The sequence below is a fragment of the Musa acuminata genome, chromosome BXJ2-4 (genome assembly GCF_036884655.1).
Source record: "Musa acuminata AAA Group cultivar baxijiao chromosome BXJ2-4, Cavendish_Baxijiao_AAA, whole genome shotgun sequence".
In the NCBI taxonomy this organism is placed as follows: Eukaryota; Viridiplantae; Streptophyta; class Magnoliopsida; order Zingiberales; family Musaceae; genus Musa; species Musa acuminata.
Genome location: NC_088341.1, coordinates 40,830,431 through 40,891,378, shown reverse-complemented (window position 1 = coordinate 40,891,378; position 60,948 = coordinate 40,830,431). Strand labels below are relative to the sequence as shown.

Below are 60,948 nucleotides of genomic sequence, written 5' to 3'. Positions count from 1 at the left end.
TGCACTTTTACATTTCTTTTTATAGCCTAATATATATATATATAGTTCTTATTGTTCATGATACTTAATTGTGTTAATATAATCACAGAGGATAAAATATAAAGCACATTTAAATTTAAAATATCTCTACCCTAATGTTAATAAGTATATAAATGATCATTGTTTCCCCATAATTCTGAGGAATCCAAGTCAAGTGTTCGATGAGGTGGTTACTATAGAGATAACAAAGAGAAGAAAATAAAATGAATCTTGGAACATGTTTATTAAGAATAAAATAAAAAATAACTTTAATACGATAAATTAATTTTTTTAGTCACTTTCAGAGATAAGAATGTCTTAAATAAAACATAATCTAAGGAGTCTTGTACATTCCTATCTTTTCCAAGTTTAGAAATAACACATTTGCTGCTCCTAAAATTAAAAATACTATATATATTATTAAAAATGTTCAAATATTGTACATCTCACAAATATATAAATTATTTTATAATCATGTTATAAAGTCAGGTTAATGATTATTAACTGTGGTTACATTAAACATATGAATACATCACTTATTACTTTCACTAATAACTAAATTTTAAAAAATACAATTCTTTAATTTATAATATAATATTTCTCAAGAGTATGGTATCAACATTATCTGGGGTTTCAACATCATTATAATCATGACCAACCAACAAAGATTAACTAAAAATTGTTAGTTTTTGTGTGTGTATATATATATATATATATATATTTGTCTGATCTAAACAATAATTAATCCCGTGGATATCACCTACACCTACCATCTACAAACGTGTCTTCACATCATCCGATGCATTTCCCTCCAGTTTTTAGTGGATCAGTTTCCTAATCCAATGGTTCTGATCGTCGGTTCCGGCCGTAGATGGCGGAACCCACTTATTCGGACGGCTGGATTTAAATGAATTGAAGTAACTGACATGGAGAGGATTGCAAACCGAATGCGCTTCCTCGAACCAAGATTGAGACCCAATTGGGCTAATTGGGTCCGAGGCGAACCCGGTCCAGCCCAAATCGTTTTTAAGCAAAATGGGATCGAGTCGATCTCGCTCCTCTCTCGCTCGCTCTCGCCTCCTCTGTGCCCTGCGTTCTCTTCCTTCTTCCTCCTCTACGGAGACCCTTTCTCCCATCTCCGCCTTGATCTTCCCCAATTCCTATCGGCTTCGCCATGCGCTTCTCCGATTGAGGTCGATTGATGACTCATCACAAGCGGCCCTTCTCTAGCAACAGAAGCAGCGGCGGTGGAACCCCCAACAGCAACAGCGGTGCATCCGGCGGAGCCACCCCTATCTCCCCAGAGTTATCCCCTGCCATGAAGAAGGCCAAGCCCCAGCTGGCTGCCACCTGCTCGTTGGAGGAGAAGAAGAACGGCCTCCACCCCCAACCCCACCACTTGAACACCACCGCGGCGGCGGCCGTGGCTGCGCAGTCCGGGGAGGAGGATGACGCGATGCTTGTTGACCAGGAGGAGCTGAAGCCTGGGGCTTCTTCCCCCGTCATGGTGACGGGTGTCGCTGCCAATTTGTCGAGGAAGAAGGCCACGCCGCCGCAGCCGTCGGTCAAGAAGCAGCTTGTCATCAAGTTGGTCAAAGGTACCGCTGTTGTGCAATTTTCCTCTGTTAAATTGCTTACCGGCTGCGCGATATGCTTTTTTCTTGGTTTGTGTCCCTTGTGGTCATATCATTGTCAATAGTCTTTGGCACTGGTTCGTTGGATTCTTGATAATTCTATGCCGTTGATGGGTTCATTAATTGATAGATACCAATTTGTTATTGGAGTAATCACTGCTTCACCATTTTGACATGCAAAGAGGTAGGAGCAATGCAAGATTGCGTGGTTGATTTCTGAATTATAATCATTAAGGATCATGCTGCTACCTTCATTACCCTCCGTCCCACTTTATTTCTTTAGGAGAGTAAAGGAAAAAGAAAATATCTCTACTGCCACTCCCGAATTTCAGGTTTTGGTTCACTAGAAACTTAAAAGTGACTCGAGACGAAATATACATTGCACACGTTGTGAGATTGCTTATGAGCTTCCGTGATGATAGGTTTTATCAAGGGAGATATGGTTTATGAATTTTCATTAGATATTATGAAATTTATCGTTGCTAAAACTTAGTTAATTTATTCTTTTTGAGAAAAATCTGCAGAATTAAGCTCTTCAGATATTCTTTTCGAGATGTAGCATCTTATCTAGGAATTGAAATATGATTAGCTACTTCCATAACATATACATTACAGAAAATCAATCAAAACTTTTTCCACATAGCATGTGATGAGGTGACACAGATACTGATTTTTGAGTTCTTAAGAACAGTGTTATATTTTGCTACTTGTCCAAGGAGCATGGGGCCATTCTTCCAGACCTTCAAGTTTTATGTTCTTACTGAAATTGTTTAGTTAGTTGGACCTTGCCTGATGCTGCTAAGAAGTAATTTTGGAAAAAAATATCATGTATCTAAGGTATAGAAATAAAGAACATGTAGCTAAAATATATAAAAAAAGGATAACATGTTAAGGACATGTATAAAAAAACACACAGCCCACAAAAGGTGTTAGAGGCGTTCTTCTGCCTTAGTATTTATGTAATTATGTTTTATTTATTTATTTATATGTGTAGAATCTTGATATTGATTTTACTACTTAGAGAAGCAATATTTTCCTCTTAAAACCAAAGGTTATGGTTGGAGAAGTTACATATTATATGCATATATATGTAATACACATAAATACATTGTATATACATATGTAGTCTAGAACTATTGATGCCCTTGTAAGAACTAAGAAGCAAAAGTAATATATATATGTATATATATATATGTATATATATATATATATGTATGTATATGTATGTATATATATATATGTATGTATATGTATGTATATATATATATATATATGTATGTATACATTTATACATACATATATGTATACATTTATACATACATATATATACATATATATGGACTCTACTGACCGTCATATTTGATTGTAACTGGTATATTTACTCGAAATTGGCTCTGTTTCATCAATGGTTAATGTGTTATATCCCATCAATCGTGCCAATACTGGTATACTGGGAGCAGTCTTTATTAGGAAATTTATGGAGAAAGGAATATGCAAGTGAACTTATTAAATTACTTGTGATGTCATCTTTCACTTATTTACTTGCTTTTTCATGTCAAGTTTATAATCTCCTCCATAGAACATTGAAAAAGCTGATTTAGTTATTAATCAACATTAAGCAGTGACATGTTACTTGTTCTCTTGTTCATAGGTAAACCTTCACTTCCTAAAAACTTTGAGGAGGATACATGGGCCACATTAAAGTCTGCCATTACTGCTATATTTTTGAAGCAACCAGATCCCTGTGACTCTGAAAAGCTCTATCAGGTGGTTTTTCTAATTAATTCTCGACCCTGGTGCCTCCATTTGTGATTTCTTTTGATGGATTGATGTGGGTAGTAATTCTTTTGGCTCACAGGCTGTCAGTGATCTTTGCCTGCACAAGATGGGAGGGAACCTTTACCAACGTATACAAAAGGAATGTGAAACACATATATCTTCGACGATGTCATCATTGGTTGGTCAGAGCCCTGATTTGGTGGTATTTCTGTCATTGGTAGAGAAATGTTGGCAGGACTTCTGTGACCAGATGTTGACAATACGTGGCATAGCTTTAGTTCTCGATAGAACATATGTCAAACAAACGCCAAACATTCACTCGCTGTGGGATATGGGATTGCAGCTGTTCAGGAAGCATCTTGCATTATCTCCAGAAGTAGAGCACAAAGTTGTTACTGGACTTTTGAGGCTAATTGAGAAGGAGAGGTGTGTTTCATGTTTTGATTCTTTAAATCATTATTTGTAGCTTTTTATCATAAGAAAATTTCATTTGTTTACTTTCTCTGAATTGTTTGAAATTTAATCCCACTTTGATTCTGTGGTTTGATTGTGTTGACATTGTGGTGACTGGTTTCTTCATATATCTGAGTTTGCCTGTTAGCTTTTACCAAGTGTAGCATCCAGCTATTTTTTATTAATAAGCATGACAACATGTTATCGCTATTCATGATATATCATCCATAAGATTGAAAGCCAGCAAAGAACTTAAAGCTAGAAATGGAAATGGCTCTTGTTTATAAACTTAGTGGTGCCTTTTTGTTGAATTTGGACTTTGTTTATGACCAGAGGTCTGGTTGCTCAACATCTTAATCTGCCTGCTGCACAATGTACACATTCTATTGTCTTCAGGAGGGAACTCATTATAAAATACTAACTTCAATAATAGCATAAACATGGTATATGGTATAAAATATGTTGGCTTCATCATGTCCTGCGTCTGGGATGCTTAAAAGATGTATGGCTGCTTAAGAAAATACAATATCTTATTGTTTTTATGTTTTTTTTGTAGTGTACTCAGGTTTTGATCTTCATTGTCAGATGAGCAACGTGTGTTATTACCAGTCTTTTGTGGAATGTAGTGTGATAGTTGTGTATTGTGATCTTCATTGTCAGATTAGCAAAATGAGGAACTTAGAGCCTCTTTAGAAGGCCTTTTTTTTGTATTTTCTTCATTCATGAAGGAATGGTAAATAATTGGTTACAGAAAAGCTTTGGTAGAGCTTTCTTGTCTTGTGCATGATGCCTAGATGGGTGTAAGGCCCGTTCAAGAATGATCCTTCCATATAGGTATGAGTAGGGTAGTTCCTTTGTAGTCTCTTCTTAATTTTGACTCTTTTCTATTTGTCATTAATCTTTCATGCTAGCCATAACTTGTTGCATCATAACCCACTCAAAACCCTGCCAAAGATGCTGCTACAGAACAGTGCCTTACTACAGTCATTTCGGAAAAAAAAAGTCACCAGTTATTTTCTCTAGGTTTTCACTTTTTGTTAGTATCTAGCTTCTTGATTTTTAAATTTTCGGCCATTAGATTAATTTGCATCTCTTCTAATTAAATTTTCTACAACCATATTATACTTTGTCACAATCTAAAGACAAGTGGATATCCCATTTAGCACACACTTCAATTCTTGAACTCTTGAATGTCTTTTTATTTGATAGATCTTAGTTCTCTCATGTCCTATTTCATAAGGTCAATATGAATATAGAGTATTTGACATTGCACAACTGGTGGTTCATATTCGGACCTACTTGTCATGTAACACAAAATTGAAAATTGCTTCTTTAACCAATCAAGGCATCTGTTTGAGCATTGCAAAGTAAAGGCTTGGTGAACATGACATATATGATGTAACTGAATGTATATTATTGATCAAATGTATTATCCTAATGGGCATTTCAAGGTATAGAGCATAGAGTAGAGTGCAGGTTTTAGTCAACCTACTGGTGGTTTATAATTCATAATATGCGACATAGTTGTAATGCTTTAGTATTGTTTTTAAATACTTTACATACATTAGATTAAAATATCATAATACTTCCTTGATAGCTGTGCTGCATACATAGCCCTTCCCCTGACCTGCATTGGTGGGAGCCTTGGGCACTGGGTACTTTCTTGATAGCTGTTGCTATCTCAAATTGTGAACTTTGACATGATATCAGGAATTCAGACATCACACATGTAAGATGGTTATTACAAATTATAATAGTGGTTGAAACGTAATACCCTAATGTTTTCTGGCACAACCATGCCTAATATCGTGGTACATGTGCTTCACGTGTTCCTGTTGGCCATCATTGGCCAACAATATAGAAAAGGGTGTCAGTGTTCTCTCTCGTATGGCAGACACTTCGTGCTAGTATAATCCTAGCATGGACTGAAATACAAAACAGTGCTTTTTATGCGCATGGGAAGCCCAAGGTATATTAAATAAGATTTGTTTGTCATGCTAACTATGTGGATTTACACATAATATTGTTCTTTTCATTTAAAACTATTTCTTGCAGACAAGGTGAAGCCATTGATAGGACTGTCCTAAGCCATCTTTTAAAGATGTTTACAGCACTTGGAATTTATACAGAGAGCTTTGAGAAACCCTTTCTTGTATGCACTTCTGAGTTTTATGCTGCTGAAGGTGTGAAATATATGCAGCAGTCAGATGTTCCAGATTATCTGAGGCATGTGGAGGTGAGATCCATCTTGGCTGTATTTCGCTTCTTTGTACTCTTTACTTAGTTTGCTTGTCTGAAATTTTCGACATTCTCAATATCTCTTTGGCACAAACTTGCAGTCAAGGTTACACGAAGAACATGAAAGATGCTTGCTATACTTAGATGCAAGTACGAGGAAACCACTTGTAGCAACTGCAGAAAAGCAACTTCTTGAGCGCCATACTTCTGCAATTCTTGACAAGGTGAGTTTGTTCATACTTTATGCTTGATTAACGTTGAAAGTCTTGTTTGCCAATCTCACAATCAGTTCTGGTTGTATTGTTCTGATCTCATTGACCAGGGATTCACAATGCTTATGGAAGCGAATCGTGTTGATGACCTTCAAGGAATGTGTACCCTTTTTCAGAGGGTTGATGCTCTTGAGTTAATAAGGCAAGCTCTTAGCTCATACATCCGGGGAACTGGGCAAGTAATTATCATGGATGAAGAGAAGGACAAAGATCTGGTTCCTTATCTCCTAGAGTTTAAAGCATCTCTTGATAAGATATGGGAAGAAAGTTTCTTCAGAAATGAAGCTTTCTCAAATACCATAAAGGATTCATTCGAGCATCTCATTAATCTTCGTCTGGTAATGCTATGTTTTCTGGCATGATTGCCATGTGTTTATGCTTTGTATTCTAGAATTATTTACCTTGAAGGCATGAAAACTTATCAGTTAGACTATGACATTTGCATATTCTTGAATATCTTGACCACTGTTGTCGATCTTGAAGAACAAAACTCGGGCTGGGTAGTAAAATATATTAATTTGACTCTTTTTTTTTCCTTTGTTCATCACTTTCTTTGTAGTATAACAAGGTATAGATATAACAAGAGCAAGGTAGGCAATACCGAATGATACCGTCCGGTACGGGCGGTATGTACCGGTACGCGGACCGCCCGTTACCGAGCGGAATGAATATATATATATATATATATATATATATATAAACGAGACGACGTCGCCCCGCTTGGGAGAAGAGAGAGGCGACGTCGCTGAGTTATATATATATATATATATATATACACTGAGCGGTATATCGAACGGTACACCGCTCGGTATACAGTTTCGTACCGTACCGAGCGAACGTCGAAACTCCGGTACAGTATGAAATTGCAGACCTTGAACAGGAGGACAGTACTGCATAACATGCAGATTGGTGTAAGTGCCTTGTAGTTAGTTTTTCTAGACAAGTTCCAATAACAATATCGATTTGAGATGCCTTAGTAGTTCAACAGTTAAGGCAAGAAAATTTAAGAGTATTGAAACACCAGAGGAAGTAAAGAAACAGAAATCATATATGGTGGTTCAGCTGCTCGGCAGTTCTGCAGCTTTCAGCTTGTCCTTGAGTTTGATCGGTTGTTCGTGGTGGTTTCAAACATGAATGTGGGCCTATATGCTGGATCATCCTGCAGCATATTCCCCAAATTGATGTGTGCTGGGCAATGAGTATCATGTCATCTGGGAGCAATTATAGTTTATCAATTATTCATTTCCATTCTATCTTCTCATGATTACTAAACCATGACAATGTGGTAAATTTGCTTATTTAAATGCAAACTTATAAATAACATATCCTCTACATCTACTGTCAGTGACTGGTTTGCATAACTTGCCTTTACACAAATTTTTGTTTTAATGCATTCTTCCTTGGTCTCCCACATACTTTGGAGCATGATTGTCCCCCACTTTCCTTTTGGTGCCATTGGTCTTCTGGTCATTACTTTCCCGTTTCAAGTCATGGGATCTGAAGTATTAAGTTAAGACGATTGTAACTCCTGATTCAAGTTACTAACCCCATGCTGTCCATAATTAAGAGTGCTTACCATTCTTGAATTGTTACTCCTGATTCAAGTTACTAGCACCATGCTGTCCATAATCAAGAGTGCTTACCATTCTTGAATTGTAAAAGCTACTTTATGTTAGACATGGCATTGGACACCAGAATGTTGTGGTTATTTCTGTTCTATTAACTAAGTAGCGTGTCATGGGAGCTTCCCAAGAGAATGTATATGTGAGATGAGTTTTCAGGTTTAGCTAATATTTCACCATTAATATGATCAATAAACATTTTCTTGAGATCACGATACTTTTTTCATCCCATCATTTACTGTCTCCTAACTTGAAGTTCACATCAATGCCTCAAGTTTGTTCAACCTTCTTCATTGTGGAGAAGCTACCCAATTCACTTTGTGATATATGAATAAGCAAAGACTTGGTTGAATGAATAGGATGAAGGCTTTTTTGGTGATGGTGATTGCATTTTATGTGGATTTCAAGTCCAAGCTGAGTAAAGTTTGTCTGAGGTTTTTAGTGATTGTTACTATTTTGTATGGTTTTGATGCTTATGAACTTAAGTTTGGCTTGCGATAGGGAAGTTATTAATCAGTAGGAATCAAATTTTAATGAGTTTGAGTCACTCTGTATGACTGCACACATTGACCTCTATAGACTCCGCTTTGGCAAGAGCCTCATGCATTGGCCCACCTGTTTTTATGCTTCATAAAAACAATCTTCATAGTGAATTTTGCTTATTTAAAACTTTTTGGCTTCGTAAGATCTGGTTCGAGGTGGTGACATTGCTGAAGAGAGTGGTCGATATAAGTTTTATATGTTAGTTTATTAAGGTATAGAAGCCCTTTCTGATAACATCACTGTGAATAACCTTTGTCCTTTTCTCTCTTCGATGTACTGCTCTCCTATATCCTCCATCCTGCGACTTGTCTCATTGCTTCTCTAGCCTCTATAATATGCTTCAGTGGCTATTACCATAAGTAAACTCTGCACTCTGCAGTAAGTTTTGATTGTCTTGTGTTCTTTTAATCCGATTAACTGACTGTTACATATTTCCTTATCTTTTATCATTGTTATTCCAATACCTGATGTCAACCTTGTGGCAGGCTCTGGTAGCAAAGTTAAGATGCACATGCTACTCATTGGTATGTCAAAGAAATAAGGGTTGATTAGCATTAAGAAAAGTGTAGTCCTCTGGTAGAGAGTCTTCACAAAAATAAGTATATTATTATAATCCCAGATTTAGAAGAAGAGGTGGTAATAAGAGGATAGAAAGGAGAATAGTAAAAAGGAAAAAAAAATGCAACTACAACTCCAGGAGAAACTACATTTCTTTCTTCTTATATAGCTCCCTTTGTCCTTTCTAGTAACTTATTAAGGAAACAGTAGATATATTTCATAGTTTATAACTACCTTTTGTCCTTTTGCATATGCAACTTCTTAACAAGTCCTCATTTAATTAGGACCAAGAGTCATCCTTCGTCATTTACCTCTTATCCAACTTTGTGCAAGTCAATTGGGATATAACTAGGTAATTCCCTTATCCCATCCCTATTAGTTAAGGCACTTAATCCTAATTTTAAAAGGAGGGTGGTAGGTTATGGAAATTATCAAATTTTTAAATACTGGTTGGACTGGTACATACTGATCGATATTTACTTGTTTGACGAAGAATAAGATGGAGCATATGGTCTAGTATTGTTCGGTATTCTTTTTCAATTTTTTAGTGATATCAAATGGTACAGGTCAGTGTACTGTATCAGACTGATATTAAAAGTCTAGTATTGTTCGGTATTCTTTTTTAAATTTTTAGTGATATTAAATGGTACAGGTCAGTGTACTGTATCAGACTGATATTTGAAACATTGGTTTTTCAGCCACGTCCTCCTTGTAAAATTTAGAATTCGTAACAGTTTAAAGAATGACAATCAATTGTTCTCTGAAGTCTGAACTACCTAACACAAATCTGAAAAAAAGCTAAATCAATCCTAATTGATTTTGTGATTGAGAATATATCTGAAAAAGAACTCAATTATTTTTTTCCATATTTATTTTAATCTAGTAACGGTCTGCATTTGAACAGCTCCAATCTTTTAGGCGTCTTTTATGCACCATTTACATTAGTGTTTATTGGTAATATCTTTTTTCCTCTCTTTTGGGACTTAATTGGATATTGCCTTGTGATACTCTGTCCAGAGTCCAGACTATTTCTTGATGTAGATTAATTATATAATTTCATTGTTATAATACAGAATAGGCCAGCTGAATTGATTGCCAAGTATGTAGACGAGAAGCTTCGTGCTGGCAACAAGGGTACATCTGAGGAAGAGTTGGAGAGTATACTTGACAGAGTTTTGGTGTTATTCAGATTCATACAAGTAAGTTTTGCATGTCTACTGGGAAATGCTCTGCTTCTTTGGTTCTTGCTAGTTGTCCTGTGCTTAAGGAAGTATGGGTTAGAGAATATTTAAAGATGTTTCATTGCAAGCATTCTTCTTTCTCATATTGTTTCAGGGAAAAGATGTCTTTGAGGCCTTTTACAAGAAAGATCTTGCAAAAAGGTTATTGTTGGGAAAGAGTGCATCGATAGATGCTGAGAAATCAATGATCACAAAGGTAAACAGGAATATTGCTAAGCTTTCTGCGAGACTTCAATTATATATATATATATATATATATATATATAGTTTATCTAAGCAACAATTTCTTGCCTTTTCAGTTGAAAACTGAGTGTGGGAGTCAATTTACAAATAAACTCGAGGGAATGTTCAAGGTGCACGATTACTTGTACAGTTTAATTGTTTAGTGAATCTAATTGTTTCGGAAGCTATAAATCATTAAATTTCTTTCTATATTTAATGCATTGTAATTAATAAATAAAAAAACAATGCAGTTTGTACTACTGTTTTAAATTATAATTTTCCTTTCTCATTTGTAATCCTAAAATTTCTGTCTGCTGTAAGTACAACCTAGTTCTCTTTAATAAAATAGAAGTATGGTAGTCGGTAACTACCAATTTATTTTAAATTATAGATTCCCTTTTTACAATTGTGACCATATGACTTGTTTTGTAGCAATGATGAAGGATCTTAAGACGTACTTTCTGTGAATCTATTTTCATATTATTTCAAGTATTAGAAGTAACTTGCATCTGTGAGCAAACTCCAATTATAAAATTGTTATGCAGGCTTCAGCTTACTTAAAGTTCTAATCAAAGCAATAGAAAAATAAGATTTCAGTCAGATTTGCATCTAAGATTGTATTCTTATGAATTTGACTTAGATGTTCTGCTTTTTCTGTTCATTATTCAAATAATTTATATTTATTTTCAAATGCTGCATAACCATTAACTCTTGAACAGTTCCTAGTCCTTGAATTTTCCATCATTTATTTGGTATTTGTTCAAAGATTCTAATTTCAGTTTACTTAATGCGTACCACATGATACTAGGTCATGGTAGCATGACATGATACAATGGTTTATTCCTGTGATGGCTGTACTGATTTGATAGGCAATGCTTGTGCTTTAATTCACTAGCCAAAGGGCTTGACGTATGATCTGTGGTAGACAGGTATGGTACCTATAGTTGGTTAATGTTTGTATTGTATTAGCCTGTTACTATCTTGGGTCTGCCACATGATACCAGGATGTGATTTGAGGAAATCCAGAAAAAATTGGTTGTCCATGGAGTTTTTCTTGGTGAAAAGGGTCATATACATGTTTGCTTAATTTGGACTATTTAGACATCTTTTCCATCTGTTTAAGAGTCTGAACAAGTTTTATTGGGACTATAAATGTCGAAATAGTTCTAAGCACTAGGGATGAGCATTAGCAGCATTCCATTTGATTCTGTGGATTAATCCTTAATTATTTAGCTTGCTAAAATGTAAGCAGCTACAGAAGTCAAGGGGTAAAAGTTATGGGATCCGATCAGGAGAGAGACTCTTGACTTGTGTTTTTTTTAATTTTATAAAATTTAACTTGTATTATAGGTTTGAGTATCACTTTTAGTGTAATTATTGATTTATGAATGAGATGAATTAGTTTGGAAAGTAAAATGATGCTTGATAACCGAGAAAATGTTAGCTGTTGAAACACCAAAGAGGCACCCCTTTTAACTAGTCTCCTGCCATTGTGAGTTCTAAGTGTAGTCAATGTATGTACTCTTACCCTTGCTAGCAAAAAGGTATTTGACACCCAGGGAGCCAAGGAACAACCTTATCCAGGAACCAAGATCGCCAGCTAATGATAATTCCTTTCTCTTTTCTTCCATGAAAATCATGTTGCTACTCACCCATTATGTGCTGCCCTTTCACAAGTATTCATGCTGGACATGGCTTTGGCAACTTTTGTTGAGATATCAAGTGCATCCTTGCTCGTCTATTACTTGCATGCAGCCCTATCCTATGAAACGAATTAATAAACTACCAGCACCCACTGGCACCATCACTTATCAGCTGGCATACTATTGTCACAAGGTTTCATGCTTTTTTAAGGGTACTCATCCAGGAGCACTTTATGAATTGTCAGACTTTGCATACTGTTATGCTGACTATTATATTACTGAATGTTCCACGTTGGCAGCACCAGAATCCTTATCAAGTAGTTCCAGTCTATTTTTTGGGAGTATCCTAGTTTAAGGAGTTAGGTTAATTGGCCGCTGGAAAGTTCCATGCGAGCTTATTGAGTTATCGTGACACTTGATGCAGCATTATGTGCCAAACTTACTTGTTGAGCTGTTGTGCAACTCAACAGAATTGTGTTAGAACGACACCATAAGTAAAATAAAAGGGGGATGTGAGGAGCGTGAAACTCATCAATTTGAAGTTCAGATTAGTAGTGACTGGGCTGCTATCTCTTCGCCACCAGTCATTGTTCATTGGCTGCAGATGTCAAGTTGCTTATGAGATATAGGAGGGCATTGGCTGCAGAACAAGTTTCAGATGCAGCCCTTAAGAATCCATTTGATCCTATTTGAAATGACAACATTCAGGTTGCTTTAATGTTTATATCGTTTGAACCAAGGAATCAAATACCGTTCACTGATAATTCTGTCATAATCTAATTGAATTGGAAATGGTATAGCCAATGATTTAAATATTGGTCCAATGGTGATATTGGAACCTATCAGATGGAACCTGTCATACCCCCAATGATGCCAATATACTGAATGGTATGTCAACCTGGTATGGACTTGTGCAAAGTGACACATGGTATGTGTGCATGGACCTTTATGACATCTCACAATTTTACATTGATAGCCAGCATGTCTCTTATGTAATTATCATCCTTGTGTTAAAATTTATATCTACCATTTAACTTCATATAATGTTTGGTTTAAATAACCATGATTCTGTAAGGTTTATGCTCCATATTGATTTCAGCATATACCTGCCATCCTAAACATATCGACTGAGTCCAGACGCTTTGTATTAAAAAATAATCAAGCTCATGAACTATGCTCCCCCCACTCCAAAGAAGAATAAAGGAACAGGAAGGAAGGGTCAACTAGAAATGAATAGAAAAAAGAAACCCATCCAAATGATGGTGACAATTTGAGCTCAGTGACAATCCGAAATGTTGATTAATATATGGTAGTGGTTCAATCCATGGATTATTTCAGTAGATATTTTCCTTTACAAGGATTCGATTTACTCTTAAAAGAAAATTGGTACCTTCCATAATTTTCGATTAGACATGATTATTGCAATTGGTCACCCCTTTTATCATATATATATATTTTTTGTCCCACAAGATGTGCAAGGCCTCTGACAAATTGCTCATAAAGTAATTATCAGCTATTGAGTTTTTGATTCATTATGACAATTTCTATCACTTTCTTTTGGGTTTACAAGTAATTGTTTCATGCTGATATTTACTCAGGATATTGAGTTATCGAAAGAAATAAATGACTCCTTTAAACAATCATCCCAAGCCAGGACAAAACTTCCAACTGGCATCGAAATGAGTGTTCATGTTTTGACAACCGGGTGGGTGTTGCCTGTTTGTTTTATTTCAATCAAATCATTTAGGCCTTTTTAATGATGCTGTGGGCGAGTTAGTAGTGCTGTTTAATGCCAACTTTCCTGCTTCTGGTGCTTTCAGGTATTGGCCAACGTATCCTCCTATGGATGTCCGACTTCCTCATGAATTGAATGTTTATCAGGTTTGATCATGATAATTTGTCAATAAAATTCTATTTACACTTGATTTTCTATTGTATGTAATATCCTGCCTTCTATTTACATCACAATAGGATATATTCAAAGAGTTCTATTTGAGTAAGTACCACGGGAGGCGTTTAATGTGGCAAAATTCATTAGGTCATTGTGTTCTAAAAGCTGAATTTCCAAAAGGCAAAAAGGAATTATCGGTATCATTATTTCAGGTGGGTCTTCTGATCTTTGGTTAATGCTAGTATTGATCCAAGTTAACATTCATCTAAGGATATTTTGGGATTTTTCATGTGTTCAGACTGTTGTTCTAATGCTTTTCAACGATACTCAAAAGCTTAGCTTCCAAGACATTAAGGACTCCACTGGCATTGATGATAAAGAGCTGAGGAGGACTTTGCAGTCACTTGCATGTGGCAAAGTTCGAGTTTTACAGAAGGTAAATCCTGGCTTCAAGCATATATTCCTTGTTGTCCATCTATTTATTCCAAATGTTCTTTCTTCTGCAGATCCCAAAAGGAAGAGAGATAGAAGATGATGACTCTTTTGTATTCAATGAAGAATTCAGTGCTCCTCTGTATCGCCTTAAGGTAAATTTTCTCCATTGTGAAATCAAATCAATTTTTGGTTTCAACTGGTAGAGCTAAATGTGTTTTTCCAGGTCAATGCAATCCAGATGAAGGAAACAGTGGAGGAAAACACAAGCACCACTGAAAGAGTATTCCAGGATCGTCAGTATCAGGTCTGTTTCATAAGCAGATTGCTAACTACTCAACTCATTCCTAACCAAATGACTGAATGAAGATTTTAATTCCCTGAGCAAACTGAGTGTTATTTGTTTATCGGTAGTAGTAATGCAATTGGCTTGATAAAAATTATCACAAATCCAGAGATCATATATATGCTTGTTAAAAATGATCAGTGATTGGGTGAGACAATTATATAACTGAAGGTGTTGTACTTCAGTAATTTGCTGTCATAGGAGGAGTATAAATGAGAATGAATGCATTATACAGCATTAAGACATAGAGAATGGTACATAAAAAGGGTAAAATAGCATAGCCAATAGTATACGCTGAAGAGAATTTGTGGAACTATTGTAGTTTGCAGTGGCATTGACTTTTTATTACGGCTAAAATATATTTCCTTACTACTTGCTATATTTACGTGGTAAGTGTTTTATGAGAGTTGTGTTCAAGTGAATGTCCCTTTTTTAGCATTATACAATGATACAATGACATTAGTGATGTAGCTGGACATAGGTGGATCTTTAATGTCGAATTAGCAATGAAAAATATATAGATCAAGTATGAATAATTAACATATTAAATGCCAATGGATTCCTTATACTGAACTTGAATGCCGGATTATTCTTGCATTTCTTGATTTGATCTTATTAACTGAATGCCTCGTTTACCCATGAATTGGTAAGTAGGCTTCTAGAAAGATAGACTGAGATTTTCTTCCAATTTGCTATATTCCTTGATGTTGCCGCCTTTTCATCACAGGTTGATGCGGCTATTGTTCGTATCATGAAGACAAGGAAAGTACTTAGCCACACACTCTTAATTACTGAACTCTTTCAGCAGGTATCATGCCATCTAGTCTGCATTCTTTTCTTGTTACTTGTTTAATTTTCTAATCGTTCTGCATGATTCTTGTAGCTTAAATTTCCGATAAAGCCTGCAGACCTGAAGAAAAGGATAGAGAGCCTCATCGATAGGGAATACTTGGAGAGGGACAAGAACAACCCCCAGATCTACAACTATCTAGCATGATTTATATGGTAGCCATTTCCCAAAACATCAACCGTGTACAGGGGACTGTAACTTTTGTTCTTTTTGTCAACAATGGTTTCTTACTACAAAAAATATCACGCTTCATTTCTTCTGCTTTAGAATCCATCATGATGTTTCCATGATAACTAGGTGTCCCGTTAGCAGTGTCCTACATGAATGGACTACCATCAAGGATCAGCCCTATTGCTATTTTACTTGTTCCCTTGGATGCCAAAGATGTTGCTACTGGCTCCCTCAGGAGTACCAGAAGATGATATCCACTCAGATGTTAGAATACATAGTGATAACAGAATTAGTTACAGTATATTTTTATTCAAAGAGCATGTTTGATTCTATCAATCATGGAAGTGAGGCTGGCCAATTTAAGTTTCTGGCAATATCAGTCTCATATGCTCTGCTCCATTCTTGATTCTGCAAAAACCTGGTGGGCGACAAGTTTTATCATCAGATTGTCTACGTCAATTCTATTAGCATCAGTCAACATGGTTGTGCAAGAAGGAATTGAGTCTCATAATCCCACAAGATGTTGCAAATCTTTCTGAAAATTGTGATAACTATCACTGTTCAAACCATAAAAAGTTGAGATCCTCACCATGCGGTAAGCCACTCAAATTAACACACCATCAGTTCTTTACTTGTTTCTCTTCACAGGGAATGTGACAAGATAGCCAGGTCCAACAACTCTGAAAGACCTGGTTAGTGTTCTAATCTGAGTACAGTGTCACCTTCTTTATTGCTTCAAATGGTAGTTGCAATCTCCAGTCTCTCTGCTTTCGACTCAATGGCCTTCCTTTTCCACTCTCAGCTCTGTTCTCCCTTACATCTGCCAGCTTCCAAACACATTGCCTGGCTTCCGCATCGATCAACTCTATCAAGAATACTCCAACCTTTTGCTGGTGGCGGTTCGACTCGGCAGCTTCTTCAAGGTATTGCACTCTCACTGGCATCTCTTTAAACCGATTCAGATCCTCAGGAACCTTTAACAGCCGTTCAGCTCCAGGTGATGATACCTGAAGCAAGTTTGAGAGGTAAAGGTCTTATATCTCACTACCATGCTTGTCAAAGATAAAAGCAAGTGCAGTTGCTTTACCTCTAAAGCTAAATCCAGGGGCATCTCTCCAGATTCTAGCATCTCATCCAGTCGCTTCTTATAGAGACTATTGAAACTCTCAATTTCCTCGATGCTTGGACATCCATATCTAGAGGTCAATAGCAGCTGATCAGTAGATGCAACAAGTTTTACCTACCACATAAAGAACAAATGAAAAAGAACAATCCCCAGCAAACCCTTATTTTAAACAGATTTCTGATAAAATTAGAACACTTATTGCTCTGTTAAAACTCGACATAAATCTTTGGAAATTACATAGTTTAGCTCTAAGATTATAAACATTCATAAATCATCAAAGAGACCCTAAATTTGTTTATAACGAACGATTCAAATGGGTGTCGTGTGATGCTTGCTCATTGACATGATAGTAGATGGCCATGCCTAAAAGACAGTGTTATCATTGGAAAAACAGTTTGAGTGGCATGGCTTTGATCTCACAAGACTGTGACATTATACATGATACCATCCTAGTCTACTGAAGTTGGCATGTGGCCAAGCTAGATTGTCCAGTTCATCCTGCGGTGTGATGATAGATATCAAAGATCTCTTTCAAATGGGTTATTGTAATAATAGAGATGATAGCAAGAAAAATATGCAATATGAACCTTATAGTTTCAAAATTGAAAAATCTGATCCATCATATAGCTCTAATTTCTGAGCAGGTTTATTACTGGTTCAGGAAATGATAAAGCTTTTCCATGTAGAAGTAGAGTGAAAGCCAAGATGAACAAGATGACTCATATTCTATTTCAAGAATTGGAACAAGTCTTTTTCATTCTTATTTATATACTAGACCTCATGGAATTATCATTTACCTGTAAGGTTATATCTATTACAAATTTTTAATCATTACATTCTGCCTTAAAATCTAGACGTCTTCAAATCAAAGAAAATATTATGAAGAATTGCTCCTTGACTTGGCGAGCCTAAAGCATGAAAAGTGAGGTAGTTTTATGTATGTCCAACAATGAATTGGTGTTGATGTCCAGTTGGACTAGATTCACAACTTAGTTAATCTAGCTATGAAGCAACCGACACCAACAACCTAGAAAGTAGAAACTATGTTAATGACAGCCTATAATCAATGGAGCTCATGGAATGGAGATTACGAGTGCAATAATTTCTTTTAGACAAAATTGGAGAATAAGAAGAGAGGACCCAGAGTCATCTACAATATAGTGGCCCAATCAAAATCTTACTTGATATTGCAAACCAAAATCTTCCCCAAGAGTTATGAATTTGTAAGCAAAAGAAGACACTATTGCAGAATGAACTATTAAAGAGAAATAAAACACCCTACAAGTGGAAGGTAATCAAACTCATGATAAGTTGGACACCCCAAACAATCACTTCTCCAGTTCCTAGTTCCTGCATGTGTGATTTTTTGTCCAGCATCCAGAGAAACTAGCTTTCCACGGGAGCTATTCTATCCAACTAAACAAGAGAAGTAGCTCTACACTTATTCAAGGGATCTTATAACTAACTGTGATCATCTACTGTGTTTGATGCTAAGATAAGCATCTAACATAGCAATCAACCAAGCTAAAGAGATATTCAAACAACAGTGAGAGAGAATGACTCACTTGTTAGTGAGCTTATCAAGCCGCACGTAGACGTATCCTCGTGGAGACACCTTTAAACCGTACACAACCAAATCCTCACCAAAATGAAGGTCAAGCACCTCGCGAGCGACGGACAGAACCCGTTCGCCCCACCTGACACCGCCCAACACCACTCCACCACCATCCCCTCCATCTCCAAGCTAAACATGAACAGCAAAAGGAATCAATCAAAATCAAAATGCTGTGTCTTCCCTTAATATTACATTGAGAAAAATGCAAGCATACCACCGGCTCTGCCTCTTCCTCTTCTTCCCACTCGATCATGCATTCTTCGACTTCAGATTCATCTGCAACCAAACTCAGCGAGTTTGAGATAGTAGTTGCGTCACGGGAATAACAACAAACACATTGGGTGACTGAAGAACCACAACAACAACAGATGAAACTACGTGAAAAGAAGGCAGCTTTCATGACCTGGTTGCTCCCCGCCTCGTCTACGAATGGAGGCGGAGGAGAAGAGAGCGGCACGGAGTGGAGGCCAGACGGTGTGCGGATGGAGGAGAAGGCGCCTCTCGATGAAGGACGAGAAGCTTCTGGGGAAGGAAAAGGGGATAGAGAAGGGGGAAGAAGACGACTTTCCGGTGTATGGAGATCGATACCGAGAGAGGAAGCGGCTGATGAGTCGAGACGTCGAGCCCCGCCGTTCCGCCGCCAAGAGCAGCGACAACGGCCGCTGTAGTGCCGCCTGGCTCATTACACACCTCTACGGAGCGGCGTGATGGAGAGAGGCAGACATGTTGACATTACACATCTTTTGTGTTATACACGCGCGCGCACGCACACACACACAAATATATATATATATATATATATATATATATATATATATATATATATATATTAAAATTCATAGTTTTAATATGCGATTTCCAAAGATTCAAAGTATAATATGTCAAGCGCTCGTTTTAATATTACGAAGAGAATCGAACACTAATTCACCAGTCGGCCCATAAATGATGGCCTGTTAAGCGGAGCAGATTTGGGCTTCACAACGATCCAGGCCTACCGAAGCCCACAAACTCCAACCCGTAAGCGATCGCCGTCCGTTGTCACGCATGCACGAAATCTAAAGCACGGGAACCAAACGAGCTGCCAAAACCCTTGATGCACGCCGGATGAGATCATACCTTCTCCATCCGACGACCCATAATTCGCTCGACACACTACTCACTTCATTTTAAGCCCGGCTCGCCCCTGCCATGAGCAAACCCTAGCCGATCGCCGCAGAGCAGCTCCTCGCGTCCGAGCCATGGGTGAGTCTCTCTCTCTCTCTCTCTCTCGGTACGTGTGGTTGATCTGACTGTGCTGTGGTTGGTTGGTCTTTGGGTGGGGTTTCAGGGGCGTACAAGTACGTGTCGGAGCTATGGAGGAAGAAGCAGTCGGACGTGATGCGGTTCCTGCAGCGGGTGCGGTGCTGGGAGTACCGACAGCTCCCGTCGATCGTGCGCGTCACGAGGCCAACGCGCCCCGACAAGGCTCGGCGCCTTGGTTTCAAGGCTAAGCAGGTAGATCGGCGTCGTTTCTTCCGCCACATAGCATTCTAGACATGTGTTTGCTGTTCTCGTTGTAGAGCATTTGTGTGTGAGAATAGTGTTCTTAAATCCTATTGTATTCTTCTCGATTTGCGTGCAACATTAAGTTTATGCTCGGTGGATTTGTTTTGTAAGAGCAATTTGTTCTTGAATCTGTTTGATTTAATTTAGGGACCAATTTGAGGAGCGAGACGAGAGTTTGGTTTCGTTCGCCTTTTAAGATGAGATGGGATTTTGGCTTTGTAGTTACGTGAAAAAACTGCTCTTTATGGTTTATCATCGTATTGTTTCTGAAATTCTATTTCTGGGTGGACATAAACAAGCTCTGCCTTTATCTCATTCTGTAAAAAATGAGGCGCATGATTTTGAAAATATGTTAGAAATAATGTGCTTTATTGATAGTTGTATGAAGAAGAAACTTTGTTTGGTGGACAACAATATTGCAATATGATTAGTGGATCTTCTGTAGAAGTATACACCTGTTGGATCGGAAAATCTATGATCTAGCTTAGAGAAAGACAGTGACAAAATCCTCATTTATTAGGATATGAATTTTATGTGATTAATGACCTTAGTATGGGCAATATACCAGTATCGAAATGGTAAAATATACTGATTGTTCTTGATCTTGTCTGGGTGAACTAGCAAGAAATAGTACGTGTGGAACAGCCTAGTCATGATACTATGAGGGACATTTTTGTAGTTGCGACTGTTCTAATTGTTGTCTTGTGTACTAGTTTGGTGTTTGTTTCATTCCCTTTGATTGTTTATCATTATTGAAGATGGATAATGAATTTATTTTCTGTTATTGTCAATGTTATTATTTGTTGTCATGAGTCTAATTTGATTGGAAAGTTAGGGTAATGTTGGAGTGGTTGATTCATCTGTGAATAAAAGTAGGCTCTTAATGGCTGCTGATTCTTATCAAGTATCGATTCAACTGAACTTTTAATGAAGAAAGTTAGTTTTTGAATTAGCTTTGATGCCAATTTTTTCTTTTGATCATTTCATTTATATGCCTATATGTGCCTTCTAATGCAGAGGTATGAATCTCGTGGATGTTGTAATTGAGAATGCGGATAGGCATCTAATATGTTGAGGGATCCTGCTAGTTTAGAGGACAATTTTTGCACATTTTATGCAAGTTCATGATTACAAAATTCTCAATTAGATTTGGTCTAGGAACTTCCTAATGTTCAATCTGAAGTATAATAATCATTTGTATCCTGTGATATTGATCAACGGTTCATCCGCAACCTACTGAAGATATAGTGAACCAAACAAAGAGTTTAATTGCCTATAAAAATGTGTTATGTCAGGTCATGTAACAGGCTATCTTTATCTTTAATACATGATCTTTTCTCAAGTTGGAGCTTTATTAGATGTACTCTATTGTTAATGCTATATTTATCTTTAATACATGGTCATTTTTCAAGTTGGAGCTTTAATGCTATTCATTTTATAAGTTTTCCAGGTGCTTTTTATAGTCTAGCTGATTTGAAACATTTTCCACATATGCATTGTGTTATATTAAACTTGGTTACAAAGAATATTTGCATTTGCAATCCATGCCTACCTTTGTAAATAGTGAGTTTCTAGAGACAACACTGTTTCTCCTTCTCTGCTCCAATTTTGTTCTTCAGTTGTTATGTTGCTAATAATGTTTTATTCTTAACATGTAGGGTTATGTGATTTACCGAGTCCGTGTTAGACGCGGTGGCAGGAAGAGGCCAGTTCCCAAGGGTATTGTCTATGGAAAGCCCAAGCATCAGGGTATCACTCAGCTCAAGTTCCAGAGAAACAAGCGCTCGGTTGCAGAGGAGAGAGCTGGTCGAAAGTTAGGAGGCCTCAGGGTCCTCAACTCTTACTGGGTCAATGAGGTCAGCCATCTTGCTTTATCCTAGACTTACTAGCTTTTTATCTTCATGAACATTCTTCACGTTTTGAACTTAATTCAATGAATTAACTTGTAGCATTTTATGTTACACAGGATTCAACTTACAAATATTATGAGATTATTCTTATTGATCCGGCTCATGGTGCGATTCGCAACGACCCTAGGATCAACTGGATTTGCAAGGGAGTTCACAAGCACCGTGAGTTACGTGGTCTCACTTCAGCTGGTAAGAAGTACAGGGGTCTTCGCGGCAAAGGTCACCTTCATCACAAGGCCAGACCATCTCGAAGGGCAACCTGGAAGAGGAACCAGACATTGTCGCTTCGCCGATACCGCTAAGCTACCTTGTCTGTCTAATTTTGTTGCCAATTTGCTTAAACTTGCAATTTAATTACTTTTTTTGTTATCATTGTCTTGAGTTGTTCTTGGACGACTCAAGTTTGTCAGGTTGCCTAATGGTATCCCCGAGTATTGTGTTTGATTTCATATGATAATTCAGAAATGTCTTTTATGTATGGTACCCTATCCTCTCTTGTGCTTCACAAGTATGCAAATTGCTACGAATCCTTGTTCCTTCGATCCTTCAATGTTTGGGGTCCGCATGTGGAGCACAAAACCTCTACACAAACCTGACTTAGGTTCGATTTGGTTTTGTTTTTGTTTGTTAGGTGATTTGTTGATTTAAAACGGAATTAAAATTTCAGACAATTCGATTTTGTTTCTAGTTTTGAAGAATCGAAATTGTTGATTTTATGATTTTTTTAAATTAAAAAGATTTGAATCTCCTTGTAATTGTCTCAATCGGATTTTTAAATTTAAAGAATGAGAAGGAATGAAATCTTTTACGAGAATATTGAGAAGAAATATCCGACATAAGCTTGTATAAAAAGATCAAATCCAAATTTTTGGGTGCCTCATTAGTCTTTTTTTATTTTAATTAAAAAATCATGAATAATTAGTTAGATTTAGTTTCGGCAAACATATCTTTTGGTTTTGATGAAAAAATTGGTTTTATTGATTATTATCAAAATGTTTTGAATATGGCTATTCAATGTGTTTCTCGAACTATTTGTTATGCATAATCTTTTTTAAGGTCAATTAGATGTGTTAGTTATTTTTGATATTTTTATCTCTTTCAAAAGTTATATTGATATTTTTATAATTATAAAAATAAAATATTTAGATCAATTTAATTCAGTTTTACCGACAGAAATACAAAGATATAATTTTAATATTTCAATTGATGGTGGCGGAGGACGGTGAGAGATAAAAATCACTCAGCAATTACGTCGACGACAGGTGCAATGGCGTACTCATCGTCGAATTTCGGGATGTATATTTTTGTCTTTGAATACGTACCCAACAGGTCAACGATGAGACTACCACTATCTACGTTGATGTCGATGTAGATGTAGAGTAATGAAAGGGCCACCAACGCAGATGTAGAGTAGCGAAAGAGCCATTTGGCAACTACATAGGCGTAGAAATAGCGAAAGAGCCATTTGGCAACTACGTCGGCATGGAAATAGAACGATGAAAAAGTCGCTAGACAATTACGTTAGCATCAACATAGATGTAGAGTAACCCTCATCTCTTACCGTCGCTCTCCTCATCCACAACAGCCACTCACAACCCCAACAGTGCCGTCGTTTGTCGCCACCGACGTTATTTGCCACCACCAATAGAACGATGAAAAAGTCGCTTGATAATTACGTTAGCATCAACATAGATGTAGAGTAACCCTAATCTCTTACTGTCGCTCTCCTCATCCACAACAGTCACTCACAACCCCAGCAGTGCCGTCGTTTGTCACCACCGACGTTATTTGCCACCACCAATTAGAACATTAAAATTAATTTTTTATCTTTATTTTTATGTTTCTGTTAATAAAATCAACGACGTTAAGATAAATAAACCTAGATATTTTACTAACTTTTAAAATATAAAAACAAAGATAATTAATTACGAACGATACTATATAGTTAGCCCCTTTATGCCTTAGTTACTCTCGTTTTGTGCTTTTCTTACTAAGTTTTGGAGCTGCTAACGTAAAAGCAGACACCTGCGATAGAATGATCGAGAGGTGGGAGCTTGCCGAGGAACAAGTTTTTTTGTGCTGCCGCAAATTATTGGCACAGATCACCTCTCAGTAACTTGTGTTAAGCTGATAGGGTTATCAAAGTTTTGCCGGCCAAATTCTGTTGTGTAAATTGAACCAGCTAATCTTAGCGAGACTCCCCCTTTGCCTAACCCTTCGGCGTCTTTTTTTTTTTTCCTTTTTTTTTACGTGAAAGAATGATTTACCTTTCTTTTTTCAAAAAAATAAAACTTGTATTAAGCTTATGAAATCCGACTTGGATGCAACAAACGAGAAACAACTTTATAACCCATAGCCTTATATGAAAACCGAGCAGTGTGAATAGCAAATGCAATAACGATCAAACAAACTCAGATGACTTATTATTGCTCAAGAAATAATATCCCATAGCCTTATATGAAAAATAGTTTCATAGACCAAAAAAAATTATCTGATAAGGATCATCCTCAAAGGTGAACATCACTCAAAACCTTATAATTACAGTGGAGAAGTGCTGCTAGTAAGGAAAAATCTATCATACAAGATTTCCCGTAGAGATCGTCGAAAACACCATCTTTCCGAAGAAGAGAGATGAACATACGAAAGAATTACCTAGACAATAAGCCTATGTGTGATATAAATAAATGGGTGACGCGAGACCACGTGCACTCACCTTATCCAACTGCAGAATATATAGAGGTTAAGCTCCACAACCACTCGGGCAACTTCAAATCGATCTCTTCCCTGATGAAGCAAATCAACCATCCGATGTGCTAAATGGCTCAGACCAGCTACTTAGCATCCTCAGATTCAGCCTCCTACGCCAAACTATTTAGACTGGTTAGCTCCTACACTCAGATTCCCTTGATTCAAACTGAGAAAGGTCAGTTAAACCTCCACCAGCGGCCTCCGATCAAAGAAGAGCGATGACTGCATCACTGGAGATGATTACTATATCCAGGCCAGAGAACCTCGATCATTTGCCACTTGAGGACGGCCCCTGGTCGGTGTAGGTGGTCTGTTGGCATTGAGCTCCTGATGAAACATGAAACGAGTAAATAGAATCAGATATAGTTACAATGTACTGCAAGCATCAAAAGGTCCAAAGACCGTGGACTTGTGGAAGAACCCATGTCACACCTGCATCCATGTATCCTCAATGCGACGCTCTGGTGATGTTTCAGGTGAATTGATGACAGGTGGTAAAGGATGAATTAGTTTTGGAACGACCACAAGATCTCTTCCCAAAACCAGGATTGCCCCTGCATTATTTGCAGTTCCTGTATATGGACCAAAAGAAAATTAGAAGAAAGAACATCTAAACTGACTACTATGCATGCCAAAGATGGATCCTTACCACAATAATTAGTTGCCGAGAAAAGAGTAATCAAATGACCCTGAGCAAAGCGCTCAAAACCATCCATGACACACTCGTGTGCTCGTATTATCAACTGGAGGTCATTATTATTGCAGAACTCCATAACACGGTCAGGCTGCCCCAGGCATTAAAATCTCGAAATAAGCACACAGTAGCAGAATAAAAAGTAAAATAAGCCAGACCTAAATCACTAACCCCAAAAGTAACCAAGCCTGGACCCCTAGCATTTGGCCTTAACCCCTCGACGCTGTCATTTTCTGTAGGATCAGACCTGCATGAATAACAACAAAAAACAATTATTTATAGATAAACTATAACAAATATCAGATAGTACTCATTTAATTTTAACTATTAAAATAATTACCATAGAAGATCCATAAGAACTACTGATCCTGTTTCCATTGTGATAGGCCGTTGAAGATTTGCAATCTGCTCTACATGATTTATGGACCGACCGATGCCACCATGCATGCAGATGATTTTCTTCTCAATTAAAGCAGATAAAGGTAGCCAATTGAACAATCGATTAATGCGGTGCCAACACCAGATTCCATCTCGTTCTCCCTGTTTCCACATGATGACAAATCATGATATGGAACAAGCTTTCTCAAATAATCACAATGGTAAAAGACGAGGATAAACATAATTACCATGCGCTCAATGCACTCAGTCCGGAACCCAAATAAAGCATTAATATCTGCTGCCTCATGGTTTCCACGAATTAAATGTACATTGTGAGGACACTCAACCTGCAATATCAATGATAAATATTTGGTTTAGTTTGGTAGACAGACTATTTTCTTAAAAAAATTCACAAGTAGAAGATTGAATCTCTAAGAACTTGCATGTGTCATAAAAACTACCTTCAATGCAAGGAGAAGAGCAATAGTTTCCAGACTATGCTGGCCACGATCAACATAATCACCCAAGAAGAGATAATCAATATAACTGAAAGTGGCAACGATAATACAATATTACAAGCAGAGCACAGGAAAATGAACAAACAAAAGATACTTCAAGACAGAAAATTGCACTCTTATCATGTTGAGAACTGTTGGTGAAAAACTAGTAGCTATTTGCACTGCAATATATGCCAGACAGGTAGAATGGATTGATCAAACTTGGTGTCTTAAGTATCAAACAATGTAACAAAGCAACAAGCCCAGAAAGATAAAAAAAGCTTGATTGTGTCTTAGACCAACTTAAAGAAACATACTTATATTTTATTAGATAACTTCCAGAAAAACCTTCTATTACAGGAATTCTATTGACTTACAATTAATGTACCTAATAAAATTAAAAATACTTACGATATGTCCCCTGCTGTTGAAGGAGCACCATACTCATCAAATAGACGCATGAGATCTCCAAACTGACCATGTAAATCACCAAAGATTTTGACAGGAGCTTTAATTTGTAGAACACTTGGTTCACTAGTGAATATTCTTTCTGCACTATCACAGAGATCAGCAATTTCATTGCAGTCTAAGAAGAACTGCCTGCGTACAGGAGGCTTCCAGCCACGAGGTTTTAATAGATGCGCAATAACCTATATGTTGAGAGCATGAGATTAAGTCACTGTGTGCAAGATACATATTCAACATAGCATCCAATGATCGATAACTGGTTCATAAATATCAAGCCAAAATTGCAAGACTTCATGAAGATTACATGCCGAATATAGCTCTTTATTGCATTATAAAATGGGTTATGCTATGGTACACCAAAGAACATTTTCGTTTCTATGGCTAAAATGAAACTTCGAGCCGCCACCCGTCGTCCGGGACTCTCCTCCACCTCCTCTTCTCCTCTACCGCCACCTCTCCCACCTCACCTCCTGTTCTCCTCCTCCTATCCCGCTCTTCTGCCCCTCCTCAGACTCTTTACTGCTCAGGCTCAGCAGCAGAGTCACATAACTGTATCATAACTGCTAGAATGATAAATTTGTACCTTATATATTAACTGGTCACTCCATAGCACCACCTAATGTAGGCAAAGATTATGATCCCTCGGTTCATATTTTTGGAGAGAGAAGCATTTGTACTGAAGTAAATGCCTTATAAATTCAGTGTTACCTTTTTTGGCACACTATTGATAGACATTTGTCGATCTAATAATTTCCTAGCTGCAGTTGCACTCTCAGGAGTGCCATAGCTGACCCTTCTGCCTTCATTTTCAAACTGATCAATTGAGAGCTGCCTGACCATACCACCCAAAGCACCACCTGTCTCTGCAGCTACAACCACCTGCAGAAAGTTCATGGTAAATTACACAGACCAAGAAAGAAGTTCTGTTCTTTTCCTGTTGTAGTTATCATTTGTACCAGATGACAAACATAGGTTAAAGCATGGGATCTTCTTTGTGTACTGACCGCTCTGTGATGTAGTCGAACACCAGCGGGTGTGACATTATTTGGTAAAGAAGGATCTGAAGCTTTACTCAGGTTCGAGACCTGTTTCTCACCAGGGGTAGCCTCTGAATCACGATCTTGATCAGGCAATTGCTCGATTTGTCCATTGACTTGTCGTGCCTTGGCAGCAGCTAAAGCAGCACTTATTGCCACGGCCTCTGCTGCTGAGGCTTCAACCAAGTACTCAACACCTTTTCCCAGTCTCCTGAACCAAAATAAGTCCTAAGTAATGGTTCCAACAAATTCTAGAAAATTCTGTCTTACGGTTTTATTGTTGCTGTTGTTGTCGTAGTAGAGCAATTTAGCAATTTGCAACAAAACTCCAATAATACTGTAATATTAAGTCAAAACGAAAAAAATCAAGATAAATCTTAATCCTAACTGATATACTACCTAGGTCCCAGGAGAATAACATTATCAGAGCTTATGTCAGTGTATGTATCCCCATTGACAGGAGGAGCCACAGGAGTTCCAAGCACAACTGCACCATCAGGGACCGCTTCAGGAATAGTATGTCTTGATCTTTCATTGGAGAAAATGTATCCTCCCGGTGATCTTCCTAGTACATTTGCAGCAGCAGCTGCAGCTGCAGCATGGGAAGCTGCACTTGTTGTTTCAGCAGCAGCCAGATCTTCGGCAACAAGTAGATCATCAAGAAGCATACCTGCAGTAAAATTCATGATCTAGCTAAAAAATGAAGCGACAAAATTTGTGATGATTATCACCATCAGAAAGAACAATAAGATCAGACATAAACGTGCATCACAAGAATACAATCCAAATATAACAAAAGCCAGTGTGCAAGGACATGTACAACATGACAGGACGAGTTAGAAAAGCATCTGCTTTGTGAGTCATGACAAACAGTTTGAGACAAAATGGCATCTCACAGGTGGAAATGGAAGAGTTACCTATGGCATATCTGCCAGCAGTCCTTAAATTTACTAACAAATTATTTGAAAATTACCATTTGTTCCACTGATAGGAGGGCATAATATCTGATTGAAAGTCCAAATTTTCCAGTTGATACTAATTGGGAATATCCAACCATATGTATGAATCACTTACAAACTAGAAGCAATCAAGTAGGATTTGAAACAATTGCTGTCATTATAACAAAAATGTAACAGTTATACTAGCACTAAACATCATCACGTTGTATTTACAGTATCTAAATTCCTGAGGAACTCCAATGCAGATCATGTGAGTGCTTAACACATGCTCATGTTGTACCTTAGTCTATGGAAAACTAGATAAACAAAAAGCTTAAATGGTTTTAAAGCTTCGAAGGGCATTGCAAAGCAAAATAGGAGTATAAATGGTAAGTCAGTCAAGGCATGGACAAATAGATCGGTCAAAAAAGATGTGTCCAATGTATGATCACATGGCTCAAAAATATTCCGGTTCAGATCCAGCTTCTACAAGTTACCTCCTGCACCGATCAAGATTTCAATTTCACAATTTTTACAAGCACTTGTTTGTTAAAACTTTCAAATCTAATAATGTGTTTAAATGTAAAATCATTATGCTTGTTAAATATGTAAATTCCTCATCCTTTCTGCTCTCTTCATTCTACTTGCCTAAACAGCTTTTATATATATATATATATATATATATATATATATATATATATATATATATATATATATATATATATATATATATATATATATATATATATATATATATATATATACATACATATATACACATACAGATATACATACACATATACATATACACAAGGTCTGCCATACCGAAACATACGGTCCGTACCGGGCAGTACATACCGGTCCGACAAGTTATCGGTATGCGGATCGTCTAGTACCGCTACAGTACTATAATGTAGCACTATAGCAGTGCTACAGTATGAATAATATAGAATTGTTCGGTACACCCTGATGTACCGCTCAGTACACCGGTACCGTACCATACTGAGCTCGGGTCAAAATGCCAGTACGGTATGGTACGACGAACCTTGCATATACATATACATATACATATATATATATATATGTCAGCAGTTTCAGAAAGACTCGGTGCCATGCAATACTCGATAAGTCAACCATTCCAGCCTCCATTTATTATGCGGCAGAAAGACTACGTGTTAGTTCTGTTGGAAACTACACCAAGTAGTTTGAATCTAATTAGGACTTCTAAATACTTACCAGTCCTAACAAGTTTTTCATTCTCACTAACAAATATTTAAACTCCTACCAATGCTACAAGGACTGCATTATTAAATAGGAAAGGAATTAATACTATGGAGAACAACTAACCAAGGTAAAAAAGAAACTACAGGGATGAATGCTTATAAGATTAAAATTAAGACGGAGATGACAAGCATGAATGCTCATAAGACAAACCATAATACTTCACACAATGTCATGAACAAGCAGATCAGCAAGACTGGGGTAGTATCAGTTAACATATTACTACTTTATATTTGTTAAAACTAACATTGATGTTAAAAATATCACTTCCAATTCTTACCTCCACGTAAACCTCCATGAACAAAAATTAGATCTCCAACTGCAGCAGCTGCATGCCTACAACGCCGTGTTAGCTCAACAGAAGCATCTCCACCAGCTGCATCAACACTGTATCTTCCTGTTCTGGGACTTGTAACAACAGACTTTGTGTCACACCAAACTCCAGCAGCAGTGTCCAGTACTAAAACAAACAAACATATATAGTTCATCTGAAGACCTTGCAAAGGAAGTTGCATGATACAGAATTAAAAAAATTATAACAAGGATGCTTTAGGCATTATGGGCATAATTAAATGGATATTCCAGTCATGTTATGTTGACCAAGCAAACATACTAATCCAGTATCTACATGGACGTGTCTTATGACAAGGCCTAAAATGCTTTAGTCTACACTATAAACTGTAACACGTAGGCAATTATATATTTTCCCTACTATTGTGATGTAAAACTACTAGAATATTAAATAACTTACCAACTCATCACTGATGATCTCATCAAAATACCACATATATCCTATAATGCTTGCATAATTAAATCCACTTGGCCTGACTCCCTAGTGGGACTGAGGAAACATCTTGGATGTCATTCTAGCCCATCATATTAGCCTCGGAGGAGAGTTGCAATGTGGTTCGGATACCATTGCAATGACCAGTGTAACTTTGATGGAGTCAGCTTTGGGCACATGACAAAATGCTTAACCAATTAACTATATGCATGTATGTACTTCAACTTCTTGACATGGGATCATTCTCATCAGGAGACATGTAGCACAGTATCCCCTTCAGGGTTCTCACTGTTTAAAAAAATGTTAAGCACTAAATAATTAGCCTAGCTGCTATTACTTAATCATGTGCTAGACTAGTCTAAAGTTGGGCAGCTTGTCAACCAACACTATCTCATTGCTTCAACAAATGGCATTTGCAATTGTCCCAGGCGCGAGCAGCTGGAGGGCTCGCCTAGGCGCTCGGGCGAGGCGAGGCGAGGCCCGAGCGCCTCGCTAATGTCCCAGGCGGCGCGCTTCAAACAGGCGCCGCTTGGGCGCTCGCCCGAGCCCAGGCGCTGGGTGCTTCGGGCGAGCGCCTGGGTAAACCAAGTGACCGAACCAGGATTTTAGGTCTGGTTCGGTTGTTAGTTGGTTCAATCGAACCAACTAAACCGATATAACCCTTACCCAACCCTAACCCGCCGCCGCTCCCGATCTCGCTGCTCGTCGCTACTGCTCCCGTTGCCGCTGCTCGTCGATGTCGCTGCTCGCGCCTCCCGCGAGCCCTCCAGCTGCTCGCGCCTCCCGCGAGCCCTCCCGCTGCTCGCGACTCCCGCGAGCCCTCCCGCTGCTCACGCCTCTCGCGAGCCCTCCCTCTGCTCGCGACTCCCGCTGCTCGCGCCTCCCGCGAGCCCTTCCGTTGCTCGCGCCTCCCGCTCCCTTTCCCTTTCCCGCCGCTGCCGCCGCTCGCCACTGCTTCCCGCCGCTCTTAGATTTTCTTAATTTAATAGCATATTTTTATTTAAAATTTTAAATAATTATATTTATTAATTATATTATATATTTTTATATTTTAGCGCCTCGCTTCGCTCGGGCGAGCGCCTAGCGCTTTTTAAATCACTGGTTGACAAGAATTGATAGAAAATGGAAGAAGTAGAGAGAAGTAAAGAAATCTAAGAAATAATATAGTAACAGGCTGATGGTACTAAAACCAATTAACTAGATCGTCAATTTACAACAAAAATCACTGATGTAAGTGAGTCAACTAGTTGCCATCTATGTAATTAAACAATCATCAGGTGTTAATATGCTAAAGCAACACCTACGGTATAAATTGAATAACCAACAGATGGCCCTAGTCCTGGCAAGAACCCTTTCAAGCCCAAACCTTTTCTTAAAATCAAGGTCAAAATACTGATCTAACCAATATGTACCAACTAGCATTTATTGGCCTGAACAACAACCAGTAATGTTTCATATACATCATTACTATCCGACATTCATTTTTTATTATTTTTCAGCAAAATCGGAGAATATATGTCTGCATCTGCTTGGTATACAGTACTATACCAGTCCAATAGCCTATTTAAAGTGGTATAGGACTAGTATTTAAATAATACTTAAAAGTCAGGTTTCCATATGGAATTAAACATGAATGGCCTGACATCAACTTGGCCTACATCATGTTAGCCCATACAGGAGGGGCACATAGATACTGTCATATATTTGTAAAAGCATACATAACCCACAAGCCTAATAACTAATGATTTGCATGGAGCTAATTCTTGTCAACATGACCAAATATATTTACATCCAGGTTGTTAGTAGTAAGTCAATCCAAGTCAGTCTTTCCAAAGATTCCATCAAGGATATACTATGGTAAAGCACATGCATCTTAATGGAGGCAGTAATCTACATGATAGAAGAATCATGCTCCAGTTGCTTCAGTTGTAATTGTGAAACATTATTTTAATTGCTTGCCACCCTAGGCATCTCAAAGAAACATGCTTGACAAGTTGCTTCAAGAACTCTTGTTTTTAGCAAACAACTACAAAATGCCATTGATCACAAACTTTTGGAGATGAGTACATGGTTTCTTCACCAGCATTAATAAAGGCAAAGTCAGCAGATAATCCAAATTATCAAAGTTCCATCATTTCCCTTCTTAATTCTTCTAAACAATTCTTCTCTAAACTTCTCTTAGTACCTCCAACAACAACTGCACTTACTAGTAAAAGTTTATATCTTCTTTGTAAAAACCTAAACCACCTTAGATAACCCTCCCTCCCCCTCCCCCAAACTCTCTCCCCCAGGTCTCTCTCTATCCTATTTTATTATCAATTGGCATATTTAATTGTATCCTTAGGTTAACACCAAAAAACTACCATTAAGTTTTCATATTGCTACACTTGTGAAAGTTGCTGTTTCTCAAGCACTTGATATTTTAACACATCAATAGATCATGTTAAACCTATCTTAGTAAAATTTTAATATAAGTGCCAGGGTGATGTCACAACACTTTAGAAACTGCTCTCCATCTTGACCATCCACATCAACCACTTCAATTACACATCATATTATTCTTAATCTCCCTGTTTATAAATAATGCATCTAAAGATTGCATATTTAGCACCATGATGTGACTCTCAAAATTAACTTCCACTGCAATAAACCAAAAAATACAGGAGCTTTTTACAATATCAATGCAAGGGCTAGTGGTTTTCGAGGTACTTCAAGCGTGACAAGCAACCCAACCAGGTAAATCTCCTCCAATTTCCTAGCTCCCCACAACTACTAATGTTTTGCATCCAACAAAACTATTTAGTTTGCCACTAAATGCATTCAAAGCCACTTATGAATCATCAAGAATTCAAGATACACTATCCTCTACATATGTTAGTGGTCACGAGCAAGGATTGAGGAAAAGCAGTGTACCTCTCAGCTGAACCAGTTCATATTTGTCAAGTGACAGGCAACCTGGTTGACTTGATTTTTAAACTGGGTTTCCATCAAAGACCATCTAGTTACAGCAAAAAAATTAAAAAAACAAAATTGATTGGCTTGGACCAAACTCAATCCAGATCAGCACAAAGCTTAACTCAAAAAAAATCATTAAATACAGTTTGTCACTTTCTTCTCTTTATTCTTCATGCCGACACCATCTGCCATTTAGTAGAAAAGAAGAGAAAGAAAGGTTTCAACCTCCCCTTCATTTCCTTTTTATATTGGGGTTTTGTCCGTTGTTTCATCATATTTTTCCTTTTTTCTAACAAGTCACACTCATATTGATGTACTGAACCAGACTAGCTGGCAACTGACTAGGATTCCTGGATTAAAACCATTGGTTGGAGCCTGGAGGTTGGAAGAACCAACAATGGGCAAACCATAGGATTCCTGACTAGGATCCCTGCCCCTTGTCAGTTATCTTCATGAACTAGGCTTTCTTTATTACATGGTCTTCCATTCCAGTTCCACTGGTGAGTTGTACTTTTGTGCGCCACCATATTGTGAATTGTTTTTCTACAGTTCATTCTTCAAGTAAGCAAGTCTTGGTTCTGCCAGAACCCAAATTATTTTATGCAATCTAGCATAGGGTAAGGGTTTAAATACTGACAAGATTGGTATGTATGTATTGATGCTTACTGATCCAACCCAGTAATAATATCAAAACATATAGCTTGACACTGCTACATACACATTTTTTATTTTTTATAATTTTATTCAATGATACTGCATGCTTCAGGTTGGTATACCATCAGGTATATCAGAACCATATCAGTCTGAAGTAACTAAAACTAGCATATGACTAGTATTAAAATCTTTGCATCAGGATATTATGCCAATTCTCAAAAGTTGGTTTTTCATCTGAACAATTCTAAATTATGAGTTAGAGACTCGGAATGAAAGATAAATGTTAACCATACATCGTAACAGATTGAAAAAACACTATCATCTCAGAATGATTTAACACTATAATAACTCTAAATTTCCATGCCAAAGGCAACCAAGCAATGTTCTTTCTTGCTGACATATGACAGGAGCTAACATGCCAAAGCCAAGTGACAAGTCACAATCTACATAAAATATCAAAAATTTCCAATATGTGATTATGAAGTACCTGCAATACTCGAAGAATCTTCTACCATGCGTCCACCACCAAGAGCCCCTCCAGAGACATGAAGTCTTGCATTGACAAAAACCTGCAACATTATTGATATTTTACTTCATTGAATTTGATAATGACACAAACACAGAGATAATGAGAAAAATTTGTAGAAGAAATGCAAGTCTTACAGCAGCATGTTGGTATCTTGGTGATGGAGAGACACCAGGAGCTATAGCCCACTCCCAACGACCATCCCTATGTTTTGCAAGACCATATGCACTTGAAAGTGGCTGCAGGAACAACACATTACATGTAAATCAATCACCAGAATTCATGTTCAGTAAATAGATAAAGCACAGTACAAAGCTTGCATCCTTGCTTATCAACAGGCATAGTTGTAAAGAATGCTATTAACCTTGAAATGCATCATAACTTGCTAAATAAAATAAGACTAGTTACAGAAGATTTTGGAAAAGTGCCCGTTCTTGAAAATTATAAAAAAAAACAATGCTAGCAAAAATTTTTACAAGGATACATAGCATCTCTGGTTATTGGAACATTTTCTGGAAAGATATGATTGAAAAAGGATGTTCTACAAGAAAATCATTTTTAATAAGAGATTCTGCTAATAAGGATGACAATCTCTTAAATAAAAAATGAAAGCAAATATTATCTAAGAATTGATAGATGGAACAATTGATTCCTTAATTTAAGAAATTAAAAAAAATTATTTGTATATTTTTTTCTTTCTTGTATTTAGCGTCTATAAAAAGGGGGAAGACATTCTAAGTGAATGAAAATTTGTACCTTTCCAAATTATATGCGAGTCTTGTGTTTAGGAGGAAAGGGATGTAATATAAAATTGGACAAATAAATCAAATTTTGTGTTTTGCCACGTTATATGTGCGTGGTGCATTCTTTTTCACAATGGTGCTCTCATCTTTCTTGTGTGAGATGTGATAAGTTGTAAGAACTCCATTCTTAGGGACTTAATTCTTGAGCTAGCGTGCCCGGTATTTATCTATTTTTTTCTTTTATCTAATAAATGTCAGTTTTCTATTCCCCAATCGTCAAATACTAGAAAAAAATAGCTTCTCTGTTCATCCATGTTCGTCTTACATCAAATTTGGTAGGGGAGCATTTTGTCCTACACCATATTTGGTATCAGAGCATCATGTCCTACATTAGTATCATGAGGTTAGTTTGCTATTATATTCCTTTAGCTACTATATATGCACATACCTATCAAACTATTGATAGAAAAAACCCCCAAATTCCAAGAAGCAACAAAATATGCATTAACCTTCATGTGGAGTTGTACCAATAAGGTGTATATACTCACATCTTAGGCAATGTACCTAGTATAAAGTTAAAAAGAATCTTCAGTGACAGTAACCCCTCAATTATTATTAATCCATGCTCCAAACTTTGTACTCACCCTAGAAAATCCATTATTTTCCAAAATTTACTGTTAAGTGTAAAATCTAAGACCAACAAAAGCTGTATCAAAGCTTAAGTCATGGTTCATATTTTATTTTGCTTTTATCAAATGACCTAAACAATTGAAAATTAAGAGAAAGAATATCTAATCACCACAATCTCAGAAGAGCCACAGAAGTCCGTTGACATTTTCCAAACAAATTTTGAAGTTGTATCAAATGACTAATCTTATCATTCCCCTAATGGCGTCAACTCATCTCCAACCTGCTATACGTAAGTCAACAGTCCTTTATGGACTCCAATACAATGTTTACAATTTTCAGTGGTCTATATATAGTAGTTAAGACTCAGGCTGAAGTTACAACTGGCTAAAAAATTTGATCTGAATTGACATAGATTTCTTTTGAGACTAAAATCCATATATTTTTGCGCTCTCTTAGTTTTGGTCTCTTTTTCTCCCACTCTGATAATTTATTTTGAAGTCGAATGCATACGTCCATTAATGCAATAGCACACTGATACCAATTTGACATGAACGAAGAACCCCAAATATCTCATATAGATTCAACCAACAGCTCATTCCTTGGGACCTTTGTCATAATGGTGAAAAGATCAGTGTACTTTTGATTGTACAATTGTCATCTTTTATGATTTTTTATTTGGAGTATTTATCTTAAAAATTCTTGATATTCTCTTCAGTGGCTCTAGAAAGTTGCTACAGATTTGACTTATTGCAATTATGTAAGTCATCGGCAATGAGAATCTTAAACCCAAACATATTGAATTGCATCTCATCTTATGAAGCAGGATAGTTCATGGTAGTATGCAGCCCCAGTGGTACTTCTGATGGTTTCCAAAGTTTTTAGACCTTTTTAGTTTCTCTGATTCTTGATTAGCTATCTATTTTGAATATGTCTCCTTATTCACAAGGTTGTATGAATTTTCTTAATTAATATGTCAAGCTTTTTCCCATGACCAACATACATGCTACTGTTAATGAGAAGAATTACATTTTTTAAAAAGACTATCAATCGAACAGACTTTTCACCCTCCAAATTCTTCTCATATATTTTGGTACACATTTAACAAAATATCTGTGATCTAAGTTTCTCCCTTTATACTTCTAGTTTCTCACTTAGTCAATGAATTTGAAGTACTTAAATCCAACAAAGAAGCCTTATGCAAATGCCCCGCAAAGGCAGCATATAGAAGCCACCTTGTGAAAGCAAAATTGAAGCTTCATTGATGCAAGAATGCAACTAGTTTGAATCACTGTCATTAAACTTTTGTTTTACATATAATAAAAATCAATTTTCACTCACCACTCCATTTGCATCCCTCCCACCACAAAGCAAGAGAAGACCATCAGAGCGTGCACTTGCAGTTGCATACCTAAGACAACAAAATGTCTCTAAACTTCATTTAACTTGGTGAACAATCAAACATATATATCATGGATGAAAAAAATGACAACCGGTACAAGCAGTCATATGGTAGAAGCACAGAATTTACATTATAGTCAACTTTCTAACAACTTTCACCTCAAAGCCCATACAACAGCAACAGTAGTCATATGGGGTTCAGTCTCAATAGACAAGTGGCGCCATTATCAGGATTAATCAGATGCAAACCATATAACATTAAAAGCATAATTGGTTATTAGTTAAGAACATAATGTTACAAAAAAAATTAAATACATATAAAGTTAAGAAATATCACACAATATAACTAAACAGAAGTCAGGAAGGTGAATGATAAGCTATTGATAATTTCATATTTACAAATATAGACAAGGTGATGAATGCCAAAGGTGGAAAAGAAGCAATTAACTAATACACTTAGAGGAGGATATATAATATTCATGAAAAAGATAGAACATTCAAAAGCGGCAAAAGAATGAACAACCGATAAAAGGGATACAATGATACCAAATATCGAACGATCTGCTAGTTGACAAAAGGATCTAGAGACACCAACAGACTCTTGAGTCTTGATTGTGAACAAATAGTTTGTAATAATACAGACTAAAACGGTAAAGTATCATAGAATGGTGCTAATATATTGGTGAGAGTATACATATTTAGTATTATAATAAAAAAAAGGAACATGCTGTACCCCAGCCAATAGACCAGGTGAGATATGGGAGGGTATGTTGTGGACAACGGAATCATTTTCTCATAATTAACAACCCTCATATAACTTAATAACTAGTTGTACTGTTTGATAAATATCCACTTGCAGATAACCTGATGTCTATCCACCACTATTTGAGTCCACAATGTGCAGAACATGTGCCAAGAGCTAGTATTAATAATAGAACCAGGGAACAAGTCCTATGTTGTCTAAGAAAATATTTTTCTTTTCATTTTAAAGAAGCAATTGCAACCATGCATCATAAAGTCATGCTGGCATAATATGTTCCCCAATTTCCCATGGTGCATGCACCAGCAACATGTCTAGATATGCACAAGCACACATGCATACACATGTCACTCTGTAGATTGAAGTACAGTCTAGCAACGCTATGCACATATGCATGAACACAAAGGCAATTAACATAAAGCAAAGAGTGCAAGTAAGAAGCTAGCAAGGCATGTACCAGAAACAAATTGTAGTGTACAAGCATGATAGACAACCATGCCTACAGTTCTTCTTCTCCCTTCCAAAACACATGCAATACAATATGCACTACAATAGTCACTTATAGATGGAAAATCTCAAATGATGGATCACATCTGGAGCTAGTATGATATTTTTGAAGATTATGGTACACCGTACATCCATCTTTCAACTTTCAAGATTGTAAAATTTTAACATAAGTATTCTCATGGCTTAAAAGAACCAATTATACACTAAAAAATCCAAAAACTATCATAGTTTTCAAAGGTTCATGGCTGGAGCTACTGTCGGACAAATCAGTTTATGCAATGATATCATACAATTTCTAGACGATATGATGCATCAAACTCAAAAGCTCCTATGAGCTAGCCAGGAAAATAAAACAATCCACTTTAAGAATAAACATCCATTGATGAAATAATTTTTTAAATGACATTGAATAAGAAATCTTTACATGCTACTGGATTTAAATTGAACCAGAACAAAAACATAAGTGGATGAAAATATGACCATGCCATTATGCAACAAAAAAAAACATTTTGACTAGGCCATGCAGTATAAAATACTAATGTGCCAGATTACCCCTAGAGAACAAATTGTTACAAGGCATCACTCTTGTAGGTGAAAAAAATTAAACTATTGCTTAGAGTACTCACATGCAGGGGGGTGGACCTTCACCTTCCGGTTCCAACTTCCTCCATTCATAGGGTTTGGCAGCAGTATCGAGGGCCCAAACATCAGCCAAAGGCCGCTTCCCTGACATAATAACTTGTTTTCACAAACTCATATACATATCGTCCAAAACTCCAAATGCTAAAACATCACAAGTACTTTGGAGGTACAAAAACAGCACACAATTATATACAATAAAAAATGATCCTACCATCATTTCCACCAATTGCCAATAGGAATCTTTGTCCAACTAAAGCCATCACATGTCCATAACGTGGTCCTGGACCGGGTCCTTGGACAACAACCCTATGTTCAAGAATGTTACTTCATTAGTGATAACAACATAGTTGTGTAAAAGTTAAAGCTGGTTGCCTTGATATGATTATAACCTATGCCACCGTGGCCGCTGTTGTGTTAGGTCCAGAACCTGAAGATCCTCTGCAGACAAGCCGGCAGGACCAATTCCACCCTGAACAAATGACAAAAAATAAAATCTTATATAAGAATGTCCTCAAAGTTTATGGTTTTTTACTCGAGTAAATCAGTACTAACAAGGAGAGTTTTAGCATCTTATATAAAGCACTATTAAAAAAAAACTACTCAATATAAAAATTTAGAAGTACCTGAATTACCACCATAGTGCCCACAGCAGTTGCAACATGTGCAGCTCTGGGTGATGGTGGTTCTCCAAGAGGTGTTAGCCTAAGAACACATCAGCATTCAGCACTATGTCATACAAATATATATATATATATATATATATATATGGAATGACTGCAAGATCTTGTTCACACAGAAATCATTAATTTGCCACATAAATCAACGTCAAATACAGGTATGATATTTGGTGTGTAAGAAATAAATCAATTCTCAATTAATAGATGTACCTTGTCCATTTGTTAGATAGCACATCATAACAATGAACATCAGCTGTTGCACCTGCAAGACCTGCAATCAATGGGGAAGCAGATGAAACAATGAGATCTTTGAGTTTTCACAAATTTAAGCCAACACCCAAGAAACCAACTCAGATACAAGCTGATGCATCTCACGGTCAAATAGCATAATTCAACATTATTTCTTGCTTCTGCCTACTACAATTTTCCTGAGTAGCTAGAATAGATCCCTATGAGTTCAATTAAGATTGCTCAACTCGTATCTATTTGTTACAGTTTTAATCCCAGGCAAAGGTTCTTCTATAACAAGAGATAGGGTACCAATACAAGTTAGCAATTGGGATGCACACTGATGCAGGAAATTAAGGAATGAAACTTTAGATATCAACATAGGAAACATACGGATGCCAGCACTTCCTGCGGGCGATGCCGGAGCTGCAGAATTGCCCTCGAGCGCTGTCGCACCACCGAACAGTATAAGTCGCGGCCCAATGTACCCAGGAGTTCCCTCCTCCCCAACGGCCGCCACGGCTGTAAGCGTGTGGCCGCACCTGCATCCGGGCCCATCCTCCTTCTTCTCTATGATCGCGTTCACCACCGAGAACGTCGGCGCGGGCCTCGGCCCGGCAGCAACCGCCTGCGCCTCCACCGGCGAAGACGCGGTCCCAGACGCGGGCAGCGGTGAGGAAGTCCCGTTCGCGGGGTCATGGTGCTTTGCCGCGGCCGGATCGTGGTCGGGTTCCGCGGGCATCGAGGAGTCAACCTCCATAGCGCGGCAGCTCGTCGCGGTGGCGGATATCAGGGACTGGAATCAGAAGGGGGAAGCGACCCTATGATTCGGTCCACCGGCCAACGCTCCTCCACCGCGCCCCTGGCGCCGTCGGCATCACCTCCGCCCGTAAAGGACAAGGGTTACGGAAGCCACCTGACCACCACCCGGCGAAGGAGGAGCCCAATCGCTCGGACTCGGTCGCCGTATCGGATCGCGACGAGTAATAGTGATGAGGGAGGGGGAGAAGGGGGAGGGAAAGAGATCTCGCCTTTTGTCGTTGGATTCTTCTCCTTTCGTCGTAATCCAACTCTTACTGGAAATAGGAATTCGAAGCGGGAATGGATCGGGAATTAGAGGGGAGGAGCGAAATAAGTGAGGGAATTCCCATTCGTGTTTGGTCTCCGCCGTGTTCTTGTCCCTTTTTTTCTTCTTATTTTCTTATTTTTTTATTTCTTTTTAATAGCCTCTTCATAATAAGAAGGCTTCCAGCTCTGCCTGCTTGTAGTTTACCCGCATCGGGTACCCGAAAGCGTTCTGTGCGGGTCCCACAGCGGGTCCCGCGTCGCTTTTATTTTCCTTCTTTACCTCTATTGCCCCGAAGGAGGCCCCGAGGCGGTCGCTCACCGTCTGACCTTTGGACCCACGAGTAGGGGCCCACAGTGTTCCCCCGCTTTGAGTTTTCCTACTCCGGTTTTCTTTACTCGTTTGCTTACCCGGCCTTGCGATTGGAGGCGACGAAGGGTAGACCGGTGGGGATGCACAAGGGCCACGTCTACGGTATTGGGCTCCACCCGATGGTTGCTCCAATCATATCGCAGGTAGGAGTCGGGTGCCGCACCGAAGGAGCAAAACAGTTTGGACGGACGAAGAATTTTGGAGAGGATTTTCCTATTTTCTATTTTTCCATTGGATCGCTTCATATGATATATGACATTTAAGACGATGGACGCTAAACGCTGATAAATTATTCCATCCCAATTGAAAATAAAAATAAAAATATGAAAATATATAATAAAGATCATAAATTCATTATTCTTTAACTAAAGTTTAATCATTTTAAATCATATGATTCAGACTTATCTAAAGGTTGAATAAGAGCGATAAGGTTATGTCACATTTTTTGACTCCTTATTTATGAAAAAGTCATTCAAGCATTTATTAGGATATCTTTAAAATATATTTTTATAATCTGGATATTATATTGCAAATGCTAAAATATGAAATACATTAGTATTCCTACATTTGGAATGAGTTATGATACTCTTTAAAATCATAAAATTATTACAGAAAATATAACCCTTATTTTTTTTCTCTCGTTCTCTAAAAATAAATATGAATTATATCTTCTATACAATATAATTTTATTTATTTATTTATAAAATTTATTTTCTATTTATTCATATAATTAATTTTTTTATTTAATATATATCTAGATCATACAATTTTAAAAAAAAAAGAGAAACATTTATTTATTTATTTTTGTTTAAATAAAAAATTATTTTCTTTGTTTTTTAAATAAATATTAAAACATATTAGAAAGATAAATTTATCACATAACATTCAATAGACTTTTAAAATACAATTTTGTTAAATAATATTTACGCTAATATAAATTTAAAATATAATTTTCACCTAACATTTATCATACACTCAAGGCATTTCATGATTAAACATTCTCTCAAATCTCTTTCTCTAAATATATATTAAAAAAATATAAATATATTTTTAAACATTGATTTTAAATTCCAAAAACACACGTGGTTTGCACGTGACAGCACAAAAAATATTTTTTAGAGATACACAAAACAAAAACTTGTTACTAAGATATGAGTTAGTGGGTAAATTTCCTCCCAACAAAGCATGCTATGCAATCATTTCAATTAAATTCTTAAAACTGGTTCATAGAAAAAGATTTGAGCAGAAAAATACCACAGAACAAATCTGACAAATCAAAGCCCCCAAGCACAACGTACACTGATAGAAAAAGTAACATTTTGAAGTTAAAAGAGTTTTTCTTTTTTTGTTCTTTCTCAGTGCATCCTATGAATCTATCTTTTGCATCTAGACTTGTTTGACTTCAACATCCAATCTCATTGAATGCCTACAGGCCAAAACATCAAGCGAAACAACTGCGAATGCAGACATTCAAAAGAGAGAATCCCATACGACTAATGTGCACAGCAGTCATGTGAATGGTTCTCACGGAAATAGTATCAATGGCAAGTGGGATCCATTATTCAGCTCATTTAAAACACAACCATCATATTCTTCTGCACAATGTAAATGATATAGAAGCATTAATAGCCTCAACAGTAAACAAAAATTGGCAATTACATAGTTTGACATAAAACGACAATACACAGAGACCAAGCAATAATTCAACAGAATAAGCTGATCACGATATTGAGGTTAAGCACTATCGGACATTCTGCACCGAAAAAGTAGTGGTGTAGAGAATCGTGCCATCATAATTTACCTAAACCAGATCATGCAAATATGTATCGATGAAAAGTTCAGTCCAGTAGAGGAAAGCTTATGATCAGCTACTGGATGATGAATCAAAAACTCAAATTGGTTTCTTGTATCTGCAATTCAGCTCCTTTGATGCTTTGACAGATTTAAGCGTGCCTTTAGGGTGCTTCTGTTTTCTGACTGGTTTATTGCAACTTTATTTGCAGCATGCTTCCCCACTCCTAGACCTGCTTGATATCAGTGTCATGTTAGTAAGAAGCTCCAAAACTAGTTCAGCGGCCAGTCAGCTCAAGCAGGCAAAGTAATGACGTATTAAAATGATCAATATAGCCAAGTGCTGAAGGAAGAAAAAAGACTTTCTAGATTCAAATACTATCTTCACAAGTTTAAAATTAAGGTGTCCTTTGTATATTACTCCCTGATTTATATGGAATTAGCAAATTAATCCCTCAAGTCTTCGCATTTGGATGGTTCTCCTTGGAATCCGAAACTGTGATGCATACATGTCCCACGAACTATACAAAAGGAAATGTTCTAAAAGGATTCTGCTTCAGAGTAAAATAATCAGTATGTATAATATTTAGTATTTGGTGATCTCTATCCTTTCTTCCTCCTTGGAACCATATTGAAATTCTCGTATATATTGCTAAACTTCCTATTTTCATATCCCAAATCTAAACAAAACAAACCTTTAGTCCTCTTAAGGTTTAAATCTTCTCATTCTTCTAGGTCGCTAATCATTTTCAATTTTATTGCCATTCCATTTTAATTATAAGGCCTTGGCATGTGATTTAATGGGTTTAAGGAGCCATATTTTTTGTAGATTTTCAAAATTAGAAATGGAGATACGTTGAATTGAAAAAGGTTAGAGACTAAGATCAAATACATCCAAAATAAATACAGAAATATGAGAAAGTATTAAATCAGTTTACCTCTATATCTGTCTTAACCATAGACACAAGACCAGTATATATTGTCATCAACAGCTAATCTTTTGATGCCAGCAAAGTCAGATGTTTCTTAGGAACAAAAAGAGAGAAAAGACACTTAGCAGCCTGATTATCAAATCGCTGCTGAATATTTTTAAAAATGTGGTAGAAGTATGTCATATGCACAAATGAATCATAATATGGGCACATGAGATACCCAATAGAAAATCCCGACAAATGCATTTATTTCAAGACAAAATGTTGCTATAGTTGCATATGCAGGAAAACTTAAGGATGATAAAATTGCTGGGAACAAGTGGGCATACCGCTGGTTGATAAGGACAACTTCTTAACCTGTGATTCCACTGGAGATGGCCTATCCTTCAGGTTGCTCAAAGACCGAGCTCCAACAGCAGAAGTTTGGGATGTAGTTTCTATGCAAACCTCCTCAGATGAAGGCTTTTGTTTTGGCTGGCTTGAAGAAAAACCAGAAGTCGCTAGCACATTAGCAGACTGGTTTGAGGAGAAACCACTTGCACGAGACACCAGTGGCACTGATTTATGGTTTATGATATTCGAGTGAAGATTTGAAATGGGTCTCTTGCCAATGGGTACATTCTGAGTCTGGGATTGAGTCTGCAATCCACTGATTTCGTTCTTCCTTTCAGCTGTTCCATTCTCGTGAATTTTAACCCCATCTTTAAGACTAATATCAAGAAACCTATTCTCCCATGGACGAACAGCCATCCATCTCTCTAACCAGTTCCAACCCCAGTTATTTTTATCTGGCTCAAAACCCGCAGAGGCAGCTGGCTTCCTAAGGCCTGCTTGCCACTGAAATGAAACTAAAGTCAAAATTCAATGGTTCAATTAATATATAGGATTGAAAACATAATTAGCAAAATGCCATAACTAACAGATCAATTTTTGTGTATCATCAACACCACATATCACTCTTGTTGTTACTTTAATTAAAAATGCCAAGCTAATAAAGCCCAATTAAGTGTAGCTTTATCGATATGAGGAATCTTCCCAATTCCAGCAGTTGCTTCTAAGGTAGCATGTTACTTTAATTAAAAATGCTAAGCTAATAAAGCCCAATTAAATGCAGCTTCATTGAGATAAGGAACCTTCCCAATTTCCAGCAGCTGCTTCTAAGGTAGCAAATAGATGCAAATAGGAGAGTGGGGAGGGGGGGGGCAGTGCTGTTGGTGGAAATTAACAGTGGATTGACAAACAAAAGTTATCTAAGTGGTTAATAACAGATTAAACATGTAAATTGCAACCTCAGTATATAATGTAATATGGAGATTATTGGGTACCTTGAGGGTATGAAAGCTTGCAGGCATAAGCATAAGCATCAACATTCAATAGAAGCAGAATGGAGAACAAGCAGAGAATGGTCACGGACAAATAGATTTACTAAATGTAAGCATTGCTGACATAATTCCTCATGTATCAAATGAAATACAGGAACTAGTTAACATTTTCTCATATTCTTGTACAGAAATAACCTTTATCCTATTGAACAATTCTGCAAGTCAAATTAATATGTAAAGTACAATAGTGCTTACAAGGTCTCTACCATATAAGCTCATTTTCCTATTACTCGAATAACTCACGTTTACATGATCTAGGCTCAAAACAGACAACAAAGTATTGGGAAGGTGCTCATTACCAAAACAATTTAAACAACAAGATCTAAATTTGATATACCTAAAAATAGACTCACATCAGTAGTGACCTAGAGCTTGAGTTATAGTGAGCTATAGCTTGAGATATTCTTAGAGTGCATTTTATACGTTCCTTTTCTGAGACTTGTCCCATGTGATTTTAAGCATGGATCGTAACACTATATGCTATTAGCGCATTAACCACTGGTGCATTTGCCCCACTGGGAACTACAATGCATCCTAATAAATTTTCATTCAAGCAAAGACATGAACTATATACTATGTGAACAACATGGTAACTCATCCAGAATGCCACATCACCTACAGGAAAATATTATTATCTAATTGTATCTGTGTGTAGCTTAATGAGGTCATCATTTATTTGATTGGGAGTTTTTCCATTTTTATAATTGTGGAACATCAAAATAGCTTAAGATAATATATAACAAGGTTTAAAACTTCAATCTGATACCAGTATCCAGAAACCAGTGGTACAGTACCAATAGAGTCCATACAGAGAAAAACAATGTTCGGACTTAGGAGAACAATTAAAGGACTCTTTCAAGTCCGGCATTGGTGGGAACCTTGTGAACTAACCATATGGGTGATGTACCACAGTACCATTGTGCTAGTTTTCTGACAGAGTAGTGTAACATGATCAATACTCTGCAAGTTCTAAGCTCTTTTCGGCAACTTGTCTCATATGGTTATAGGCCTAATTAATCACAAAAAATATGCACATTCGACAAGGTAAAATGTGTTCTTATGTTCAAGAAAAGTCATGTACCCGTTAAAATAACTTTCTGCAGTTGGTAGCTCTCACACCCATGATTTACTTGTAAGATAAAACCTTAAAATGAAACAGGACCATCTCCAAACAAAAGGATAACAAGCACTTCAAATGCAATCATGTAGCCTTGACATATCCTGATAGAAACTTAACTGAGGAAGAACACAAAATAGAGCTTTTTTAGTTTCAGCCCTTACTATGACTAGAAAATATGGCAATGATGTTAATATTGGGACCATAGTGTACTAAAAAGATCAAATTTGGCAAAATAAAAGGTCAGCAAGGCCAACAAGAGATAGATAACAAAAGACTGGTGAAAGCAAAAAAGGCAGTTTTAAGACCTCTTTGGTTATAGTTGTCTAGCAGAGTGCCACATTTTTTGCATTATCTTTATCCCCTTTAAATGGAAAGAGTAAGTGCAATTCAGCAAAATCAACTAACCTAGTCCTATAAAGGATGAAGCCATATTTGAACATAATTTCCATGATACCCAAAAGCTTGCATTGCCATGGTAAAGATTTAGAATATCAAACTTTTAGACCATAATCCAGATGTCCTCTGCATGGTTATGTTCCCATTAGAGGATACCTGATGAGTGACAGCATATGCCATAGCTCTCTCACGCTTGGCAGCAGCTTCTTGCCTCCTCAACAACTTCGATTGAATTTCCTCCACAGAGCCAACACTGTCACACCAGCCTTCCTGCACCCGCACCATTAAATTTAAAATTACTCCTAGATTGACTTAACCGCAGACATGACAATTCTATTTGATTTAATAAAACAAAAAGGCATTAGCACAAAGTTCCCAGAATTAGGCACATGCTAGACTGATTTATGATTCCATTAGTTCAAGTACAACAAAAGGAGAAACCAAAGAGAACAAGGGAATCTTGGGATAATATTCTAGAGCTAAGCAAGATAGTGTGTCAAAGGGTGCTCCTATACACAACTTCAGAAAAGAACAATATTACTAGGATGATTTTGCAATGCAAGAAAGGCCATAGGGATCAATATTTGTTAATGGCATACATCCCTGATTTTTAAATTTCACCAAAGTGGAACATGTATTAGGTTCAAAATGCAAAATCCAGATGCCAAAACAGCATTTAGTTAATGTACCAACATATAGGACTAAATGGCATGAAACAAGTGTATATGGGTGCACATAAAGTGTATAACCTAGGAAGATTTAAACTTCTTATAACACTAAAATTCTTGTTAGCTGTTTTTGTCAAAATCAACGGCCTAGAGCTTTGCAGTTGGTTGATGCTACTACATGAAATGGCCAACAAGCATAGAGGTTTGCACTTCAGATTTATTCCAAAGTTGAACAATGCAAGTTTCAGAACACAGTGTATCAGAAAGTATAAACACACAAATATGTGGACATATATACATGACTTATGGTAACTGGTATGAACAAATAAGCAGACTATCAAATAGCGGCAAAGATAAATGAACACACACAATAAAACAACAGAATCATCAAATCAAATTACTTGGGATACAAACATTAGTCCATAGAAATGTGGAACAAAAGTAGGTTTTGCCATTATTCTACTTAGTAGGAAGGTAGTCATAATATATGAGAAGGGAGACATATAATTTCATCTTATTTAAAGTTTTAAACTGTAGCTGGTGGAAATTTGGCATCTTACCTCTATTTCTCTAGTGCGAGCTTCTTCATGTGATTGTTGTTCCTGAACCGTTTGACCTCCCAATTGACTTTCTAATGCCAAGCGAACTCGCCTGGCTCTTACACGGGCCTGCACCCTTACCAGAGCTTGCATGCAGCGAAGAGTTATTGCAGCTTGTTTTCTCACAGCATGACCCCTAACGAGGGCCTGTAATCTAACTAGTCCTTTGAGAGCCCGTAAAGCCCTTCTAGCCTGAAATGAGAATAAATCTATCTATTAAAAGGCAATACGCTATATATTACACATTATAGATTGGAAAAATAAAATGAAAAAGGAGGAAGAAAGATTTTTAGTGCCACCAGCAATTTCTTGATGCCGGTCTGGGAGGCTGTAGCTGCTTTGGTCATTACTCCTATTGTAGAAAATCTTCTTACTTTTAGCAGTGGTCTTTTTATTATACTGCCCTTGGATATACTGAAAGAAACATGTGCTGGATGTTTTCGGAGCAAGTGCTCATCGTTGTTGTCAACATTACCATCATCATAAGTAACAAATGCTTTTCCAAAATATGAGGACAACTATAGAGCCAAAATTAACTGAGAGCGCCACAACATATATATATGATAGGACTTTGCAACTGCCACCCCAAGTTGTTAACAAAATTCTAAGCAAGAAAAACTTAATAAAGGACTTATTAAGTTACATATTTGATTAATGTCTAAGCTCATGCAACCAAGGAGCATGTAGCATTTCCCTGGACATGAAATAGAGAAGACAAAAAAGTGTCAATACAAGAAGTAGTGTTCATCTCAAAGGCGCAAAAAAGCCAATGGAACACAATTTCCATGCTACATAAATCTATTATGAAATATTTCTATGGCAATAGTCATATAATTTGATTGTTCACACATCATCAGAATGCAAATGTAAGTTCATCATAAGCTAATCGTCATATCAAGTTTCTTGAGAAAAAGGTTATTCAAAGTCAGGATTGTTGTTTCGGCACAGGGAAGTCTTGACACATCACAATATCTTGTCATGCTATGTCAGCTGCTCAGACCAAAAATTGACTGTTTCATTAAATATCTTATTCACATTTTTATACCTTAAATTGTTGTATATTAAACTATCTACCGCAAGAAGTATACTAACAAATAACGCAGTGCAGAAGCTCTGGCCAATGTGGTATCTAGGGAAGTGAGAGGTATACTAAAACATGGTACTTAAAAGGAACTTGTCAAACTACATTTGTAAACTTATCAAACTCAAATGCGCCATTTATATATGCCAAAAAGAAATAGGACTAATACCAGGAATGCTCGAAAAGCAGTTTGAATAACCGTGGCAGCCCACTCGTCTCTCATGTTCTGCCGAGTTTGACTTGTCATTTGTGCGGTAGGAGAGGAAGCAGAATCTGAATTTGACTGTAGATTGGCATCTCCAGTTGATAGAGCCGATCCCAGAGCCAACTCGTCTTCTGTTGTACCAGGATCAAGACCAACATAGTTTTTCTTCTGGCTATTCAACTTGTTGGCAGAGGCACTAGTCTGAAATGATAAAAGAGAATGAGGTGCAAAAACAAAAGCAGAGACCATCTTAAAGGTAGTTCAATCAGGAAAAAAAAGAAAGAAAAGCAGTATATTTCGTTACGGGCAATTTCATTCCTCATAATTAAACACTGACTGTGCAAACAAGTCCTGATAACCACATTCAGCTGCATAAACTGCTTCTTGTCATTTAGATCTATTTATATGTCATGTGATATATTAAATATCCATATCAAAAGTTGCTTCCCTCCAATACCCCGACCATCCTTAAATAAAAGTGACATCAAAGAGGCATAAGATGCAGGAACTCGCAAGTAGGGAATACAGATATCTGTATTATCTTATAAGAAGCTTAAAACTCAGCAAAGTATTAACAAGCAAACACGACAGACTTGGCCCAATCTTCCAATCCCTACATACTTCAGTCAAGCTTGAACCAAGAACAGAAGTATAAGATTGAACCTGATGTCGAGATAAGAAAAAATATCCAGTTATGTTCATTAAAATCATAAATTTAGGATATTATAGCCATGTCGGGAGCCCAGCTCCAAGCACATTTATTCATATCGGAATAAAAACATCTTGGCAAATTCTATACAGTGTGCCCGAGCTGGTTTGCAATTTGGGTTGTCTATTCAATCCATTAACAGTCCTGCACCAAGCATGATGCTCCTTGTTCCTGGAACAGTTAAGAAAACATCAGGCACATTTATGATATTATATATATCCTGTAACGACCATAATCATAAATGAGACTGTTTTCTTGGCCTTGATGATATTCTTTCTCAGTTTCTCCTAAAGACATCCAAGCCAGAATTGTTCTCTTTATTTAGACCAAAACATTGAGTTAAGCATATTTATTAAATAATTTTCATATTAAAGATGCCTAGAAAAGGTTTATAATTCAACGTCAGTCAACACGGTCAAAGAGCATGAAACCATAATATTGGAAGTTTGGAACTAATATTAAGACAATGCATGTAAAAAGGTCAACCCACATATTTATCATTTTCTGGATGTTGCGATTTCTCATGTTTCCTTATTCCAACCAACGATCTAAGCCATTTTGCAGATATACCCATGATATTCATCAGTTCAACTTTAGATGAATATGGCCTGCAATAGAAAAGACAACAAAGTTAGGATTTAACCAACAGTGGTCATTCTTCTTTGCCAAGGCAGAAGAAGGATATGTGAGAAGACTTATATCAAGTCACAGAATCTTATGATATTATATGCCTACATAATATGAAAGTTCAGAGTAGACAAACTGTGAAGGTATTAAAGGAACTTCATAATTGCAAAAGCTTGGAAAATAAAGAAAAGTTCAAATTATCTATGACCTGGAAGCTTCAAGACAAGAACAAAAATGAACTTGCATCATTGACTCTTCCATTATATATGAGTCACATGTTTAAAGTATTTGAACTTAGTTAAAGATAATTAAGGAGGTTGCATAAGAAGCAGCTCAGCTAATTCTCTCCCTCCTTAAGTTATACATAGACACCCTAGAAAAAGACTATAAAAGGTCAATATATATAAGTTATACATATGACAATAAAACTAAGAAATAAGTTGTACATGTTTTTCTATGACATAAAAAGTGTTCTCTAACTTCTTTTTACCTTGTATCATTCTTTCTCTATTGGTTTACCTGTCTACTTTTCTATTCTACTCATCTTCTTCATCTGATGATTTGCCCTTTAGGGCATCATTTAGGGCTATGCCCCTTTCCTAAGCAAGCAACAAAAGATTGGCAATAGGGAAACTAGAAACTTGCTCCGGATGATATAAAAGGACATAATATGAGGATGCTTAATCTACTTTTGCGTCGTCCATGATTCTATAAAATGAAAAATAATGGAAGAAATTATGTTCATTCTAGGACAAAGACATTTGCCATGATGATTTCCTCTCTCTTATTCAAAGTTTTGAGAATTATTTTGGTTTTGAGGAACAACTGTTATTAAGTCCTTATATCCAGGACACAATCTTGATATAGAAGAGATAAACTTCAATTCAGCTAACAATGGAGAAAGTTCAGTCATCACAAGAGAAACAGATATACTATGGTCAAATCATCAAGGGGAGCATTTTATTTAAAAATTATCCTTCATCTGGGGCTTGGTAATGAACCCAATAACACAAAGAGCAACTCATAGCCCAATCTAAAATTTTGGGTATGGACTCTCATTTTGCATCATTAACATTGTCAGAATGCGTTGGTCCAAGATCAACACCTGATAATGCATAAAGCACTAATCAACTCAAATCTGACATGAAATGTTGGCTAAGAATTTCAGGTTGGATTCATAAGCTTATGCAGAATCCAATCTGATTTTGTCTGTACTTTCATCCCTTGTCTCAACTTAACTTGAATTGCATTCATCTAACAAGCAATTGCCAGATACGATAATTCAATGACTGCAAGACTCGAGGAACAAGTGCTCCAGATGTGGCATGCACCTAGAATGCAGTATAGGGTGGGGATTGGGTTGATACATTTGGACGCATGTCACGTATGACTGGCTTAAGTCGTGCACATCATAAGCAGCATTTCTATTTTCCAAAAGCATAGTAGTCTATTTTATATGGGATTGATATTATTATCTTGCCAGTCATAAGATCCTTGTCTATTGAATAAATAACAACTGATTTATGGATAGGTAGAGACTAAGGAAGGTTCAATTAAAGAAGTAAGCTTTAAATGCACAATATACAAGTCAACCATTTCTTGATGAACCCCACTCTACAAAAGACAATATCTGGGTAGTTAAACTAAGAAGAATCTAAGTAATTACAGAAGGCAAGTTGCTCACAAAGAAAAACCTGAAGCACGACAAAATTACCAGACAAGCTCATTCTACCTGGGCCATGCAAATAATTTTCAGCAAGGATGCGGAAGTGAAGATGAAGCCATCATCAGATCCCAGTCAGGTCTAATGTGTGGGATACAAATAAGAAAAACGGTGGAAGCAACTCCATAATGGATAACACAATTGACAATATATTACATGATCGGATAGTAGGTAAACAAACACTCTCTTAAATGCCAGTAAAAAAATCAAATCTACGTCAATGTACTGGTGTTTGTCCACCTAAATGAATTGAGAAAACGCAACACATTGCAGTTCGATCGCATAAAAGGGAAGAGACATATTGTAGAATGAGCTCTGAAGGGATTTCGTACTCCAAATATAGCAAGATCGACTGAAACGCAATCAAATCCGCAAAGACCATTTCACTTCAAAGAAATCAAAATTCGAATTTTTTTAGCTCAAAAATGGCACCGTTTGAGAAAATGCAACAGATTGCAGTTGGCTTGCATCAAGAGAAAAGACATTCTGGCAAAATCAACTCAGAAGCATTCCAATCAGCACCAGCCATTTCACTCCAAAGCTAGCAAAACCCAATTTTTAGCTCAAAACTGACACCACAAGCCGCTCATCTTACAGAGGACCAACAACAAATCAAATACGGTGCATGAAAAATCGCAACTTGACAACAAAGAAGAACAAAAATGGAGGAACACGAATACGAAAAAAAAAAGACTCGGATTCAACTAGAGCACCCCACAAACGGGCGACATCGAGAAGAAGGGGTTCGACCAAGAGCTCAGACCCCATGTGCGGATCAACACAAAACTCAGCGAGGGCGACGGTGGGAATTAAACAAGGGATTCGAAACCGGAGCTCACCTCAGACTTTGAGATCGAGGGGGGCGTACACTTCCATCTCTCGTCACTGTTACGAGCCTTTTCTTCTTCCCTCCTTTTTGCTTTCTTGGCTGCCAACTTGTCCTGTGCCCCCCTCTCTCGCTCACGCCTTTTCCCTGCCCTTTTCCTGCTCTCTTCCAAAGCCGGAAGTTGCAGGTGCACTTTTCATCAGTCGGCCGATCAAAAGGCCAAAAGAAACCACTTTTTGTTTCCTCCTCTATTTACATTAAAATTTTATAATTAGCCTTGTAAATTGTATAAAATTATATTTTTCAATATAAAACCAGGATTACGATTAAGGTGCATTGTTCAGGCAATCAAGTATCCAAGTGAAATCCATTATGTTTAATGGAAGTATAGAGTTATAAATACATTTGATAGGGAGGGAAAGTATCAGCTCACCAATTCATCCTATCACCTGCCCGAGTAGGCCACCTAAGCAAAGGTATGAGGGGCTCCCACCAACCAATCGTCAACAGGAAATCAGCCTATGATACATACCTATCTTAGAGAACTACAAGAACCACTCCTCACTAACACGAAGAAAGAGTCATGTCGCCGCATTAATGATTAGCGACCAGTGATTTCAATAGGCGCTCGGGCGAGGTAAGGCGAGGCCCGAGCGCCTCGCTTCAAAGATGTGTCGCCTGGGCGCTCACCCGAGTACAGGCGAGCTCCTGGCTTAAATCAGACGACCGAACCAGATTTTAGGTCTGATTAGTCTTTGATGCTTTAGTTGGTTCAATCGAACCAACTAAATCACTGATATCAGGCTCTCTCTCGCGATTTCCCCAACTTTCCCAATTCTAACACTCACGATTTTGTCGTTGAGATTTCTTCTCCGATGTTGCTGTTCTCTACTGTCAATGTCATCGTTGTTGCTTGTCGCTACTGTCACTACTTGCCGCTGTCACAATTGCTACTCGTCAACTGCTCATCGCTGCCACAATCGCTGCTCGTCACTACTGTCGTCACTCCCGTTGTCACTCGCCGCTCCCGCTCTAACTACAGCTGTCGTCTACTACTGTTATCATTGCCTCAGTAGCCTCGGTCTTCTCACACTCTTCTCACTATACTATTAACAGTATACTACTAACTGTATACTAATAATAGTATTTTTATTTATTAGATTAATAATATATTATTTTTTAGTTTAATACTATTAATTCTTATTTATTTAATAATATAGTTTTAATTTAAAAATAAAAAAATACTATTATGATTTTTTTATTGTGATTTTGTACCTACTTTTCTTAATTTAATAGTATTTTTATTTAAATAATTATATTTATTAATTATATTATATATTTTTATATTTTAGCATCTCGCTTCGCTCGTGGCATAGTTCGCCTTTGGTACTTGGCGCCTTTTGGACCTTGGTATAGAGCGTTTTTGGACCTTGGCGCCTTTTGGTACTTAGCGCTTTTTAAATCACTGCTAGTGGCATAGTTCGCCTTCCCCACACCTCCCCTTTTGGATGACTAAAGGAGGGATCATTCTCTACCAAACTCAAAGCGATAGAGAATGTCATCCCAATGGCCCAATGTCGACTTTGACCTTGGGACAATGCATCGATAAGCCACCTCCATTAATAGCACATGATGAGTAGTGTATTGGGGACAATCACTGATCTCCATTCTCGTCGTTAGATGCTCATGTATAAAAATCAAGCCTCATACCAAACAGAGGCAAGCGAGCAAACACTACACTCTCCTTAATACAGTTAACTCACTCATTCCCCATCTCCTTAACTTAAACATCGAAGAGGTCGTATCGAGACTCCCCCAGGCATCGACTTGTCGTGCAGGATCCCCAATGCAATTGAGGAAGAGTTAGGAGATGACTTCCTCATGAGCAAGATGGTCCATCTTCTCATATCAGTTTGCTCCCTCCATAGGTAGGAAGCTCTCCACGCTGGCTATCTACGTCGACTCCTCATGTCAACTCCCTGTCGACCAACTCTCCATGCTAACTCTTTACGTCGGCTCCCCATGCCAGCTCTCTATGCTAGCTCCTCACGCCAATTCTCTATGTCGGTTGCTCATGCCAACCCCCGACCAACCATCTCTCCATAGCAGCTTTTTATGCCCACACCTCACACCAACTCTCCATAATATTTTTTCACGTCAACTCTCCAGGAAGGACCTATACTTTTAACGTTGAACCAAGTCGAACCGACTCATCAATCAACGATCTCAATGTAACAATAATATTAAGCTTTTTTTAGAACTTAATTTTTTAGGATAAACGATGACTCAACTCCGGCATTATATAGTGTTGCGAGATAACTCTCTCTAATAAATAATGAATTAAGTAAAATAGCCTCGTAACTTCTGAAAATAAATCTTCATACAAAAAGGTCATAGTCATCATGCTCGGATGGATGACACACCCCAAAGGTAAAAAAAATAATGATTTAATGAAAAAGGAGTGAAACGTGATTATAATGGTCATAAGATAGTTAAATTTCTTATCATGATACTATAACAATTTAGGATATTACCATTAGTAATCTCCTTATTATTTACAATCTCATGTTAAAAAAATTAAATATTTTTTATGTTGTTTTTATAAATAAATACATACTCTTAATTTATAATTTAATTTTAATATAAATCTTTGTATTCTTTATCTATATTTTTTTTTCTCGTCCTCTCAATTGAAGATGATGTAAAATAACAAAAGAAAAAGATGGATAATAAAATAAGACGAACTAAAAATTAAAGAGAAGGATATCAAAAATAAATTTTGATATTTTTTATGATAATTTAATTTTTTAAAATTATGTATATTTTATAATGAGTCAGAAAATACTATAGTTGCATTAACCTAAAAGATATTATTGGCGGTTGGAAGAGCCAATAATAATAGAGTGTGCATGCGGATTGTGACAAAGGAAAAAAAAGAAAAAGAAAAAAATGAGGGTAAAAATAAAATTAAAAGATATTTGGATAGTAAATATTATTTTATTATTTTTTTAAAAAAATATGAATAATAAAAAGGATTATGAATGGTATGAATAGAATCCAAATAATAAGTTCAAATACCTATCACCCAATTAAGATAATTTATTGGAAGAAATAAAATTACCTCAACTTCGAGTCCTATGCACGTCGTGTAATAGTTGAATCGAGGGAATATAATTAAATGGCATTCAACCACTCATCTTACACATACGGCACATGTGATTGGAGGATGAGTAGCATCATAAGCAATGGAGGTTTGTGATGTTGTAAACGAAAAAAAAATATATTACAATAGCGAAAGCAATAACACAAGCATTGCATACAAATGACTCGCTTAGCTATGGATTGCTTGTTAGGGTCGATACGCGCACACGAGAGCCTACGCCACCCCCCTCACATGATCGTTAATCGGAGTGCGATCACTGAGAAAGTTGCACAAGTTAACCACCCTCTTGGTTCTCCCCTCGGTCACATCACTAGTCTCCAATGACCTATTGCCTCATCCATGATTTCAAAAGGGCTCGCATGCATAATCATAGGAAACATTAATCCTAGACAGCGTGATGCAGTTGTTCTCTCCAACCACTCGACACTTAGCCCCATCTCATGTTTGTTTCAAATGTGCTCTTGCCCTGATAAATGATGCGCCCTAACCATCCTTCCCTGATGCAATCATCAAGAAGACGTGTTTAGTAGTCTCGATATAAATGAGCCCCTGACAATATGAGGAGCTTCAGGGATAATGAGCAGTCGACTGCCCTCCATTGGCTAATCAGGTATAAACGTTAGTCCTCAAAACTAGATGGGGTAAGCAAGCTCAATATAAACTCTTTTGTGTTCTATAAAATCTTATCCACCTATTCTACTGGCTTAATAATCAGAGGGGTCGGGTCAGGATATCTGTCTTGACACCGACCGTGCATGATCCTAATGCATCTAAGGAGCACCTTGAGACGACGCTGAGCGTTTCCAAGCAAGGTTAAGGCACTCATCGAGACAACCATTGAGCTTCCGTCAATAAATAAGCTACACGTCGAGACGACCACATATTGATCACTGTAAACCAGCAACATCTTAGGAGTTCATCTCCCACCTTAGCTTCCTACTTGGATCATATCCATGTGACCTACATGGATTTTTTGGACTGGTCCATATATTGACTCTTCGGTCAACAATAATAAAGCAATAACATATCCAATATTTGCGTTAGAGGGAACTAAAAAGCTAAAAAGAAAAAATAAAACGTTCATATGTTCATTTTCTCACATATTTTTGAGACTGCGACAAATACTAATCGGAGGAAGGACAATCGAGATTGCAGAGGAATGACACGGTATCATCAACACCAATAAAGTGACAATACATCAATCCCGACATGCCGCGTGCCATCCACGAAATAATAGATGAAACATCCAATCATGATGCTACGTTTGTCATTAAAGCAAATTGACATTAGTTAGTCCAATCGGAGGATGCCAACCCAATAGAGTCATTGAGGGAAAATATATTGATGATTAATTAAGGGCATCCCAACTCATTCTTTGGCACCAAGCAACTATCTCATAATAATTTTGAATTAGTCTTGCAATAGACACTAATTAAGATATTTATAATAAACGCCAATTACATCAGGCGTAGCATTGATTTATTTTCTTTGTTCTTCACAATGATAACAAATAGTGGGTGAACATCAACACATGTTACAATCATTAAATGCATATTATAATAAATAAATTAAAATAATTATTTTTATATAACTTAAAAGAAAACAATATTATTCACTATATATATATATATATATATTAAAATTATTTATTTTTTGATTATTTATAGGAAAATGATTCTAATAGCACTCAACTTGTTTGCCTAATATATATATATATATATATATATATATTTTTTATGTATCTTTCCATAAAACGAATGTGTTTTTAATCATATAAAAAATTATAATATAATATTTTTATAGAATTTTATAAAATTATTATGTTTATAATATTTTTACAATGCGCTGTAGTATTTTTAACAACAATAGAAAAACACTATAACATAATAAAAATACTATAATATATATTTATATATTAATAATGATTTAAGGACACAGATAACACTAATTATAATGTTGGCTCAGAACATCCACATAAATGAACTCAAATGAAAAGAAAAACAAATAGATGCCTCCTTATATTTCGATAACATTTATCATTTTATTTAACTTGGTAAATTTGAAAAACACTTTCCTTGACTTTTGCTATATTTCGATAACACTTCCAAGAAAACACTTCGAAGGGAAAAACACTTCAAGAAAATAAACACGTCTTTGCCTCGACTTTTGCTTCCATTCCCATTGTGGCATGCAAAAGGGTCCACGGAAAACAACGAGAACTCCCCATCTCGACCGCCCATCTTCGATCTGACGATCCAGATTGCCTCATGGACCAATTCGGGGAATCAGCTTCTAGAGCCTTCTTCCAGCCCACCCACCCCACTTTTAGCGTTTTCCGCCTCTTATTTCCTCCTCCCTCCCTCGATCGTCATCTCCATTCAGCAGATCGGGTTGCGTCGTTCTGGAACCGATTCACGCTTGGGCAACACTGAGGTACCGATCTCGCGGTTCCGCTTGCGATCTCGGATAGACTGACTGACTAGGGTTTCGCCGAAAAGATGTTCGGGAGGGCGCCCAAGAAGAGCGACAACACGCGGTACTATGAGATCCTCGGAGTGTCGAAGAACGCGTCGCAGGAGGATCTGAAAAAGGCGTATCGCAAGGCCGCCATCAAGAACCACCCCGATAAGGGCGGCGACCCCGAAAAGGTGAGGAAATCCTTGCTTGTCGGCATCTTGTTGCGTTGATCTGTCGTTGAACAGGTGAAATTAATGTCCCGATCAACGATTTGTGTTAGGAAGACCGTCTTCCGTCGTTTATCTTTAGCTTTTGGATGCATCTTTAGCGTTTGCTCATTGTTTTACCTACTTTTGCCATTAGGTAGACTTTTCTTCGGTCAGTTGGTATCTTGTGGTAGAAAGGTCAGTTTTTTTGTCTTGATGTACTGATCTTTCAGCACTTGCTTATACATGTTTCTTTGGTGTGTTTGCTGGTTTATGATCAGTGTGCTTTTGACTTGGATCTGATTCTGAAAGTATATGGTAGATCATACTTAATGGTGTATATACCCGAAAATTGAGTGGAAATATAGATCATACTTAGTGGTGTATAGATCCGAAAATTGAGTGTAAATCTATCTCTTTTGGCAATAATATGCACTGTAATACTTGTGTATGTGGAGAGCCGGGAAAATAGCTAAAAATCTCTATTCAAATGTTTGAAGTCATCAAAACTTTTTTCTCTCAATTTTAGGGATGAGATTGGTTCTAGATGATGTGGAGAGTTGAGATTGTTTGCTTGGTTGAAATGTTCTTAGTTTAACTCATTGATGTCTTATTATATGTTGCCTATTTTTCGTTAAGATGTATGAAAGGTTTGTGATATAATTTGTTAGGCAATCATGAATAATGATCTATTTCTCTTGTCTTGGAGATGGTTATAACAAAAATGTTATGGTTTCCCTTTACAGTTCAAGGAATTGGCCCAGGCTTATGAGGTTCTAAGTGACCCTGAGAAGCGTGAAATCTACGATCAGTATGGGGAGGATGCCCTCAAGGAGGGAATGGGCAGCGGTGGAGGTGGCCACAACCCGTTTGATATCTTTGAGTCATTCTTCGGTGGAAGCACCTTTGGAGGTAAAGCTGTGCACTCTAGTGTGTGTTTTCCAACTGTTAACATAATATTGTGCCACCAG

General features: G+C 37.2%; 6 protein-coding genes across 12 annotated transcripts in view; 3 read left to right on the top strand and 3 right to left on the bottom strand.

Moving 5' to 3' along the window:
- The first annotated feature begins 1,077 nt into the window (after nucleotides 1–1,077).
- LOC135586589 (cullin-4-like) lies at nucleotides 1,078–16,001 on the top strand. Its single transcript, XM_065105920.1, has 17 exons — nucleotides 1,078–1,616; nucleotides 3,304–3,419; nucleotides 3,511–3,857; nucleotides 5,940–6,120; nucleotides 6,224–6,346; nucleotides 6,445–6,732; nucleotides 10,191–10,316; nucleotides 10,453–10,554; nucleotides 10,658–10,711; nucleotides 13,822–13,928; nucleotides 14,044–14,104; nucleotides 14,195–14,326; nucleotides 14,413–14,550; nucleotides 14,621–14,701; nucleotides 14,773–14,853; nucleotides 15,620–15,700; nucleotides 15,776–16,001. The coding sequence occupies exons 1-17, from the start codon at nucleotides 1,220–1,222 to the stop codon at nucleotides 15,887–15,889; spliced, it is 2,529 nt and encodes an 842-aa protein (XP_064961992.1). The 5' UTR covers nucleotides 1,078–1,219; the 3' UTR covers nucleotides 15,890–16,001.
- A 395-nt stretch (nucleotides 16,002–16,396) lies between these two features.
- Nucleotides 16,397–19,409, bottom strand: LOC135610898 (uncharacterized). The gene is made up of 5 exons (XM_065105921.1): nucleotides 19,058–19,409; nucleotides 18,869–18,930; nucleotides 18,605–18,783; nucleotides 17,001–17,109; nucleotides 16,397–16,920 (listed from the first exon to the last, which is right to left on the bottom strand). The coding sequence occupies exons 1-5, from the start codon at nucleotides 19,335–19,337 to the stop codon at nucleotides 16,615–16,617; spliced, it is 936 nt and encodes a 311-aa protein (XP_064961993.1). The 5' UTR covers nucleotides 19,338–19,409; the 3' UTR covers nucleotides 16,397–16,614.
- A 349-nt stretch (nucleotides 19,410–19,758) lies between these two features.
- Nucleotides 19,759–22,587, top strand: LOC135610897 (large ribosomal subunit protein eL15z-like). Its single transcript, XM_065105919.1, has 4 exons — nucleotides 19,759–19,896; nucleotides 19,982–20,148; nucleotides 21,858–22,055; nucleotides 22,166–22,587. The coding sequence occupies exons 1-4, from the start codon at nucleotides 19,893–19,895 to the stop codon at nucleotides 22,409–22,411; spliced, it is 615 nt and encodes a 204-aa protein (XP_064961991.1). The 5' UTR covers nucleotides 19,759–19,892; the 3' UTR covers nucleotides 22,412–22,587.
- Nucleotides 22,588–24,504: 1,917 nt separating this feature from the next.
- Nucleotides 24,505–41,846, bottom strand: LOC103982958 (serine/threonine-protein phosphatase BSL3). 6 transcript variants are annotated; one of them, XR_671538.3, is made up of 22 exons: nucleotides 41,048–41,846; nucleotides 40,637–40,697; nucleotides 40,373–40,451; nucleotides 40,139–40,218; nucleotides 39,961–40,055; nucleotides 39,734–39,833; nucleotides 37,781–37,850; nucleotides 35,207–35,308; nucleotides 35,031–35,112; nucleotides 30,431–30,610; nucleotides 28,331–28,601; nucleotides 27,899–28,142; nucleotides 27,603–27,773; nucleotides 26,838–27,076; nucleotides 26,391–26,475; nucleotides 26,178–26,276; nucleotides 25,892–26,091; nucleotides 25,723–25,798; nucleotides 25,507–25,642; nucleotides 25,290–25,429; nucleotides 25,044–25,184; nucleotides 24,505–24,977 (listed from the first exon to the last, which is right to left on the bottom strand). XR_671538.3 is itself a non-coding variant. In XM_009400066.3 (21 exons), exons 1-21 carry the CDS (start codon nucleotides 41,412–41,414, stop codon nucleotides 25,101–25,103), a joined length of 2,961 nt encoding a protein of 986 aa, XP_009398341.2. In that variant the 5' UTR covers nucleotides 41,415–41,846; the 3' UTR covers nucleotides 24,505–25,100. The 6 variants fall into 6 exon arrangements, 2 of the variants coding, with proteins under 2 accessions (XP_009398341.2, XP_009398342.2); XR_671540.3 differs by having other exon boundaries at nucleotides 24,505–24,967; XR_671539.3 differs by having other exon boundaries at nucleotides 25,050–25,184.
- Nucleotides 41,847–43,625: 1,779 nt separating this feature from the next.
- On the bottom strand, nucleotides 43,626–54,355 carry LOC135610896 (protein IQ-DOMAIN 5-like). 2 transcript variants are annotated; one of them, XM_065105918.1, is made up of 8 exons: nucleotides 54,165–54,355; nucleotides 53,335–53,406; nucleotides 51,466–51,583; nucleotides 50,231–50,467; nucleotides 48,942–49,172; nucleotides 47,870–47,983; nucleotides 45,145–45,652; nucleotides 43,626–44,116 (listed from the first exon to the last, which is right to left on the bottom strand). In XM_065105918.1, the coding sequence occupies exons 3-8, from the start codon at nucleotides 51,556–51,558 to the stop codon at nucleotides 44,010–44,012; spliced, it is 1,290 nt and encodes a 429-aa protein (XP_064961990.1). In that variant the 5' UTR covers nucleotides 51,559–51,583; nucleotides 53,335–53,406; nucleotides 54,165–54,355; the 3' UTR covers nucleotides 43,626–44,009. The 2 variants fall into 2 exon arrangements, with proteins under 2 accessions (XP_064961990.1, XP_064961989.1); XM_065105917.1 differs by lacking the exon at nucleotides 53,335–53,406.
- A 5,305-nt stretch (nucleotides 54,356–59,660) lies between these two features.
- Nucleotides 59,661–60,948, top strand: part of LOC135610893 (dnaJ protein homolog 2-like) — a 2,878-nt gene continuing 1,590 nt past the window's right edge. Inside the window, exons 1-3 of the mRNA XM_065105911.1 lie at nucleotides 59,661–59,747; nucleotides 59,813–59,962; nucleotides 60,724–60,889. Of these exons, the coding sequence (XP_064961983.1) occupies nucleotides 59,813–59,962; nucleotides 60,724–60,889 (316 nt within the window). The 5' untranslated portion in view covers nucleotides 59,661–59,747. The remainder of the gene's footprint in view (nucleotides 59,748–59,812; nucleotides 59,963–60,723; nucleotides 60,890–60,948) is intronic.

Bases quoted from the DNA above. Each gene is read 5' to 3' on its own strand.
- LOC135610897 (XM_065105919.1), top strand. The intron at 20,149-21,857 runs GTAGATCGGCGT...CTTAACATGTAG, and splicing joins TTGGTTTCAAGGCTAAGCAG to GGTTATGTGATTTACCGAGT. The intron at 22,056-22,165 runs GTCAGCCATCTT...TATGTTACACAG, and splicing joins ACTCTTACTGGGTCAATGAG to GATTCAACTTACAAATATTA.
- LOC135610896 (XM_065105918.1), bottom strand. From the start codon at position 51,558: ATGAATATCATGGGTATATCTGCAAAATGGCTTAGATCGTTGGTTGGA. The intron at 49,173-50,230 runs GTATTAGTCCTA...TTCTCATTTCAG, and splicing joins CTGCTTTTCGAGCATTCCTG to GCTAGAAGGGCTTTACGGGC. The intron at 47,984-48,941 runs GTAAGATGCCAA...GTGCGGGTGCAG, and splicing joins CTCGCACTAGAGAAATAGAG to GAAGGCTGGTGTGACAGTGT.
- LOC135586589 (XM_065105920.1), top strand. From the start codon at position 1,220: ATGACTCATCACAAGCGGCCCTTCTCTAGCAACAGAAGCAGCGGCGGT. The intron at 10,555-10,657 runs GTAAACAGGAAT...TTGCCTTTTCAG, and splicing joins AGAAATCAATGATCACAAAG to TTGAAAACTGAGTGTGGGAG. The intron at 13,929-14,043 runs GTGGGTGTTGCC...TGGTGCTTTCAG, and splicing joins GTTCATGTTTTGACAACCGG to GTATTGGCCAACGTATCCTC.
- LOC103982958 (XM_009400066.3), bottom strand. From the start codon at position 41,414: ATGGAGGTTGACTCCTCGATGCCCGCGGAACCCGACCACGATCCGGCC. The intron at 40,219-40,372 runs GTACTTCTAAAT...TCATTTGTTCAG, and splicing joins GCACTATGGTGGTAATTCAG to GGTGGAATTGGTCCTGCCGG. The intron at 35,309-37,780 runs GTGAGTGAAAAT...TTGTTCCTGCAG, and splicing joins GGAGGGATGCAAATGGAGTG to CCACTTTCAAGTGCATATGG.
- LOC135610898 (XM_065105921.1), bottom strand. From the start codon at position 19,337: ATGAGCCAGGCGGCACTACAGCGGCCGTTGTCGCTGCTCTTGGCGGCG. The intron at 18,931-19,057 runs GTCATGAAAGCT...GTTTGGTTGCAG, and splicing joins ACGAGGCGGGGAGCAACCAG to ATGAATCTGAAGTCGAAGAA. The intron at 16,921-17,000 runs GTAAAGCAACTG...AACTTGCTTCAG, and splicing joins CCCTGGATTTAGCTTTAGAG to GTATCATCACCTGGAGCTGA.